The 72,089-nt window shown below is 44.3% G+C and overlaps 1 long non-coding RNA gene across 1 annotated transcript; it reads left to right on the top strand.

The window, feature by feature from the left end:
* The first annotated feature begins 33,895 nt into the window (after positions 1 to 33,895).
* LOC145503860 (uncharacterized) lies at positions 33,896 to 44,311 on the top strand. The gene is made up of 7 exons (XR_014051852.1): positions 33,896 to 34,820; positions 35,162 to 35,258; positions 35,459 to 35,656; positions 38,013 to 38,216; positions 39,871 to 39,986; positions 43,555 to 43,631; positions 43,855 to 44,311. It is a non-coding gene; the product is annotated as an uncharacterized LOC145503860 (long non-coding RNA).
* Positions 44,312 to 72,089: the final 27,778 nt, after the last annotated feature.

Below are 72,089 nucleotides of genomic sequence, written 5' to 3'. Positions count from 1 at the left end.
GGATACTCATGGAAAAGTTTGTGTGTAATCACACATATTTATTTCTCTTGGGTAGATGCCTAGGAGTGGAATTGCTGAGTCACATGATAACTCCATGTTTACCATTTTGAGAAACTGTCAAATTGTTTTCCAAAGTGGCTGTAGCATTTTACATCCCCACCAGCCATGTATGACAGTTCTGATTTCTCTACATCCTCCCCAGAACTAGTTCTGCCTGTCTTTTCCATTTTCACTCCCAATCTCTGACATACATACACTACCATGTGTGCAATAGCTAGTGGGAAGCTGGTATATAAACAGGGAGCTCAGCTTGGTGCTCTGTGATGACTCAGAGTGGTGGGGAGGGAGTGGGTGGAAGAAAGGTTCAAGAGGGAGGGGATATATGTATACATCTAGTTAATTCACATTGTTGGACAGCAGAAACTAACACATTATAAAACAATTATATCCCAATTAAAAAAAAAGTGATGTTTCTCTTTTTACTCCTTCTCTCTGGCACTTTGATGAAAAGTTTGTCACACAAGCCAAGAGTTGAACATTTTTCACCTGAAATAAATATCAACATGTCTAAGTCCTTCATTTCTATTATAGTTATTTCTGTTTGCTCTAGTGCACAAACTCAGACCCACCTCAGAAAGGAGCTTCCCCCACCCTTGGTGGGAAAGGGACTAACATGGAAAATGCTTCATCTCTTGGTTCCTGGAGAAGCTGCACGCAGGGTATGTCTATGCTCCTTGGGCCTTGGAGACATGATATGGAAGGACAATCACAGTTTACATAGTACTGACTAGTCCCCTTGGAGCTCAGGAAGGAATAGCTAGTATTGGTCAGCATTCTACTAGCAACAAAACATGATGTGGTTCCATCATTTAATTTGCTTTCTCCCAGAAACCCCAGGGCAACTGCTGGTAGTCTGTCCATCTTCTAGATGAGGCTACTTACCTGAGGTCACCCAGCTGATAAGTAATGGAGTAGAAATTCCAACAGGCCAGACTGTGCTCCCATCACTGACTTGGGGTCTTTCTCAGGACCCTTTTCTTACATCCCCCTTCCCTGCCGGTAAATCGGACACTTGCAGTCCCAGCCTCCCACAGGCCTGACTTGGGCTTCCCGGGGGCCTACCCAGGTTGTGTGGGGCTGGTCTGGCCAAAACTGAGCTCTGGATTCTGCTTTAGCTGTTTTCTTTTCCATTTCATTGTTTCCCTAGGATGTCTGCCTTCCCAAAATAGCACTGGGGCATTCCAGGTAAACTCAACATCCGACCAAAATCCCCGTTCAGCCTGAGGGGTTCCGGTTCGCCACTGTTTTCCTACCTTCCTTTGATTACTGGGGCTCGGGAGGGGTGGGAGCGTGGGACAGGCTCACAGTGGAGTCCAGACAGAGAGGGAAGTGGGAGGAGGTGAGGAGGAGGCTTGGCCTTGCTCTCTTGGAAGCCAGCTAACTGACCTCCAACTGTCTGCCCCAGCGCTAGAGGGCAGCCATGTCCCTGGCCTTGGGGAATATTATGAGGACTGGAGGAAAGGACTGGGCAGGTTCTTGTGGCTTACATCATTTTGATCAGAGAACGAAATAAAATAGTGTGAACCCACATTCTTCTCTGACTTTTGGAAACGGCTTGGTGCAATGGAGAAATGCTGGCTCTGGTTGAAAACAGAGCTGTGCTGAATCCTGGCTCTAGTGATAACCAGCCATGCAGCAGCTGTAAGTCTTCTTAGCAACTCATTTACCACTCTGAGCCTCTGATTCCTCATCAGTAAAATGGGGACAATAGTGTACTCAATCAATATAGGTTAATTTCTTACCTACTTCCTAGTGTTCAGAAGAAAAAGTTGCTTGGGCTTCCTTGGTGGTTCAGTGGTAAAGAATCCGCCTGCCATTGCAGGAAACACGAGTTCGATCCCTGGTCCAGGAAGATCTCACATGCCTTGGAGCAACTAGGTCTGAGTGACACAACTGTTGAGCCTGTGTTTTGCAACAGGAGAAAACTGTGCACTGCAACTAGAGAACAGCCTCCGCTCTCTGCAACTAGAGAAAAGCCCGTGCAGCAAAGAAGACTCCAGCACAGCCAAAAATACATAAAAAATTGTTTTTAAAAAGTTGCTTGTTTTTCCATTGTGTTTTTTGAAACCACTTTTTGGTAGTGAGAATATATATGATCTTAGCAAATTTCAACTATACAACACAGTATTATTAATTATAGTCACCATGCTGTTCATTAGATCCCCAGAACTGATAACTAAACATTTTACCAACATTTCCCCATTTCTCCATCCCCAAGCTTCATTGCCTTTGGTGTCATAATTATCCAAGTGTTGGGAAGGTCCTGCAGGCCACTGAAGAGAAGTGAAAGAAAGCATAGAATTTCATCTGACAGGCAGGGGCAGCAGTCTCTAGTTTTGCTTGTTTATGTAGGTACCCTGAACATACATTATGTATGTTTCTAAAACTATCCACTCTCGCCTCCAGCACAAATTAAAAATGAAGTCTAGAAATTGTTTATCTAAGCTTAACTAGCTGTAAAGAGTTTGATTTCTGGCACATTATAAATATTGACATTTAAAACTAGATGTTACCTCACACTTTTAAATTTATCCCATGAAATATACCATCTGTGATTTAATACCCACTGTTATCCACTTAAAAATGTATGAAAAAGCTCATTTAACATTCAGAAATTTTACATCCTTTATCTCTTTGAACATGTGTTACTATTCCTACTTCTTCCACAGATTTCTATCTCAACGTATTATTTTTGATGCTTCAGAGTATGTTATTGATCACATTTGAATAAATGGAGAAAGCTATTTTTAACATTCAATACGTTTTCTCTTTGCTCTCATAGGACTCTCCTTCGAGTATGCATTCTTTGATGAAGTAGTAGGAAAGAAAAGCAAAGTCATTAAGCAAAAACTGTTATTGTTCCCACCATCATTGCAGGAGTACCGCAGGCTCTTGTGGCTATGGAATCTTCCAGAGAATTGTTCCCTAATTTGTGTCCCCCTCTATTTTGCAAAGTGGGGAGAGTTGAAGCATGCGACTTCAGTCTTGTTCTCAGGTAATTCCATTTTAGGAAAGACAGTCCGTGGAAATTGAAGATCTGGAAAGGAGTTTCCTGATTACTATTTTTGCCTGATTACCCTCTGGAATGTCCTTTGTTATCCCAGTTAGAGGACAGCCGAGTTCAAATTTGAACTCCAGCTTTGCCGCTTGCTAGGGTGTTAGGTAACCCCAGCAAATTATCCATCTTGTGGGTTTCCACAGAGGATTGTTATTAGAATAAAGTGAGGGTATAAGATATTCTGCTGCAAAGTAGGCTCTCAGTTAAATAACATGGATTCTCAGGGACACATTTTTCACTATGTAACATAGATGAAATTAGGATGTGTCTTATTATTATCAGAGTATATATTCGATGGGGTAGAATTTTCTGCCCCAAATCTGTTACTTATGGTATGTCTTGCAATCGATGATCACATGGAATTAGAGATATGGGGCAGCTTCCATCCTTCCAGCTTGTCCTCAGTCTGGCTTCTTTTGGGTTGCCAGGGTTGAATGTTGCTTGGGTTTGCCTAATCATACTCTGAACAGGCCTCACTGGCTTGGAAGCCAATTCTGCAGTGATGGCATTTGACGTCTCCTGGATGTTTTTCCTGGGTGGTGGCAATGGCTTGGAGCTCATCAGTCTGTAACTTCTGTTGCTCTCTTTTCGTCCACCTGAACTGTGAGTGCCTCTACATTTAATCTGGTGTTTGGTTTTTCCTCCATAGCTTTGTGAAAATTTTTCCCGCAATTTTCTTTGATCAGTTTGGCAGTTCATTGTCCAAAGGAGCTATTGACTTCCTCAGTTTGGGAGATAATACTATGTTGTTGTTGTTCTTCAGTCGCTAATCATGTCTGACTCTTTGCGACTCCATGGACTGCAGCATGCCAGGCTCCCCTGTCCTTCACTATATCCTGAAGTTTGCTCAAACTCACGTCCACTGAGTTGATGATGCCACTCAACCATCTCATCTTCTGTTGCCCTCTTCTCCTACTGCCCTCAGTGTTTCCCAGCATCAGGGTCTTTTACAATGAGTTGGCTCTTTGCATCAGGTGGCCAAAGTATTGGAGCTTCAGCATCAGTCCTTCCAGTGAATATTCAAGGTTGATTTCCTTTATGATTGACTGTTTCAATTTCCTTGCTGTCTAGGGACTCTCAAGAGTCTTCTCCAGTACCACAGTTTGAAAGCATCAATCCTTCAGTATTCAGCCTTCTTTATGGTCCAACTCTCACATCTGTACATGACTACTGGAAAGACCATAGCTTTGACTGTAGCTTATAGACTATCACTGTGTACTCCCTATCATTTAGAAAAAACAAAGTCAACTAGAGTGAGGTCTTAACATTGACCCCTGTGAGACATGACTCGAAGTCACTTCCAGAGCAGCCCATGTCCCTGCCTTTGTTCCTGATCCCACCCAAAGGGCCAGGCCTCCAATGTCTCTCCCTCAACTACTGTACAAGCTTAAGGGTCTCCCTGCATCCCTTCTTTCCTCTCTCCAATTCTTTTTCCACACAGCAGCCAGAGTAATCTTTTTAAAAGTATAAAAACCAAATCATGTCTCTTTGCTGCTTTGAAACCTTACCATGGCATTCCAGTGCCTTTAGAAACAAAGTCAAACTCCTTATCTTGATGGACAAGGTTCTCCACAATCTTCCTCCTATCTCTTCTTCCTCTTGAGACCCTCCCCTCCTCGTTCCCTAACAGGGAACTGAGGCTGGCTAACACCAGCCTCATTCTTCCCTGACACAGACCCAGTGCTTTCTTGTTTTAGGGCACCAGCTGACAGCATAAGGACTGCTTCTATTTTGTCAATAAAGTTTTATTAGAACACTAGCAATACAGACCATTAGCGACTATGAAATCTCATGTGTTTACTATCTGGCCTTGACAGAGAAAGTCTGCTGACCCCTGTGTTGGGCCTTTGACTTTGCCTCAGGCTTTTCCCCAACATTTGGTCCAGCTGGTTCCTTGACTTTGAATTCAAATAGAGCTTCCTTAACAACCTTGCTTCAGTAGAAGCTTTCCTCTCAATTCCCACAGTCACTCCCATCCCTCTATCCTCCATTCACTCTGCTTCTGACTTTTCTAGCACTTTCTCAACTTGATATCACGTATTTAGTTAGTTACCTGTTTATTGTCTGTTTCCTCCCCTTATCACACGAAGCTCCACGAGGGCAGAGACCATGGCTGTTTTGTTTGTATTGTGCCCATGGCAGCTCCAAGTGCCTGCTTTTACTAATAAACTCCTGGAACAGACTTGACCTTCCAAAGTGGTTCCCTTCTGCCTCACCACCGCCCTTGTCTGTGCCTCAGTCCAGCGACTCTTCTACTGCTGAGAACAGGGTGGGGGTATTGATGCTCTCAGGGACAAGTGTGTTGAGTTCATGAAAACATCTCTTAGTCTCCTGGTGTGGGAGCACCCACTGCAGATGGCTGCTGGAGCAAGCCCTCCGTGGAGGCATCTGTGGTTGCCTCCTTCACAGCCACCAGGGGGCCGTGCCACCTCCCAGGGTGACTCCTTCCTAACTTCCCCAGAATGCAGCTTGACTGGTCTCTGCTGAGCTGGGAATCCAGGCGAGTAGCAACAGCTCAAGGGGATGAAGCAGGCCTGGCGTCCCTCCGTGGGAGCCCATGGACACATTAACACATCAGCCTGAGATGCAGAAGCAAGCACAGTGGCTTCAGACACGCACAGGCAGCCATAGGGTAGAGCGGGCAGAGCAGGAAGTGGCTTAGAGAACCACTCCCTCTGCTTCACAGATGAAAACACGGAGACCTAGAGAAAGGGGGTGGCTGGTTAAAATTAGAACCAATTAGAACTCAAGTCTCCCCATTCTCCAGTTCTGCTCCTCTAGGCTGAATTTTCTAGGCTGTTTTTCTGGACAGTATCTAGAATAGCAGAACACAGGTGGGATTTCTCCGGAAAACTTTCATAGAGAAGGCTTGAAGGAGCACTGGATTTAACCTCAACAGACCTGGGCTCAAATCCTGGGTACTCAATAGCTGTGAGGCTAAAGCTATGGCCCCCTGCCTCTCTGAGCCTCACTTTCATGTCCATAAACTGGAAAGAGTCCCTGAATTGCTGGAAAGTTTTGAGGATTAAATGAAGTAATACCTAAGATGTGCCCAGCAAGTACCAGACACCTAGTCAACATGTGGGCATTCCATTGATATTAGTTGAATTTTGAGCAACCAAGATGGCAGAGGAAGATGTTCAAATATCCATGGGTTATAACGGCCTCTGTAATAATCACAACTGAATCCCCAGCAGGAAGAATCCATTACACGTGTCCCTTTCCCATCCCATTCCCTCCATCCCCACCTCCAAGAAGGGCAATACAGCTACTGATTCTGGGCCACCTTTGGTAAATAACAGAAATGAACATTTAACTCTGGATCCAGGAAATTTCCACAATTGGGTTTTACAAGGGTGATGGTCTCTACTCCACGTGTCTTCTGAGAAATCAGGGTGTGTTCTCCTAACATTTTACCATCTGGGATCCAGGCCTCAGTAATTCCCAACCCTCCTCTTGTCTTTGAATATGTCCCTAGGAAAGGCATTCCACCCTCTCTAGGCCATTTTATCATTATCTGGTACAATATGCTATTATTATTGTGATGATTTGCTTCCTGATAAGGCCAGAAAGAAACGTGTCTACACAAAACGTACACAAAATGTAGACATCTATCACCTTAGTGGACTCGCTGCTGCCTAGCCTGGGGGCTAGGTGATTGCTGCCAAGGTCACAGGTTTAGTCTCATTTATGCAGATAACATTTCCTCCCTCTTCCCTAGCCAGGTAACCATCTGGGAACAAGGCAGAAGGGGCTTGTGTAAATCCATTAGCCCTTTCTGGGAGAAAAGCTCCAACATACGGGCCGAGGATGGCTGGCTATTATTGTCCTCTGTGAGCTAAAAGGACACTATTTATAAAAAATGTGTTTGTGCAGAGACCCTTGAGACCTCAGAGTGTCCTGCTCGTCTCAGATCCAAGTTGTCCAGCTGTGCTCTGAGGGATTCCCGGTGCAGAGGAGAATGCAGTGGGGAGTAGGGTTGAGCCACCCACCACCCTCCCTCCAGAGAAGTTCTACTTTTAGCTATTTGTACACTGGGCATCTCTGTAAGATTGCATCTGCACGGAAACTTTTGCAGTTAAAAACCATGTTGAAAACTGGTGCATTAAGTGAAAGTGTTAGTCACTCAGTCATGTCTGATTCTTTGAGATCCCATGGACTGTAGCCCACCAGGCTCCTCTGTCCATGGGATTCTCTGGGCAAGAATACTGGAGTAGGTATTTGCCATGCCCTCCTCCAGGGGATCTTCATGACCCAGGAATCGAACCCAGGTCTCCCGCATTGCAGGCAGATACTTTACCATCTGAGCCACCTGGGAAGACCCTGGTGCATTAAATAATGCACCATCGCCTTTGTTCTAGGTGATCTCTGTGTTGTCTTGTGACATATGCTTTTCCTCATAACCATTTCAGTAGGTGTTGTTAATCCCATTTCACTGACGAGGATACCAAGGCTCAAAGAAATGAAGGAATTGGCCCTAAGCACCAAAGAAGGAAGGAGCCTAGGACTGGAACCCAGGGATGCCTGGCTGCAAGCATTTTCTCTGGACCCTGCAGAGTCATATCAGAGCACGAGGGGAATAACGCGGGACTTTGTGCTAGAGATCTGAGTTCAAGTTGGGCTTTGGCATCTTCCTACCCGAGAGGTCCCTGACTAGACATTTTACGTGTTCTGAGCCTCATTTTCCTCCTCCACAAAATGGAATGATAACGCCAGTGAGAGGAGGCACGCACCACCTCAAACCCTCATGGTATTCTTTGTGTGACGTCTTGGGAAATAACCCAGACAGCCTCCCTCAGGACCCCTCACTCTCCATTGAGCTGGGGTGGGCATTGCAGCCAGTAGACTCCCTGAAACAGACCGGGGGTTGCAAAACTGCAAGGGCAGAGTCTCCCTGGTGGGGGGTGGGGTGGGGAGAGCAGAGTCCTTAGTCACTGGCAGGCTGAGGCTGCGGGCCAGGCTCAGGCTCAAAGTGAGAGCTCTACTCTCTGGGGTGAGACAGACAGCCCTTCACCCTGCAGACCTCTTTAATTAGCTGGGAGCTTTGGAGCAATACCTTTCTCGGGTGCTTATCAGTGCTTCCTGATAAAGTAATTAATGGATTTCTCTTCTCCGCTGAGCATTCTCCTGCCCCCAGAGGGCTGTGCTGGGAAGGAAGGTGCTAATTAGTTCCTGTGTGATTATCTGGTTGAAGCAACTGCTTCAAGTCTCTGCAAATCATTCTCAGCCCTCACCGTCTCCGGAGTGAGACTCCAGCTCTCTGTTGATCCCTTTTGCTGGCTGCCAGCACTGCCCGCAAAAGTTCAGCCCCTTCTGCAGACAGTCCCTCTCTCTCTTACTGCCAGCATCTGCAGGTGGCACCCTGGGGCCCAGAGCCCTGCCTCCAGCTTGTGAGCCATCACCAGGAAGCTCTCAGAGAGGTTCCTGGAAACACTTCAAAGCCAGTCCGGATTATCTAAGGATTATCTAAGTCTGCCTAAAAGAAAAGAGCAAGCAAGGGCGGCAGGGTGGTGTGGAAAGAGCTCTCAGCTGGGGCCAGAGAATTGAATCTACGCTGAGTTGCATGACCTTGGGTAAACTCTACTTCCTCTCCTTATCTCAGTTTCCTTAGCTATTCCAAAAAAAAAAAAAAAGGAGTAAGTCTGTAATCAGGGATGGCAAATTCCCGATGCCAACTGTGAGGAACCAGCCACAGTTCTGCTCTGACTTGAGAAAATAATGAAGCCACCACCAACTTCAGCGGGTAGACAGAGTTGAAGAGACAGACCAGTGATGCCAGTCAGGGTTGATGTGGGTGCCGTGTTTCCGGACAGCACACTGTTGGTATTTGGGTAAGGACAGTTCTTACTGTGTCTTACTGCGCCGCACTTTTCGGGATGCTCAACATCCTTAGTCAACATTCACTGAGTGGCAAACAAACGCCACTCATTCCCAAAGGTCCCCTGAGGGGCCAAGCTGTCCTTGGTTGAAAACTATGGGTAGGAAGATGGAAGTAAGAGTCAGGATTCTTTTGGCTGCACATGAGAAAGACTACTCTTAAATTAGCTTAGCTAAAGTGGAAATTATGTGTTTATGTGATTGAGAAACACTGTCAGAGGGGTGAGCCACCTTTCTCCATCCAACAGAGACAATGTCTGCCTCTCAGGGGAATCTGCAGTAAGGCAGGTTTTCCATATGTTTGCCTCCCCTCATTCCTTTCTATTTGCAGGGAAATAACAAAACCAATGAGCAGCAAGGCTTTTCCAACGATGGAAGCTGCATGGGGGAGAGACAGCCTCTCTCCTCACCTCTGACAGCTAGAGTATGAGCAGGGAGTTGGAATCTAGAGAGCCCACACAGTCTCCAGGGCCTATCAGGGATAATTCCTGGCAATGGTGTTGAAGTTGAGAGTTGGGGGATGCTAAGTGTCTGAGGTGATGGGCTCCAGCAGGGCAGCAGGGGGCCCTGCAGCAGTGGAGGTTGCTGCAGCAGCCCCGGCTGACTGTTCCTGCAATGGACATGGCTGGGCCTGTGACATCCTTGGTTCCTACCTCTACCTTGTTCTTCAGCCTTCCGGTTGATTCTGTGAGTGACCCAATACCCTTCCAAGAAATGGTTTTCCCTCTTAAGTTAACCATAGTTTGTTTCTGTTGCTTGCAACCAAAACTTTCACTAATTGGAGTGGAGTGTTTGGGCAGGATGGAGAACCGTAAGCAAGAGGGATGCTCTGAAGTCTCAGGGGGCTTGGGAGAGGCAATTTGGAGTCAAAAGCCAACAGAACTCAAAGCCACCAAGGCCATTTTCCTTGATGGTGACTATGTAGTGACCTCATTGAAGACAGGGAATTCATTTGTACAGGGGCAGACTCATGTGTATTTAAGGCTTGGCTTTTTGTGACTAGTTCCTGACCCTCTTCATCTCAAGATCTACCTCTTTGCTAAGCTCAGGTCCCAAGAGCAAATACAGTGGCAGATGGGACAAATCTATATTGTCTTCATCACCTCTGGCGCCCTTTTCTCTGCCACACAGGGCTAATTGTGCCAGTGACTCCACATTTGTCATTGCCAGCTCCAGAAGACAACAAGTGTTTGAACTTAGAAAAGCAACCACACCAGTGTCTGGGTCTTTCCCTCCTCCTTGATCAGCCAAGACACAGTGAAAGAAGCTCTAAGGTTATTTCCATGGAGTCTGTGGGTGGGGAGAGTCCTCTTTGCAGTGGAGGTGATTATTATACCCTCCCTTTTTCCTTCAGCAGGAAATGGCAAAAGGTAAAACCCTGACAGGGTAGGAGTCAGAAGAAGCTACAAGTCGGAATTGTAAGAGCATCTTCTCTTGGAGCTGCAAAGACGAGAACCCTGGGTGTGAAACCGTTTGTTTTCTTGGAGGTCCCTTGCCTCACTGTTGAGCCTCACTGTGGCTCTTCTCTGAGTCACCTACTGAATTGTCCTCCACTCCCTTCCACCACCCCACAGGTGCCTGGAGGGTCGAAGCCATGAGCAGAGGTTAGGAGTTGAGACCATGAACTCTGGACTCTGGAGCCAGATTTCCTGCATCCAAATTTCAGCTCTGTCACAAACTGCATATATTTGGGCAAGTTATTAAGTGACTGCCTCAGTTTCCTCGCCTGGATTGATAAAAATGAGGGTGGCTACCTTGTAAGATTACCCATTATAATGCACTCAGAATGGGGCCTGGAACAGAGTAGGATCTTAACACATGTCAATGACATGTTAGTTTCTCTGTGCAGCACCTGACAGAAGGTTGAGTCTGTTGAAGAAATGACCCAATTCTCCAGGGAATTCCTGAATGCAAACAGAAACTTAGGAGAAGCAAAGTCATCACAGTCTGGGTGGGCCCAAGGTTAATGTTCATTCCTTAACCAAAGGGCTAGATTGCCCAATGGCCCCTGGAGTCTGCCACCTCAGGAACCCGCGACAGGCCCATGGGTGCCAACCTCAGGCAGCCTAGCCACTGACACAAGCACCTTCCTTATATATCCTAAGCCACCTTCCACGTTCCCTTCCAGGAATGCGATTCCCCCAGTGACTTTTCTTAGCCTACAAACTGTGTCTAAACTCTCAGTGTTCAAGATCAAGGCCCCACCTAGAAGAGGGAGAGAAGGCATTTGGTATAAACTAGCATTCTTAAACTGCTCCCACCCGTGAACCTGCTTGCTTTTTCTTCTGAATCCTCTTAACAGATTTCAGAAATCTGAGTGCTGTTGATTCCTTTGAGGTCTAGGAGCATATCACCACAACCTTGCTCCCACCATCTCTCCTAGGGCCAGAATAAGACCTTAGTGAAAATAATAGTAGGACAAATATGATTACTAACAGCAGTACTCATATACTACTTACAACATGCCTAGCGTGGTTCTGTATGCATTTTGTATATTAACTCTCTTTAATCCTCTCAAAATCTTATGAGGTGAGCACTATAATTATTATCCCATTTTACAGAGCTAGAAACTGAAACACAAAGAAGTGGTAGCTTGCCCAAGCTCACATAGTGAGTAAGAGGCAGCCAGTCTGGCTCCACTGGCTGAACCATTAACTGCTGGTTACTTCATCCTAAGCCTGAAAAGGCTTATAGCATCCCCCGCCCCCACCCCACATATGTAGTTCAAAAATAAAACTAGGACTAAATCATAAAAGAATGTGAGAAGGTGCAGCAAGAGTTGGTTGTTTCCCCTGATGATTACTTTAATGATTTTTTTTTTAATCTTTCCAAACATAGCTTTTCTCTCCTGCTTGACTGGTGCCCTAAGCATGGGCTGCTCAGTGTCACAGATAATATCCAGGCTCTGCTCTGCTTTCTCCTCCCTCTGGCCAGAGCAGCCTCTACCTTAAAAGTTCAAGGTTGGTCGAGCCTGGGATTCGTTGCTGCCCCTTGGGAGGCATGGAAGGTGCTTGCTTCTTGGCTAGAATGGAAGTGGGTTTGGCCCCAACCTGTAAATGGCAGAAGGACTGCCATCCCGGAGGACAACCTGGTGTGAATTGAGAAGTGTGACTCTCGGAGACGAAGGAGGCTGCCCTGTGTGTGTCTTTCTGGTTTCTTTGACCCACAAGCTCTCTCAGTCACTGGGATGACTTCTGGCCTCCCTTTCTCTCTTGTGGTGTAGGCTGTAGTGTGTTCTTGGTCAATAGCCATCAATGAGAGAATGTTTCCCCCCTAAAACATGTTTTCTTTCAGTTATCTCTGTAACATAATACAGGCAGAGCTTCAGCCTCAGCAGTCTCCAGCCTACTGCCTTCTCTTCATCCAGTATGCAACAAAGACTTATCAAGCCCTCCTGCTCCAGAGCCTCTGCTAGGTTAAGTAGTGAGTAAAATTCACAGCTCCCATCCCCAGGATGCTCAAAATCAAGTGGTTCCTACAGGCTTCATTGTCTTACTTTATTCTTCCCCTGTTCCCCACCATGCTGGGGGGCAGGGACAGTATTTTATCCCTCTCTGGAACCCCCACTCCCCGCCCCCACCACCAGTCTCACAATGGCATTGCTGCCCAGCCCAAAGCTCTACCTGTCATGGACTCTCCATGAGTATTTGCTGATGCAGGGGCTGGAAGGAGGTACCTGAAAAGCTAACCCAATAGTTCTAAAAGGGGCAATGCCTACCTCCAGGAGTGTTTTGAAAAATTGGGGATCACTTTTGTTTGTTTATGGGGGCCACAGATACTAGATGTCCTGCAAAGCATGGGACAGTTCTGTACAAAGAAGAATTGTTCTCTATCTCACCAGTGTCTTTCCTGTGTTTGTCCAGACATTCATGTGTTGAAAACCCTGGTCCTCTGAGCCTGAAACCTCTAACTTCATATTACGTATAAACACAAACTATTTTTGTGTGGTTTTAATATGTATTAAATATTCCCCAAATTCCTCTGAACATTGAGGGAAAATCACACTTGAAAATCAATCAGCACTTTACTAAGAGGTGTTCACTGCTTTGGAAAATCACAGTACCAATGCAACTCTGCTCCTGGGCTAGAGTCCCCAAGAAGTCAACACGTTGATCTCAGTCAGCTTATGTAGCTATTGTTTCATGGTGATTCTACATAGAGATCCAGATTTTTCTCATTACATCTTTTAGTGTAATGGTGAGCATTGAATATGTAATTGAATACATATATATAACCACGAAAGCAGGCTGGGACTCCAGAGGCCAAATTTGATGTCCTGTAAATAAGATGGTCCGCACAGAAGCGTGGCCGAGAGGAGCTAGGCTGGGCCGGAGGCCGGGGGTGGCAGCGAGCGGAGATAGCCCACGCCTGAAGCCGGAGGCAGCGGCCAAGAGGAGTTACCCCAGGCCCAAGGAGCAGCGGCTGTGTGGGCACAGGAGGGCCGAGAGGAGTTACTCCACATTCAAGGTCAGGAGGGGCCATCGTGAGTAGATACCCCTTGTCCAAGGTAAGGAGCAACGGCTGCACTTTGCTGGAGCAGCTGTGAAGAAATATCCCATGTCCAAAGTAAGAGAAACCCAAGTAAGACGGTAAGTGTTGTGAGAGGGCATCAGAGGGCAGACACACTGAAACTAAAATTACAGAAAACCAGCTACTCTGATAACACGGACCACAGCCTTATCTATCTCAATGAAACTAAGCCATGCCGTGTGGGGCCACCCAAGACGGATGGGTCATGGTGGAGAGGTCTGACAGAATGTGGTCCACTGGAGAAGGGCATGGCAAACCACTTCAGTATTCTTGCCTTGAGAACCCTATGAACAGTATGAAAAGGCAAAAAGATAGGACCCTGAAAGATGAACTCCCCAGGTCAGTAGGTGCCCAATATGCTAATGGAGATCAGTGGAGAAATAACTCCAGAAAGAATGATGGGATGGAGCCAAAGCAAAAACAATACCCAGCTGTGGATGTGACTGGTGATAGAAGCAAAGTCCAATGCTGTAAAGTGCAATATTGCATAGAAACCTGGAATGTTAGGTCCATGAATCAAGGCAAATTGGAAGTGGTCAAACAGGAGATGGCAAAAGTGAACGTCGACATTCTAGGAATCAGCGAACTAAGATGGACTGGAATGGGTGAATTTAACTCAGATGACCATTATATCTACTACTGTGGGCAGGAATTCCTTAGAAGAAATAGAGTAGCCATCATGGTCAACAAAAGAGTCCAAAATGCAGTACTTGGATGCAATCTCAAAAACGACAGAATGATCTCTGTTCGTTTCCAAGGCAAACCATTCAATATCACAGTAATCCAAGTCTATGCCCCGACCAGTAATGCTGAAGAAGCTGAAGTTGAACAGTTCTATGAAGACCTACAAGATCTTTTAGAACTAACACCCAAAATAGATGTCCTTTTCACTATAGGGGACTGGAATGCAAAAGTAGGAAGTCAGGAAACACCTGGTGTAACAGGCAAATTTAGCCTTGGAGTATAGAATGAAGCAGGCCAAAGGCTAGTACAGTTTTGCCAAGAGAATGCACTGGTCATAGCAAACACCCTCTTCCAACAACACAAGAGAAGACTCTACACGTGGACATTACCAGATGGTCAACACCGATATCAGATTGATTATATTCTTTGCAGTCAAAGATGGAGAAGCTCTAAACAGTCAGCAAAAACAAGACCGGGAGCAGACTGTGGCTCAGATCATGAACTCCTTATTGCAAATTCAGACTTAAACTGAAGAAAGTAGGGAAAACCACTAGTCCATTCAGGTATGACCTAGATCAAATCCCTTATGTTTATACAGTAGAAGTGACAAATAGATTTAAGGGACTAGATCTGATAGACAGAGTGCCTGACGAACTATGGACAGAGGTTCGTGACATTGTACAGGAGACAGGGATCAAGACCATCCCCATGGAAAAGAAATGCAAAAAATGCAGAAAAGCAAAATGGCTGTCTCAGGAGGCCTTACAGGTAGCTGGGAAGAGAAGAGAAGTGAAAAGCAAAGGAGAAAGGGAAAGATATTCCCATCTGAATGCAGAGTTCCAAAGAATAGCAAGGAGACATAAGAAAGCCTTCTTCAGTGATCAATGCAAAGAAATAGAGGAAAACAACAGTTTGGGAAAGACTAGAGATCTCTTTAAGAAAATTAGAGATACCAAGGGAACAGTTCATGCAAAGATATGCTCGATAAAGGACAGAAATGGTAGGGACCTAACAGAAGCAGAAGATATTAAGAAGAGGTGGCAAGAATACACAGAAGAACTGTACAAAAAAGATCTTCATGACCCAGATTATCATGATGGTGTGATCACTCACCTAGAGCCAAACATCCTGGAATGTGAAGCCAAGTGGGCCTTAGAAAGCATCACTACGAACAAAGCTAGTGGAGGTGATGGAATTCCTGTTGAGCTATTTCAAATCCTCAAAGGTGATGCTGTGAAAGTGCTGCACTCGATATGCCAGCAAATCTGGAAAACTCAGCAGTGGCCATAGGACTGGAAAAGGTCAGTTTTCATTCTAATCCCAAAGAAAGGCAATGCCAAAGAATGTTCAAACTACCGCACAATTGCACTCATCTCACACGCTAGTAAAGTAATGCTCAAAATTCTCCAAGCCAGGCTTCAGCAATACATGAACCATGAACTTCCAGATGTTCAAGCTGGTTTTAGAAAAGGCAGAGGAACCAGAGATCAAATTGCCAATATCCACTGGATCATCGAAAAAGCAAGAGAGTTCCAGAAAAACATCTATTTCTGCTTTATTGACTATGCCAAAGCCTTTGACTGTGTGGATCACAATAAACTGTGGAAAATTCTGAAAGAGATGGGAATACCAGACCATCTGACCTGTCTCTTGAGAAACCTATATGCAGGTTAGGAAGCAACAGTTAGAACTGGACGTGGAACAACAGACTGGTTCCAAATAGGAAAAGGAGTACGTCAAGGCTGTATATTGTCACCCTGCTTATTTAACTTCTATGCAGAGTACATCATGAGAAACGCTAGGCTGGAAGAAACACAAGCTGAATAAAGATTGCTGGGAGAAATATCAATAACCTCAGGTATGCAGATGACACCACCCTTATGGCAGAAAGTGAAGAAGAACTAAAGAGCCTCTTGATGAAAGTGAAAGAGGAGAGTTAAAAATTTGGCTTAAGGCTCAACGTTCAGAAAACTAAGATCATGGCATCTGGTCTCATCACTTCATTGGAAATAGATGAGGAAACAGTGGAAACAATGTCAGACTTTATTTTTTGGGGCTCCAAAGTCACTGCTGATGGTGATTGCAGCCATGAAATTAAAAGACGCTTACTCCTTGGAAGGAAGGTTATGGCCAACCTAGATAGCATATTTAAAAGCAGAGACATTACTTTGCCAACAAAGGTCCATCTGGTCAAGGCTATGGTTTTTCCAGTGGTCATGTATGGATGTGAGAGTTGGACTGTGAAGAAAGCTGAGCACCGAAGAATTGATGCTTTTGAACTGTGGTGTTGGAGAAGACTCTTGAGAGTCCCTTGGACTGCAAGGAGATCCAACCAGTCCATCCTAAAGGAGATCAGCCCTGGGTGTTCATTGGAAGGACTGATGTTGAAGCTGAAACTCCAATACTTTGAGCACCTCGTGCGAAGAGTTGACTCATTGGAAAAGACCCTAATGCTGGGAAGGATTGGGGGCAGGAGGAGAAGGGGACGACAGAGGATGAGTTGGTTGGATGGCATCACTGACTCGATGGACACGGGTTTAGGTAAACTCCAGGAGTTGGTGATGGACAGAGAGGCCTGGCGTGCTGCGATTCATGGGGTCGCAAAGAGTTGGACGTGACTGAGCGACTGAACTGAACTGATGTATATATATATATTTATTGGAAAAGACTCTGATGCTGGGAAAGATTAAAGGCAAAAGGAGAAGAGGGCAACAGAGGATGAGACAGTTCTATAGCATCACCAGCTCAATGGACATGAATTTGAGCAAACTCCAGGAGATAGTGAAGGACAGGGAAGCCTGGCATGTTTCAGTCCATGGGGTCACAAAGAGTTGGAGACAACTTAGCTACTGAACAACAACAGTAACATATATGTAATATATGCTTTTATTTCTCTTTTTGTGTCATTATTAAGGCATTAAATTGAATTTTTAAAATTATATGTTTAGGTAGTTTATATCTTTATGGATTTCGTCTCAGGATAATAGAGGGGGAGTTACAAAATATTTGTTACAAAGAGAACAAATGTTACATGGGGTCTGATGAGGTTAAGAACCCTGGAGTTAGTTTATCCTTTCTGCTTTCGTCTCAGCTGTCCCTGCTAGAGGCAACCTATTGAAATTTTAAGGTTTTCAAAATTAAGAGTTGGTTCCCATCCACTACGGCAACCCAATTATTAATGCTGTGAGTCCCCATGATGTGAATCATCTGTTTGGTTTCCAGCAGAAATGATGGTGTGCTTGGGTCTGTGTTGAATCTCAGTCCTTCCTAAGTGACTTCTCCTGCCTTGGGAAGGACCATGGGGCAGTGGGAGGGGTGGGTGGTGGGAGTCTAGCTGCAGGCAGCCAGAGTGAAGAAGGAAAGGGGGGAGGTGGTCTGTGGAAACAGCAGACTTTGAAGATAGAAGCCTGGGTTGTGGGCCTTGTGTGACCACTAACTTGTGAATGGCTTTGAGTCTAATGCGCAAAGTGAGGTGTCTGGGCTGAGTCCATCCAATGCTGGCGATCTGTGACTCTGTGACTGGTGACTCTGCAGTGTGGCTCAGAGCAGGCAGCGCAGCTCAAGAGCAAGTGTTTTAGTCAGGGTCTGGACTCCAAATCTTGGCTCCTTCACTTAAGAGCTGGGTGACCCTCAACAAGTGACTTAACCTCTCTGAATCTCAGTGTCCTCACCTGTAATGTGAGGATCAAAAAAGCATCTACCCCATAGGGGGCTGGTGTGCAATGAACAAGACAAGGGGTGTAGTGCTCCTGGTACCTACTAAATGGGCATTGTTACGGGGACCCTGCCCACCACCAGGGGCTCCTGGTTTCCTGGAAAGGTGGTTCTCTTAGGACGTCTGTTGTGATGGGGCAGGAGAGGTGCCCACACTGACACACTCTATAGTGTGTGCAGGCTACCTGTGCAAGTGGCCTAGTCAGATATTTCTGGTCTAAATAGCCCTGAAACAAAGCTAAAACCTTCTTATACTCCAGGTCACAGAAGCTCACCCAACACCAAGACAAATTACCAGCTTTAAAAAGAAAGGGGGCCACGTTGAAGCCATCTGGCTATGGACATAATAGGTTGATATGAGCTCATTGTTCATTCACCTAACAAATAATTTTCTATGCCTACCATGTGCTTGGAGCTCCGCCAGGGCATCCAAAGGTGGGAAGAACAAGCCTCTACCTTGTCCCTGAATCAAATTGTAAGTGACTTACTCAAGGGTCCATGTTCAAACTAAATGTCACTGGGATGGTGGGATGGTGGGATGGTTGGGGTGCTGTGCCTCCATTCCCTGCACTAAGTTGGTGCAGAAGGTATTAGGAGGTGAGGACCCTGGACAAAGCCCAAGGCCGTGATACTCTCAGGAAGCAAGTGGACCCAGCAGACATGCAGAGCAATTTAGCATTTCCCCAGCTGGGGCTTTTGCTGTATTTGTAGCCTCATCTATGCAACAGCTTGACAGCGTCTCTGCCTGAAGGTAGCAGGCTGGGCACGATGGGCCTGTGTGGTCCCATCTCACTTTAAGAACCTTGGTCATGAGCCGATGATGACTCAGAGCTTCTTCATGGCTGAGAGGTGCTAATTGGTTCACACGCTATTTTCCAAGATGTGAGCCTGGATGGGCTCTTCTGATGCAGCCCACTCTAGAGTATTCCCTAGGATTGTCCATGATCCTGGGGCAGGACACCAAGGAGGGCAGTGAGAGGAGAGAAGTGGTACAGAATGTGACCATGGAGTGGAAATGATAAACCCACTAACTATGAGAATTACTCAAACTGAAGACAGCAGCATTTGGGGGAGGAAGTTCTAGGGATTCTTTTCCCACCAATCTGTGAGCAAGTGTAGGTGCCTGTCTGTCTGTCCCTGATGGGATTATAGTTAAAATCCTGGTGGTTCAACTTCCCAAAGTTTACAGAGGATAAAGGCAAGGATGTAGTTATCTCTGACCAAGTTCCTGGGAGTCTCCAAGCCCTTATACACCACCATTGGTTCAGTGCCTTCTGCCCTTATTGGTACATCCAGCAAGAGGAAGACTCGATAGAAAAGAAGTTGCATTTGTGTATGTGTGTGTGTGGGGGGGAGTGGTGCAGGGGTGCGGAGGTGTACACATAGACTGGGAGGGGCTTCAGAATAATAGGGTCTGGGGCACATTTTATCTGGTGAATTGGGGCCTTTCCAAGAGTGAACTCGCCTGGCCATGAAGTGGCCAGGCCTGCTCCCTGGGAGAAGAGGGCTGAGGCCCATGTGATTTTATTAATAGACCGAGCATCTCAGAACCCTTTTTCCCTAAGCCATTTCCATTTGTAGTTCCAATGGGGTTTTGTTTTGGTTCTCATGAATCATTTTCTGACCTCTGCCCCCTGCCCTTCTGCGTTGGGTCCGCTGAGGGAGAGGATCACGGGGCCTTACTGGTGGCACGTGGTCCCCTTCTCCAAGAAAGAGTGAAGGGCCATGGGAGTGGGGTAGGGCCTTCCATAGAAAGCCTCCCTCAAGCTCATCATGGGGACCGCAGGGTTATTGCTGCAGAGAACTGGGATGGACTGGGAGCAACTAGGCAGTTAGAAACAAATATAAGTGGACCTGTGGGGGAGATGCTTCTGAGAACCTCTGGGGCTTAAGGCTCACCCTAAGGGGAGAAATATGTGTGTTCACTGGTGCAGAAAGAGGGAGTGCTCGCAAGGTTGCTGCCCAGAATTTCCTGAATAGACGCCAAGCCTGCAAACGTATGCTCTCTTGCCTGCTTGCTGTCTTCTTGGTCTCTAGGGCCAAGGTTTGTAATATTGACAAGAGACTCCATTGTGCTGGTTTATACACAGCATCATAACTCAACACCTTATCAACTGAAGTCAACTTTTTAAGGACAAGCACCTTGTGGTTTAAAACTGCCATTATTTGACAAGGGTGGGCCTTTCCTCCTGGCTATTCCTTACTACCCCTCGGGGATACTGGACAGATCACTATGTTTATCCAGTGTTTCCTGCTTTGGAAGGAAGAGGAGTGCAGCTGGACTGTAGGACCTCCAAGGGGGAGATGCCCCCAGGGAGTTGGGGGTGTGGGGACAGGACATTTAGGAGGAAAGTCAGCCCTAGATTTGATTTGTAGATTTGGGAGTGATTGATTCACTGTGAGTTGAAGCTTGAAGTTGTAAAAGTGGAAATAAATCGTTGAAAAATAGTGTATTGGAACTGCATATTCCTTTAAGGATTAAAGCCTGGAGTAGATCACATTAAGGAGAGAAGGAGGAGGGAGGGAGGGGAGTCAGAATGGCAAGGGAACTTGAGTTTATCTCGTACCTACTCTGTGCCATGCACTTTGAATACGTCACTACACTCAACTTTCCTCACAATTCTGTAAAATGAAGATGATTGTTCTTGTGTTACAGATGAAGGTCCAGCAGCAGTTCAGAGACAGGTGCCCAAAGATACACAGGAGTAAGTGGTTGAGATCAGATATGATCCCAGCCTATTTGACACCTACTTACCATATTTCCTGGGCTCAGCTAGTAAAGAATCCACTTGCAATGCAGGAGACCTGGGTTCAATCCCTGGGTTAGGAAGATCCCCTGGAAAAGGGAAAGGCTGTCCATTCCAGTATTCTCATCTTGAGAATTCCATGGACTGTATAGTCCTTGGGGTCGCAAAGAGTTGGACACAACTGAGCGACTTTTACTTTACCATATCTCCTGTAGGTGAAAAATCAAATACAGAGTCAAGGGTAGAGAGGATTGATAGCTCACAGGGGAAGTAAGAGCAAACCAAAGTGTTTTCAAAACTGGGAAAACTGGAGCGTTTCTTTCGATGAGGTGGATGGAGCCCCAAGAGAGGAAGAAATGAAAGATTCTGGGTGGGTGGGTAGCAGCATGTAAGAGAACATGTTGCTCGGTCCCTACCTCATGGCATCTCTAATCTAATTCTACATTTCAGATATTTATATAAGGCCTCTTCTCTACTGAGAAAATGTATACGTAAGTAACCACAGTGCAAATGCTAGGAGAGGTCTCCACAGGTGATGTAGGCATTCAAAAGGAGAGGAGCCTAGAGAGGAACTGGAGGGGCTTGGGGAAGTCTGCAGAGATTTAGATAAAAGTTCACTAGAAAAAAAGGCAGTTTAGTCAGGGGGAGTTCCATAGACAAAGGTATGGAGGCTTTAATTTTATCACTTATCAGTTAAGATTGTGTTTGGCAGGGAGTGGCTTAAGTAAGGGGTTCATCTTTCTCAAGACTAGAGGGAGAGAATTGAGGATTGATTTGGCAGTTTAATGAGGCCACTGGGGATCCAATTCCGTCTGTCCTGCTCTGCCATTCTTAGCTCAAAGCTTTTGTCCTCTTCATCATAAAATGGTTGCCAAACTGCCAAACATTGCATCAGAATTCTAGGCAGGAAAAAGAGGGAAATTATAGACAAAGCTTTGCCCGTTTATGTCAATAGGAAACCTTTCTCCAGGACTTCTGTCTAAGTTGAACAAGCTAGAATGGTATAATCAACCTGGTTCTTGCAAGACCAGGTGGGGATTTGAGTATTTCTTTTTCCACTTTCTGTAAGTACAGGAAGGCAAGGCAAAAGGGCACTAGAATCAGTGTTAATCAAGCCAAACTCTAGAATCTGCCATACTGTGTTTCAGAAAAGTGTGAATGGTTCAGAGTGGTCAGAAGATGTGAGCAGTGACTGGAGATTAGGCTGTAAGATGGGAACTGAATTGTGAGTGTCCTTCTTTCTCCAGGCTTGGTTTAAACTGCTTCCAAGAGGCCAGGCTCTGATGAAGTGTCAGTTTTTCACTTGTGACCCTAAGCAGGGTGAGTAGATTTCTATAGGGAGTCTACTTTTAATTCTCAGGAGAATGTCATGGGTAAATATGTTTTCTTTTTCTCCCATCATATCCCTTCTCTCCCCTATCTTCCCATCCATCCATCCATCCAGTATCCAATTAAGCGTCTACTATGTATGTGTTAGACATTATGTTAACCTTGTCCCTTCCCCCCCTTCCTCTGTTTCTCCCCTGCCCCACTCCACCCCAGGCTGGGCTAAGACCTTTTCCAAACGTGGGAGCCTAAGGATGAAGAGTTATCTAAGACAGCTGCTATTTCAGTCCAGAACTTGAAGCTAAAAATGTCCCAATGGAAAAAAAAAAAGTTTAAAAATATAGATGTGTATTTTTCTAAAACCCCATTAAGCTGTCAAGGGCCCTCAGTGTGTATTTCCTTTCCCATCGTTGCTAATCAGCAAGGTATGTGTGTGCCCTAAACAGAAGCATAGCCAGCCTCCTCCTCCTCCTCCTTCCCCCCACCTCTTTCTGTTGTTGCTGGCACTTGAGCTGTACCCCAACCTTGGGAACCCAGGAGCCAGGCCTCCACTGCCCAGGGAGACTCTTAGACATAACAACACTCCAGCTCCTCCATAGAGACTAGGACACCAGTACCAGCCTTCTTAATGACACAGTCAGTCCATCTGGGCTTAAATCCTGGCTGCAGTACTTACTAGATATATAACTTTGAGTGCTTTATTTTTCTAGGTCTCATCTTCCTCATCTGTAAAATGGGGTTAGAGAACATTACCCACAACTTCACATCACTGTAAGATTAAGTGAACATGTAAAGCATGTGGGACAGCATCTGGGTTCACAGGAGACATTCAGTACATGTTGTCCATTGTTATTATTGTTGCTATTATTACTAGTATTGCTATTGCCTCATTGCTCTCCATTCCTATCCCCAAATTTGGCGAGTCTCAGAATAGAGGAACGAAAAACTAGACCTTGAGATCAACTTATCCAGTCACATAATTTGAAGATGAGAAAATGAAATGGAAGAGGTTTTCTTGAAGCTGCCCGGTTAGTTGGTGGCAGAGTCAGAACCTGGGTCCGATGTCCTTTCCGTGCTACCATTGCTAAGGCCACCCCTGCTCCCATCTTCTCAGCCTGCCAAATGCTTGCATTCGAGTGTTCCATATACATACTTCCATTGCTTACATACATGTCTCAACTCCATCTCATCATCAGGGTCTCTCTCACATTGCTAATATCCAGGGACTGGAAACCACATATGTGACTTATTTTGCTCAGTGCCCATTATAGCAGCCATACAGATAGAAGCCCAAGGAAAACTACTTAGAAGAGAGACTCCAAGAGTGGGGATGCCACAAAGCAGACCCAGAGCAGCAGGACTGGGCTCTCTACTCAGATTCAAGGCAACATCTCAGGGCCTCCTTCTTCCTCCACTTCTCCTTTAACTAAATGGGAGATTGCTTCAAAGGAAGTATTTACAAGAGGAGATTTGAATATGTCAGAATATATAGGATACTTTCTAGCCCTAGAATCCTATGATTTCACTATTTATTTATATAAACACATAGCATAATTTCCAACTAGTGGATAAAGATTCTGGGGTATTGTGGACATTCCCAGTTATTGACCTGGGTGATTTAGGAATAGCCTAAATATATATATATATATATATATACACACATATATAAAAGTATTTTATATATAATATATTCTGTATATTATTATGTTCTGACATCTTAAAAAACCTTCCTGTCTGAGAGGAAAATGCTTCTCCCAGGACTGGCCAATTCTTAGGAATAACAAAGTACTCATAAGGTGACTGCATTTGATATACAAACTACCCAGTCAAGAGCCACACAGCTTCTATCTGGCCCATCCATCTGGAAGGCAACTTTCCTCTGCCTTAGTCATTCTGGGACCAGGTACCAGGCAACTAGAGACCACTGCTGTAGCCCAAAGCCTGCTGAAGTTATTCCAGCTGGTCAATCCTAAACTGTTCTCCCGGTCCTGCCTTGCTTTTCCTACAAAAACCCCAATGAGGCCATGGTTTAAACCTTCCACTCACTCTTGTCTTCTGTCACCTGACCCTTCCGGTGTCTTTCTCATGTGACTCTGAGTAAAGCATGGGTCTCTGGCACCTGTGAGCATAATATAAACTTTGTCTTTTCCTGAGTCTCTCCCTTTTCTCCTCTCATGACCACACCTGACTGACCATCACATAAAAGAATACAGAACAAGGTGCCAATTGTTCCCCAAACATCTCACTGGCCCATGATAGCACTCTAGTGTCTTCACTACATCAGCTGCTTAGAAGTCAGACTGACTGATTGTTGGGTATCAAGCGGGCTATGGGTGCCATGGTGGGGTCCCAAGTCAGGGGTGTCAAGACCTCAGCTTTTGAGAAACTGGCACTTTTGTTGTTGGGAAGATAAGATACAAACAGGTGAATAGTTCACTGGCAGCAGGTATCAATGGCAGTTCAAGGCATCCCAGTATGGCTCAGGGTGAGGACAAACAAGATACAGCCCCAGGGTGATGGGCAGGGCTGCTGGGGGGTGGAGGGTGGGTGGGGGGTGGGTGATCAGGAGATGGGGGCTCTGTTCCCAGGACCACCAATATCTTACTCTGTTACCCGAGTAATCCTTGACTTCTTGGAAAGTGTTTGGCCTGGACCCCTACGCCCCTGTGTTTGGTCTCTGCACCCCCAATCATCTCATTCTGTAAACACATTCTATAGACACAGTGTGTTCTCTCCAGGTGTGCCTCAGTGCTCAGAATACCTGCTCTACAAATTCAGGGCTGGGACTGAGATGTGGAAGATGTTGGATAACAGGGGAGACTGTGTGTGTGTGAGGGTAGGGTAGGTGGCAGGGGTATAGAGGAAATCTCTGTACTTTCCTTTCAATTTTGCTTTCAACCTAAGACTGCTCTAAAAAAGCAAAGTCTTTTTTAAAAAAAATGGTTGGGAGCCACTGACCTGGCCCAATCTCAATTCATTGCCAGAGCCTAGGAACACTTTTTTTGGCCACGAAGTCTGGGGAATTATGGCCAAATAGGCACTGACAGTGTTTCCCGCATCCTGCCTAGAAAGAAATGTGCTCCATGGGGTGAATACTTGGAAGGTATGTGTGTAGGTGTGAAACTTCAAGGGCACCTTTTCGTTATGATATGTAACCACTGACTTGTTTTTAAAGATGAGCAGGGCTGGTTAACTCCATTGATTGAGCTGAGTATGTAAGTTGAGGGCCAGAGCTGAATTTCTGGGGACAATAATGAGAATTGGCAAGGGACTTGGGAGAAACAGCAGAGCCATTTAAAAGAGATTTTTATGAAGTTTGGCTGTGTGGTGAATGACTGTGTCAAATGATTCAGTTTTTTTCTTTCCCTCTTCCTCTCTTTCTCTGTGGCTCCAACTAGATGAAGCCTGGGGCTCTAGAACTGCCACTCTACTCCAGTGAACCCAGACCACTGTGCTCATTGAACAAAAAGTTGAGGGAACCAATCTTTCGGGAAGTGAAAGTGAAGTTGCTCAGTTTTGTCCAACTCTTTGTGACCCCATGGACTGTAGCCTATCAGGTTCCTCCGTCCATGGAATTTTCCAGGCAAGAATACTGGAGTGGGTTGCCATTTCCTTTTCCAGATCTTCCCGACCCAGGGATTGAACCCAGGTCTCATGCATTGTAGGCAGACACTTAACTGTCTGAGCCACCAGGGAAGTCCACCAGTGCTCAGTGAACAAAAAGCTGAGGGAACCAATCTTTTGGGACAGTTGGCTAACTCTAGGCGCTGTGAGAAATTCAGGGACACAAAGGGCTTCTTGCATTCTTCCACACGTAGACTCCATCTCAAATCCTCCCCCTACTTTTTCCTCTACGCTTATCTTTCTCTTCATTTACTAGACAACTGTGTTTCCAAGTCCTTACCCCCGCTTTTAGTCACCCTGACCAAGGTTCTCTGCTCAGGAGAAGTTCTGGGTTTGCCTAAGCATTCTTTGCTGGTGGTTGGGTGAGTTGAGGACAACATACCTGTGTGCCCTGGAGTTATAGTGGAGTTTCCCCCATCTCTTCATCCACCACCACTTTCACATCCTTCATTTCAGTTCTCCTGGAGTCTTGTCTTACAGACTTTAAATACTGCCTAGAGGTTTGCTTTTTCAGCATCTTTGTGACCCTAGGAGGCAGGGACAAGCAGTGCCACACACATCTAAAACACCTGGTTCCTGAGGCAGGACAGGGTGAGGGTCCCTTCTGATACGACATCTGGAGCACCCCAGATGATGCCCCTTGACAGGTTTAAACACTCTTGTTCTCACTTGTTGACCTGGTCCCCGCAGCCCACGCCAGTGACTCCTCTGGCTTACTTAGTTGGAAATCAAAGATAGTCAGCTCCAGGCAATGGGAGTTGAGGTAATGCTCATTCTTTTCTTTATTCCTTTTTATAGATTGGGAGTTCTCTGCCCTGACTGTACATTTAAGTCACCTGAGCAGTTTTCAAGTCATCATTACTACCTAGACCTAAGGTCAGGCTAATTAGATCAGAATCTCTGGAGATAGGGTGGGCCCCAGGCTTTAGGACTTTTTAAAGTTCCCAGATGATGGGATATGAATGAGAACTTGAACTTCTATGTATGTGTATGTGTGTTTTCTTACAGCGAGTCCATACTTTATTTTTTATATCCTGAAACAAAATAAAGCAATTTTCATTTTGGAAAAAAAAAAAAAAAATTAACCCCATCTGCTCAGTTCATTAAAAAAATTTAGCCCTTTTATTTAAAAAATCTAAAAATTTACCATAAGGGAAAACAATGTATATGAGGAAGAAGCTTACATTTATAGTGCTGTGTGTAAAAAAGTCTTAAGAAATAGAAATCAAGGAAAATTTAAAATATGTATAATTTTTCATTTCTCTAAATGAGGTAACAATGTTTTCATGGCATTTTTATAAGGAGGAAAATGTGGGACAGAAATTCAAAGTGAGGAACAAATCAATTGAGCCTACAGTTTTTGGTGAAGGCCAGCACACATCCTTGCTATGTGCTGAGCTTTAAATAGATTTTTTATTTCTATACTGACTCATATGATAGTTGTTTCTGGTGGAAGCTGAGATTTTTGTAACTGCATGTTTTGTACCAGATGTGGTTGTAAAAGTAGTGGTTGCTTGGATTGAGGTCACTGAACGGTAGAAAATAGTTGAGTAAAGGGTAAGAAAATCCAGCATTGCTCTTCCATGTACCTTGTCCCTCTTCTCAGCTTAGGCCCTGTCCTCAAGAGCAGCTGCGGAAAAAACTTGAAAAAGCTAACCAAGGGCTTCCCCGCATTAACAGAGCAGACACGCACGGCATTTTGGATTCTGGCCTCACAGTCCCTGACTCTGAGGCTCGGCGCCCTGCCCATGTTGGCAAAGCCTTGAGCCTGAAGCTGAGCCCCTCAGAACAGCAAGGGGTGACTTACAGGTGCGGGGTCAACCTTTGCACAGGCTCATATCTGCTGGTGCTAAGGGGATGGTCATATGCAGGTGTTCCCTTTCAATGTCATCATCTGTATTAGTAATGAATCTACTTAAAATTTCTTTAAAGGATAACAAAGCCAAAAAAAAAAAAAATGCCTTGCTATATCCAGGCCCTATCTGGGGCCAGTGTTCCTTTATTACATGCAAAATTGTCAACCGCTTAAAGGCTGAAATCTCAAACATAATTATGCATGACCAATATTTTGTATTCTAATTTTGTAGTCCACCTCTCATTAATAATAACAGCACCCCTCACATTCATATGAGTGGCAAAGATCCTTGTCAAAAATCTTGGCTACATATTCACTAATCCACATTTTTCTTCCTCGTAAAATTATTCTCAAATATTTACCCCAGAATATTGGATCTTAGGTGGATCATAAGGCCTTCAAGGGAAGGAATCATGCTGTTGATGTTTCTTTTAGAACAGCCCTAATATGCTGAATTGCATACTATTGGTGCCTAATAAGTGCATGGTAACTGGCCAGCGCTAAATCATTGGCACTTTGTTATTGTATCAGTCCTCAAAGTCAGATGGCTGCAGTGGAGATTATAGTCAGAGCCAGGGGACCTTTGGAGACCATCTGGGCTTCGATCTAGTCCAGTGCCCTTGGTTTACAGAAAGAGACTCAGAAGGTCAAGAACTTGCTAGTAAATTATATGTTACAAAGGAACAAACAAATAAACATGTCACCAGATTGCTGTCTCTCTGCTCCTTATTCCCCTAGAGGGGCAGAGCCCTGGCAGCAAAGTTAATAAGGCTGAGATTATTAAGGTCCATTCAATGAAAAAAAGATCTGTGTATTAATGAAAGAAGGAAATCATTGATTCCCTCATAACAATTATGCCACTTAGAAACAGAGTGTGAAGTTGTCATGGTTTTACTCTTTTACAAAATTGGACTGACTAGCTTAGCTTTGGGGATGACATCCTCCCATGTAGGTCCCTTTTATGGGGAGAAAATAAAGGCACCCCAAAACCAGCTGCTGTCCTGGAACCCAGTGAAATCAGGCAAGTTTGCATGGGCTGACCCACCCCACCTTGCTGGGTGAAAAGCACGCCCCAACACCTATCCTTGTTCTAAATCCAGTTCACAGGAACCTTGGTCTTTCGTCTAAGAGGAAACTGGGCAGTATTTTGGATTTTGCATCTGGAGGGAGAAGCTATTGCTTCAGTTTGGGGCACCCTTGAAGGCTATTCCCCTCTCTGGAACTGGTGGAGACTTCTATTCACCATCTGCTGCCCTGCAACCTCCCACCCTCCATCCCCCTTGCTCCTTTCCGCAGTCTATCTGGTTCTAGAAGCACTTACTCTCTGGCTGGTTTGTTTCTGCTCTCTGGTGGCTGATTTGGCCCCAGATGTCTGTGCTAAGAGCCCATTCATCTTTCCTCATTCTCCTCGCTGCCCACACCAGCCCACCTAAGCTGAAGCACACTGGTTTCTGCACTCCCAAGGTCTCTCTTTCAAAGCCCACCCTGCCAGTCTGGAGCAGCACTTGTTGTGAAGTTTGTCCTAACTCTTCCACCCTCTAGTTGGGGTAACTGCAAGCTGGTTATGTTCCTTTCTTTTTTAAAATCAATTTTATTGTAATAGAAAAGTGAAAGTGAAGTTGTTCAGTCGTGTCCGACTGTTTGCGACCCCATAGACTGTAGCCTACCAGGCTTCTCCGTCCATGGGATTTTCCAGGCAAGAGTACTGGAGTGGGCTGCTATTTCCTTCTCCAGGGGATCTTCTCGACCCAGGGATCGAACCTGGGTCTCCCGCATTGTAGGCAGACATTTTACCGTCTGAGCCACCAGGGAAATCAAACTTACAAATAAAAAGTGCATTCATTTAAAATGTTCAGCTCAATGAGTTTTGACAAGTATATATACACCCATGGAAATCCCACCCCATCAAGAAACAGAGCATTTCTACCACCTCAAATAGTTCCTTCCCCTACCGCCTCAGGAAATAGCTGATCTGCTTTCTCTCACTGCAAATTAGTTTGACCTGTTCTAGAATTTCACATAAAAGGAGTCATACAATATGTTCTTTTTAGTCCCTAAAGGCTTCTTCCTCGCAGCAAGTTTTTGAAATTCATCCACATTTTTGCATCTATCAAGTTGTTCCCTTTCATTGATGAGTAGTATTTCATGGTATGGATAGGCCACAGAATTGTTATCTGTTCACTTGTTGATGGGCATTTTTTTCTACTTTGGGGGCTATTATGTATAAAGTTGTGATGAATATATGTGTATACGTCTTTGTATGGACATATATTCTCACTGCTGCTGCTGCTGCTGCTAAGTTGCTTCAGTCGTGTCCGACTCTGTGCAACCCCATAGATGGCAGCCCACCAGGTTCCCCCATCCCTGGGATTCTCCAGGCAAGAACACTGGAGTGGGTTGCCATTTCCTTCTCCAATACATGAAAGTGAAAAGTGAAAGTTAAGTCATTCAGTCGTGTCCAACTCTTAGCGACCCCATGGACTGCAGCCGACCAGGCTCCTCCATCCATGGGATTTTCCAGGCAAGAGTACTAGAGTGGGTTGCCATTGCCTTCTCCGATGTTCTCACTTCTCTTGGGTAAATAGGAGCAGAATTCCTAAGGCACACTATAAGAGTATGTTTAACTATTTAAAAAAGGAAAAAAAAAAAACAACCCTGCTAAACTTCTCTAAAGTGATCACACTACACCGTTTATATGAGATTTGAGTTGTTTAACCTGTTAACACTTGGTGTGGTCAGTCTTTTCTTTTTTAGCCATTATAGGGGATGTAGTGGTATCTCACTGTGATTACCATTTCCATGTAACTAATGATGTTATCCCTTCATGAGCTTCTTTGGCCATTCATATATCAAGAAAACTAAACTTTTTTGACCCTCAGTTTCCTCATCTGCAATGGGGATTAATCTTCCTAATCCTCCTCAAAAAGGTGATGATAACAAATATAAAAAAGTTTTAAACTCTGAAAATGAACGAATGTAAGAAGATTCTATTTCTCCAAAGTGAGGAACTGCTTATATTAGGTAATAGGCCTTGGGAGTACCCACAAGATTGATAATTATTGAACATCACCTTGTCATCCTCTCCAATTTAAGAAAAGCCAGTGTCTCTCAGTTATTTTACGAGATCCATGCTCCTCATTCTATGTCTAAACCCAATAGCAGTAACCTGTATGCTCCCACCTTAGCCAGCCTCATCAGTTTGTCTTCATCTCTGCAATGTTAGTTCTCCCCAGCAGCTGAGAGTCTGTCCTCTGTCCCTTTCCTGGCTTTGCACAAACCACACTGCATTCCACATGACCCTCCTCCTGGTTTTCCTCCTGTGACCCTATGCGGTTTCCTTTTTCAAAGGTCTCTTTCCAGTCCTTTCCAAGAAGCCCTCTCATGTACATCCAGCCAAGTCTCCCCTTTGTAACCCTTTAGCCCTTAAATAGATGGATTGTGACATGGGCACTTTATTCTGAGCCCTCCAAGTTTCCAATCTGGATGTCTCCATCTGAATGTTCCACAGACACCTCAGACTCAAGATGACTCCAGAAAGTTCATCACCCCTTGTCCCCCATGATCTCTCTTCTCCCCTTGACTTGCCTGTTTTTGCTCACACATCACCGCTCTCTTAGTCACCCAGGCTCAAAACCCTGTAGTGATCTGCAACTCCTCCCTTTCCATAATCTCTTATAGTGCATTAGTTACCGAGTCCTGCCAATTCTACCTCTTGAATTCTTTTCTTCCTCTTCCTCCTCGCCTCTGTGACCCTGGCTCTCATCTTGGTCTGTTTGTGACCAAGCAGTAGACATTGCTGGCTGCCTAGCTCCCAGTCATTCCCTACCCTTCCTTCTCTACCAGCAGATCCCACTTACCATGATAGAGACAGAAAATCCAGATGCTTCCTTTCCCAGCCTCCTTTGCAGAGGCACGGCCATGTGACTCAGTTCTGGCCAATATGATCTCAGAGGAGGCTTTCTGGGAAGGTTCTGGATTGATTTTCCTCCCTCTTCTCACTTGCCTTCTGCCACTAGCGGCTCTTCTTGCTGTTCTTAATTCCCTCCTCCCCACCCGCCCCACCACCTGCCCCCATCCCACCCTTTCATGCCAGTTATCTCCTGAACACATCTGCCAAATCATCTCTAGAAAACGGTTTTGATCAGGTTATTTTCCTGCTCTCAACAAATCCCCCATCAGATGCTAGAGAAAGTCTAAAAACCTTTAGTCTGGCATGTAAGGCCTTCCAAGATTTAGTTCTAACATATCTTTCTTATTTTCTGCCCTGAGATTTGCTTTCATATCCCTATGCCTGGTCAAAAGGGGATAAATGCTTTCCCTGTGTATTAGTTCAGGTTCTCCAGAGCTTAGAGGAAAAGATAGTTCAGAAAAAGGAGACTGACATTCACTGACCTGTCCTGTTACCCTGTTCAAGATGGCCTTAGGAGCAGATATATGGCATGGCTGCCCATTACCACTGTGTGATCTGATTCAAGAAGGTCAAGGCCCCAAATGAACCACTTCTCCCAGGCACTGTGGAGTCTGAAATGCCACTATTTGCAGAATCATAAAAGCTGGGGTGCTTATTGTCTATGTCGTCCTCAAAAGTAAGAATTTATATGACAGTATAGGCTGAAGATAGGCAAGGTTGTCCTGATTCTCAACTAAACATCTTCCTAAATAAATATAAGGAATATTAACATAAAGATCTTCTCAAATAAACATCAGGTAAATTCCAGAAATTACGGTGGTCAGGGGAGAGGACAGCAGGACGATGAAGGAGATAAGACACACAGAGCACCTCAGCCTAAACTTCTCACGGACTCTGCACCAGCCTGCAGGCTCATCAAATTTAACTATCCCTTTGGTTCTGCCTCCTGAAAATAGTCATCATAAAAATAGCTAATATTTATCGAGCACTTCAGTTGCCTGATCTCATTTAATCCTCACATGGCCCTAGAAGTGAGTACTGTCATTACTCCCATCTTCCAGTTCCCCTGCCTTAGGCTTATAGCTGGTAAGTGGCAGAGCTGAGGATAGAACTCCAAGGGTCCTTTCCCAGAAACCCTACTGACATTCAGTCATTCAAGCATGCATGCATTCATTCATTCATAATTCAGACATTTACTGAATTATGCCAAGGATTTAAAGATAAATAATACATACATCCTGCCCCCAATGAGCTCACAGGCTAGTGACAGAAATACCCACATAAGCAAATATTCATGCTGTATCCCAGTGAGCTCCACAGTAGGGGCCTATGTAAGTTATTCGTGTTGTCCTTGATATGTAACAAACTCTTGTAGGTTGCTCCTCCTTGTCCAGTCCCAATCTGTTTCCACAATCTTCTGTCATCTTCCATGATGTTGGTGTTTGTGACTTCACCTCATACTCTTTGACATGCTTTATCTTGTGCTCCTAGACTTGGCAGCCCTCCAGCTCCACTCAGGACTGACCACAACATCCTGTCAGGGCTGAGGGAGTAAAGGAGGGGGCCTGAGTCCAGCCCGGGGAGACAATTCTTCTCATGGCTCTGCCTCTGCCTCTCAGCAAGTCCTTGAACAAGCCACTTCATGTTAGGGGGCCTCATTCATCAGTTTTTGTAGAAGAAAGGGTAGGATTAGATGTTCTTTGAGGTCACTTAACTTCTGGTCTTTTATGAAGATAGCCTAACTTTCCAACATGGCATCATGGTGTCATTGCCCTGAACTTTCCAGTAAGCCCATCTTCTCTTTTCATCCCTAGCCTAGTCCTCACTCCTGGAAAGCCTACTGGACTTCCCTAACATGCCTCTCCTTTCCATCAGGCAATCCCTCACCAGGCTTGCACAGGTCCCTGGTTCCATCCTGGGTTTTAATCTACCAATCCCTGTCCTTGAGTGGTTTTCAAGGTTGCTTCACCCACACCTGGGGTCCAAATGACAGGTCAGACCATGAGTAACCTGTGGAAGGAAAGGAAATCCAGGATTCTGAGCACTTGACCGAGGCTCATATCCACCTGGGTGAGCCGGCTGCCTCCCTGAGACGAGGGCCAAGACTTCCTTCCATGCCAACAGGCGATCACAGGACACAGGGGAGAGGCTCGCTGACTGACACTAGACCCACACTCACCCTTGGTCAAGGCCCAGAGTTTACAATTTGAGAGTAACACCCTGGGGATGGGCCCTGTGGGCACGTTCTTTACACAAAAGCATGTCCAGGGCGAAAGCTTGTAGTTGAGGCTGTTTTTTCTTCCCTCCTCCCCTAGATCAGCCATGGGTAGGAACCTTGTTGTTGCTGTTTAGCCGCTCAGTCATGTCTGTCTCTTTGTGACCCTAAGGACTGTAGCACATCAGGCTCCTCTGTCCTTGGGATTTCCCAGGCAAGAATATTGGAGTGGGTTGCCATTTCCTTCTCCAGGGGATCTTCCCAATCCAGGTATCAAACCCATGTCTCCTGCATTGGCAGGCGGATTCTTTACCCCTGAGCTACTTGGGAATCCCAGGTAGGAACCTAGTGCCATGCTAATGCCACCAGCTCAGCACCTTATTGTGACAGAGCCAGGATAGCATAACCATAGGATACTGAGACTTGCAGATGGGAAGTGACATAGCACAGGTAGTTTAGTCAACAGCAGGCCTGGCCCTGATCAGACATCCATGTCTTCAGACACAAAGTCCTTTATATCTATTTATAGTCTTGGTTGACCCTCTCATCCCAAACTCCAGGAGTACTGTTCAGATATGGAAAGACCTGCCATCACTTTCACAGCAGACTTGCACAGCCAAGGAGGACTTTGAGCTGGGATCTTGGTGTGAAATGAATTAGCATCTTAAAAGCACCTGAGCCCTGGACTTTGCTTCCTTTGTGTTCCTGCCATTTGCTGTGATAAAAAACTTTTCTCTCAACAGAAGGAATATACAAATGAGGGCACAGCCATCTCCCAAATAGTTAGGCTCCTCCATCTGACTCAGTAGCCATCCTACTTCCCAGGACATCTGCCTCATAGAACCACCCTTCTGGGGAAGGAGCCAGTGTTTACCCTTGTGTGATTCTTAACCATTTCCAGAGCATCTGCTGTGCCCTCCACTCTGCAGGAGGTCCCTCTGCAACATGCAAGTAATTTCCTTCAATAAACATTGATCATGTGCCTTCCGTGTTGCAGAGAATAAGGCTATACCCAGAGGCAAGACCTTGCCCTCTTCAAGCTTACCTTCCAGGGGCATGTGAAACTAGGGAAGGAGATGGAAATATGTAATTATGACAAGAATAAGTTTCTTGTCCTTAGGAGTTATCATTGAATAGGGAAAATAAAACATGGTGATCAATCAACAGTATTTTATCTAAAAGCCACAGACAATGTCCAGCCAGTCAACCATTAGCTGCCGGTAAGAAAAATGGCCTCTGGTTCCATTATGTTGACAAGGATGCATGGTGGAGAGAGTCCTGGTCTGGACCGAGCCTTCCCAGATGGGCTTCCAGGCTCAGCCATCTGCTGACTGTGAGATCTTGAGCAAATGACTTAACCTTCCTGAGTCATAGACTCATCTGTTAAAGGGTCTGCCTTACTTCCTTGGTGGTTTGTTGTGACATAGGTAAATTATATATGTAAGCTGCATGCAAACTAGAAAGAGCAGCAAGATGCAGTTATTATTCTTGAGACAAAAGGTCAGTATTTTCAAAAATAAAACATTCCAAATGTGATGCTTGCTCTTCTCGGATACCCAAGGACTAGAGAGTTCAGACAGTGATGAGCACAGCCATACCAAGTGCATCCATCTGAAAATATTGGGGTGACTCCATCCATGACCTTCCACCAGACCAGGGTGAGTTTTAAGTGGAATTTTGCACCATTGATATGATATGAGAGTGATTTCTAAACTGGTTACTGACATTTGAAATCTATAATCAGAATGTTAACACTTTAGCTTAAGTTAGTTAGATGGGATTTTGTTACCTGTCAGCTGAGAATGAAGTTGTATTCTTGGCTACAAGTTCTAACAATGTATTTTGTTCACTCAACCAGCATCCACTCTGCAGGGGAAGACATCCTGTCTGGGAAGAGGAAGGTGATCAAGACAGATACATCCCTAGTGTTCACGGAGCTATGTCCAGTGTAGACTTGAGACACTGAACTAGCAATAGCGAGAGTAACTGCAGTGATAGGAGAGGTCAGAGACACGTGGAGGCACCAACCAGGAGCATCTCAACCAGACTGGGAATTGTAAGAGGAGGTTGGGAAATTGCTTGGGGAAGAAGTGCTATTTAAGTTGGTAGCTAGAAGGTGGGCTTCTCACAGAAGGGGAGAGGCTCCTGGAAGAGGGAACAGCATATGCAAAGGTGCAGAGGGGAGAGAGTGGGCAGAAACTAAAAAAAAACCCTGGAGCCAAGAGGGAGGAGGGCAAGGGCAGGGGGTCTAGAGAAGAGGCTGCACTGCCAGCCGGGAGCCAATGATGAAGGATTCCATGTGCCTCGGAAACCAGTTTGGACGTCCTTCCTAGGAAAGGTGACTGGTCTGCTGGGGACAGTCATGGTTTATGCCTGTTGCCTCAGGGGAATGAGGAATAGCACCATTTCCTTTTCGCTCTTCAAAGATGCCTGGGTTGGATGATTAATGATAGAGTCACCCTTCCTTAGGGCAGTGGGGAGGTAGGGAGCCAGGTAGTGGCTGGGAGGTGTGGGGAGAAAGGGACCTGGCCTCCTCTTCGTGATGCTGGGGTGTGTGAGCACAGATCAATTCAATTCAGTCGCCCAGTCATGCCTGACTCTTTGCGACCCCATGGACTGCAGCACTCCAGGCCTCCCTGTCCATCACCAACTCTGGGAATTTAATCAAACTCATGTCTACCAAGTCGGTGATGCCATCCAACCATCTCATCCTCTGTCATCCCCTTCTCCTCCTGCCTTCAATCTTTCCCAGGATCAGGGTCTTTTCAAAGGAGTCAGCTCTTTGCATCAGATGGCCAAAGTATTGGAGTTTCAGCTTCAACATCAGTCCTTCCAATGAACATTCAGGACTGATTTCCTTTAGGATGGATTGACTGGATCTCTTTGCAGTCCAAGGGACTCTCAAGAGTCTTCTCCAACACCACAGTTCAAAAGCATCAATTCTTCGGTGCTCAGCTTTCTTTATAGTCCAACTCTCACATCCACACATGACTACTGGAAAAACTATAGCCTTCACTAGACGGACCTTTGTTGGCAAAGTAATGTCTCTGCTTTTTAATATGCTGTCTAGGTTGGTCATAACTTTTCTCCCAAGGAGTAAGCGTCTTTTAATTTCACGGCTGCAGTCATCATCTGCAGTGATTTTGGAGCCCAAAAATATTAAGTCTGACACTGTTTGCACTGTTTCTCCATCTATTTGCCATGAAGTGATGGGACCGGATGCCATGATCTTTGTTTTATGAATGTTGCACTTCAAGCCAACCTTTTTACTCTCCTCTCTCACTTTCATCAAGAGGCTCTTTAGTTCTTCAGTTGCTGCCATAAGAGTGGTGTCATCTGCATATCTGAGGTTATTGATATTTCTCCTGGCAATCTTGATTCCAGCTTGTGCTTCATCCAGCCCAGCGTTTCTCATGATGTACTCTGCATAGAAGTTAAATAGGCAGGGTGACGATAAACAGCCTTCACGTACTCCTTTTCCTATTTGGAACCAGTCTGTTGTTCCATGTCCAGCACATACGGACATGTCCAAAACAAGAGAATGGGATAGTTTCTACCTTTCAGATAACTATTTCTCAAATACCCAAAGAAATGATTGAGTTCTTATTTAGTCTTATGGATTCTCCATGACTGCCAACAATGATGCTAGTCAGTCAAAGAAGCTTGTGTAAGTGAAAGTATTAGTTCTGCAGTTGTCTTTGACTCTTTGCGACTTCATGGACTGTAGCCCACCAGGCTCCTCTGTCCTTGGGATTCTCCAGGCCAGAATACTGGAGTGGGTTGCCATTCCCTTCTCCAGGGGATCTTCCCGACCCAGGGATCAACCCCGGGTCTCCTGCATTGCAGGCAGACTGTTTAGCATCTGAGCCACCAGGGAAGCCCAAAGAAACTTGAAGGTGGCATATTTTGCCTCTGAAGGGTTGGTTAGGATATCCCCCTAGAGCCAGGTGAAGCCAAGAGCACAGGGCAGCCCTTCCTCCTGAAGAGAAGCAGAAACAGGTGAGACCTTTCTTCAGCCCAGGTTGGGGAGGAATAAGAGTCTGAAGTCACCAGACCTAGTTGGGCACTTCCCCAGTCCCTGGCTTTTGTGGGTGGGGGGCTGGCACTGTGAGGGACATGCAGGCCTGTTCTCCTGCCTCCTCTCTCTAGAAACTGGCCAGGGCTCTGAGGCCTTGGGAATCAAAGGCCTCCTGGGAGCCCAGCTCCCTCCCCCATGGCTCCCAGAAGAGTAGGACTGTTATCAGAATTAATGAGAATTACTCACGGTTTAAGTGCTATTTCCAGCCCAGAGTTGGCATTTCTGCTCTGGTTCAGCCTCTCCCACTGTAATTAACTAATTAACTATCAACAAGGGGGTGATGCAATTATGACACAGTGAGTCTGGCTCCTCATTTCCCCATCAACAACCACAGAACCCTCTAGAATCACGAGAGGCCGGCCTGAGTTCAACAAGATTTCCTCTGCCCCAGCATTGATCATCCAGCCATTGTTCCAGACCACTCCCTTCCTTGGCCCCAGAGGCCAGGCAGGGGCCAGCGCTGCCCTGAGGGTGAACACTGGACTCTTAGCCATCAACCACTGTGTGCCCTCAGGAAAGCTGAATGCCACGGTCCAAGGTTAGTCAGAGGTTCCCTGAGCTTCTAGCCCTCATCAGTAAACAGATATAAACAAAAGCTGTTATTTTGGTGAATGTAGAAGTGCTTTGTAACTCACTGTATAATTACTTCTCATAGCGTTAGTAGCTCAGTTGTGTCCAACTCTTTGTGACCCCATGGACTGTAGCCTGCCAGGTTCCTCTGTCCATGGGTTTCTCCAGGCAAGAATACTGGAGTGAGTAGCCATTCCCTTCTCCAGGGGATCTTCCCAACCCAGGGATTGAACCTGGGTCTCCTGCACTGCAGGCAGATTCTTTACCATCTGAGCCACCAGGGAAGCCCTGCTTCTCATGCTTCCCATACTGAACATGCAAACTAAGGCCCAAAGCATTAAGCAAATGCCTAAGACCACCAGTAGGCAAGTGGAGCCTGGACCAGAATCCAGGGCCTTGTGTCAGCCAACTCTGCCCACTGCAGCTTGCCCACACTGGCTTGCCAGTGCACTCTGAACAGCAGACCCATCCAAGAGGCAGCTGCTGAAGATGGTAGGCCAGGAGCTCCAGAGGGCAGAGAGCTGGAGGCCCATCTACCCCAGAAGGATTCTGGGAAATTCCATAAGGCATAGCTGAAGGGGCCTCAGCCCCTATCACATGGCCACTGAACCAAGGCTGGGGCTTGAGCTGCAGTGAGGGTCCAGCTGGCCCACAGCTTTGTTTCATCATGTTCCTCCCATGTCCACAGGATGTGTGAGAAGGCTGTTCTGTACCAGCCTTCCCATATCGGACTCACCATACTTCAACTTGGCTTCCTGAAATGGAATAACCAGGGAGCAGCCTCCAATCAGAATTTGCCTCACAGTCTTAGGTTTGGTGATGGATCCCCAGCTATGCTACAAGGTTCTGCTGAGACCAGGCTCAAGCCCCAGTCCCTTCTGCATCTTGCAAAGCACTTAACACAGTACTTCAGCGGAGCCAGCTGCTCAATTATTTGCATATTATCAACCACAGACAGTCTGTATTACTACTAATTTCTTCCCAAGCCTTGTTCACGTAATTTTTAAACATGTTAGCATTACTGTAATGGTATGCAAGTGCTATTTGATTCTCAAAATTTTTGATTTGACATTATGTTATCTATTGCACACTTCAGTGCATAATCTGCATACTTGTCATTGTTAATGGCTACACTGGATTGCAGGGTCCCAATGTCCCACTTTGTTTAAGCATTCCCTGATTGCCAGGCATTTGTGTTGCCTCCAATGTTTGAACACTATAAATAATGCTGCAGGGCCACCTGGTTTTTCTCCCCCTCGCCTGGACATGAGGAGCGGGTGGAATGGGGGCGGGGACCTCTTCTCGCCTGCTTTCATTGCTGGAAAGATCTATTCTTCACATTGCCTCCTTGGACTGGGGGTAACAGAGGCCCCAGTCTGCTGCTCCGTCACAGCCGAGCTAGGGTCTCAGGCTGTCATTGGGAGACTTCTTATCTGTCCTGTAGTGACCCAGGAATGAGAAAGGGCACTCAGCTGGCTGAAGCCTCTGGGCTCTTGAATCAGCAGGGTTTCCACTTTGAACTCTTCGCTTTGGAGCTGGCCTTTCCGGTACAGTAGCTTCTGAACCATCTCATTAGACAGTCCCTGAGGGGAGACTTGATATTATCTCTTATGTTCTGGCAGGTTAGTTCAAGGTTTCACTGAGAGAATCACAGTACGGCCGAGCTGAAAAGAAAAGTTTCTGTTTATCCAATCCAATTTTTCCATCTTACGGCTGAGGAAACTGAGAGCCAGAGAGGGTAAGTGACTTTGCACAATCACTCAGCTGTTATGGCCAAATTGGGCCCAGTCATAGGAGGCTCTTTACATCCAGGCTGGGCCTCAGCATCCTCCAGCCTCTTGGCTGGAGCATGTTTATGGATTACAATACTCCCCATAGGTAAGATGTCAATTCTCCAAACTGATTTATAGATATAACATATCCCCAATCAAAATCAACTCTTTAAAGATAAAGGCAAGGAAATTCTAAAATGTACATGGGAAGGAAAAGCCAAAGCAATTTTGAAAAAGAAAGAAATTGGAGACTGATGCTACCTGACATTAAGATATACTGTAAAACTACAGCAATCAAGACAGGGTGGTAGTGATGAAAGGATGGGCAAAATAGAGAAACTAGAAATGAACCCACACAAGTATGGTCAATTGAGTTTTTAAAAAGATGCAAAGGCAATTCAGTGGAGAAAGGAAAGTCTTTTCAACAAATGGTGCTAAAACATTAGGCGGCCTATAAGAAACAATGACCCTTGACCTATACCTCCCACATTATACAAAAATGAACTGAAAGTTGATCATAGACCTAAATTTAAAATGTAAAATTAAAAAACTAGAAGAAAACATGGGAGAAAATCTCTGTGATCTTGGATAAGTCAGAGTTCATAAATACAACAACACATGTATGGTCCGTAAAAGAAAAAAAATCAATAAATTAGACTTGATCAAATTAAACACTTTTATGAAAGAGACCTTAAAGAGAATGAGGGAAAAAACCCACATTATTAGGAGAAAATATTACAGATCACATATCAGACAACAGACTTATACCCAGAATATATAAAGAACTCAAAATTTAATAAGAAACAACCAAATGTATTGAATGGGTCAAAGACGTGAATAGACACCTCACTGAAGAATAAGATATACAGATGGAAAGTAAGTACATGAAATGATGCTCAATATCATTTGTCATTAAGGAAATGCAAATTAAAACCGGAATGAAATACCATCACATACCTATTAGAATGGCTGAAAAATACTGACATCACCAAATGCTATTATAGATATGAAGCAACTAGAACTCTCAGACATTACTGATGGGATGTGAAATGGCATAACCACTTTGGAAAATAATTGAGCTATTTCTTACAGAGCTAAATATTTATTTACTGTGTGACCCAGCAACTTCACTTCTAAGTATTTATACTAGAGAAATGAAAATGTATGTTTACATAAAAACCCATTCATGAATTATTCACAATTGCCCAAATCTGAAAACAACCCAAATATCCCTCATTGGGTGAATGGATAAACAGACTGTGGTACATCCATGCAATGAAATATGATACCACTAGGAACTAAAGAAGAACAAACCATCAATATATGCAACAGTTGGCTAAATCTCAAATGCATGATGCTAGGTGAAGAAAAGCCAGTCTCAAAAGGTTACCACAGTGGAAGAAAAATAATTTCCCCTCTATCTCCTATAATAAAAGACAGATTAACAAGAGAAAAACAAACAGAAGTTTATTAGCATGTATACCTTCTGTATACATGAGAAACACCCAGGAAAACTGAGTAATTCTGTGAGTTAGCCCAAGTTACCACCTTAAATACCATGTGGTGTGTTGTGCTTAGTCACCCAGTTGTGTCTGATTCTTTGTGACCCCATGGACTGTAGCCTGCCAGGCTCCTCTATCCATGGGGATTCTCCAGGCAAGAATACTGGAGTGGGTTGCCATGCCCACCTCCAGGGGATCTTCCCAACCCAAGGATTGAACCCAGGTCTCCTGCATTGCAGGCAGATTCTTTACTGTCTGAGTCACCAGGGAAGCTCTTAAATACCATGATCAAAGATCAAAGACAAAAGAAAGAAGTCTGAGGGGGAGGGTGCATGAAGACTGGTGGTGGAAGGTTACCAGGAAAAGCATGGTTAAAAAGGGAAAGGTTTGTTATAATGATTTAAGTCTTGCCTTCTCCATTGAGGACTGTTTCTGAAGATTGTGTCATCCTTCTCTTGCTGGTACTGAGCGGATGATACCTTTACAAACGCAGACTTCTTTTATCAATGTTAATGTCTTCAGAGCTCCTATATCTGCTGTTTCTTAACATAATGAGTTCAAAATGATTTGTTTACTCTGAGGTGGCATATTCTGCTACCCTTCATTACATACTATCATACTATGTAATTCCATGACATGACATTCTGGAAAAGGCAAAAATATAGGGACAGAGAATAGATCAGAGGTGGCTAGGAGTTTGGGATGGAGGAAAAGTCAGAATGCAAAGGGATGGCAGGAGGAAATTCTTATGCTGTTGGCATCGTTCTTTATCTTGTTGGTGGTGATGGTTATAAGAATGTGTGTGTGTTAAAACTCAGAGGTTGGGAAGGGCAAGGGGAGTACTCTGCTGGGCTCTGGGGCTCAAGGGCAGCTCTCCACACCCCAGAGGAACTGATCTCCAAAAGATAAGCCCAAGGCATTAAGAAGCTGGAGAACTCATCAGATGGTCCAAACCAGGGGGCAACCAGACAGGGCTCCTGCATCAGGAGGTGAGTATGAGATGGGGGATAGGTCATGGGAATTTTCAGACATCTTTGCTGCTTACCCCAAAGCAAGAAGGTCACAGAGTGATCCCAGAAAAGCTAGTTAGGAGCTTGTGCATTGGGAGCTAGAGCTAGGACAATTCCCAAAGCCTGGAGAGGTGGTGCTAGGCCTTCTCGTCAGGGTCAAGAGGCCCTTCTGAGGCACTGGAGGGACGGGACAGCGGCAGAGAGCTGAGAGTGACATGACAGCCAGCTGTGAGGAACACATGTGTTGGGAGTAGTGGGGAGCATGACTGTGGAGTCAGATGTTACTAATGGGGTGCATCAGGCACACTGCTGCTCCCCAGGTCCAGGTTTCCTTATCTGGATGGGAAAACCAGACTTGAAAGGTTCTTGCGAGCCTTAAATGACAATAACACACAAAGTGCCTTATATTAATACACAGTATAGACCAGGGGACAAGCAGGGATCTAACTGGTTCAGTTATCTGCTAAGAAGGTAGAATGAACAACATAAAGCAGTGGTTCTCAAACTTTACCAAACATCAATATCACCCAGGGTGCTTATCAAACCAGTTCACTGCTTCTCAGCTCTGGAATTTCTGAGTCTGCAGGCTCTGGGGTGGGTTCTGAGAATTTGCATTTTGGTCAAGTTCCCAGATGTTGTTGCTACTGCTGCCTGGAGATCACACTTTGAGAACCATTGATATCAACATCAGGAATGTGGACTTTTGAGCCACATACTTTTGAGTGATGGAAAACTCTGGTTCTGCCAGTTCCTAGCTCTGGGATCTTAAATAACTTATTTAACTTCATTGAATATCAACTTTCTTCCCCTAGATGATAAAGATAGTTGTACCTTAGGATGGTGATGGGGTGTTGTAAAAATGAAATGAGTTCATAAATAGGTAAAAAGCTTAGAAGAGAACCAGATAAAATGTGAACACCCCAAAATGTCAGTTCACGATATGTACCAGGTTCTTAAAATACATCATCTCATTTAGTTGTCAAAAGACCGTTAGCAGTTAAGAGCATCATTTTCATTTTCAGATGGGAAGATGCAGGGTCAGAAAGACAAGATGGACACCATGCAACCCATCAGAACCTGAGCAAGGACCTGAACCCAGGTCTTTCAGCTCCATGTTGGGGTTACATATTCAGTTTCACTGCTTCCTGTGGTCTGGTCCCCTTTCTTTAAACACCAAGCTCTGGGAGTGAATGATTGGGCCCTTGAGGCTGAGTGCAAGAGAAAGGAAATGGGAAGGAGGCAGCCCTGGGAGGATGTTTGTCTGGGAACCTGGCACAGAACCACTCAGGATGCACAAAGTGGGCATTTTTGTGTCTTCACAGGGCAGATATATGGCGTGACTCAACGTCCTGCCTACATGTTCCCTCTTTTCTCTTGGCTGTGTAACTGATTGAAATCATCAGTGAATGATGTGGCAGGTGAAAACAGATCACCCACTGATGGTTTACACAGCCCTGGAGGACACCCCTACTCCCAGCCTAATATGGACAGAAACTCCAGCTACTGGACTACAGCATCGGCAAATGCAGCAAGCCTTCGTGGGATGAATCAGAGCATCCCACTCAACCTCATGGAACACAATTCCTTAGAAGTAAGGATCAACAACAGCAAGTTATTCTGTGGTACTCGTGGCGATTTTGCAGTCGGTTGCCTTGTACCAAATGCTCATGAGCAGCAGTGGAGGCAGGGTCAGCCCAATTGCTCATTTGCCTGAGGGGAAACTCTGACCCAGGACTGGCACTCGATAGGTTTACAAATAGATGGTTTCTGAATTCCAGACTCTTCTGTTCCCTGGTCTAGAAGATACATCTCCTTGGGAGTCTCCTAGGTTCCCTGGATTCTCTGTGTCCAAACCTCCTCTCAATATCTTCTTCCCTCAAAGTTTGCTCTTTCTCCTGCCTTTCCTATCTCAATGGGTGACAGAATCCACCAAGCACCCAAGCCAGAGGCTCAGAGAGGAGCCAGGGTTGCACATTCTAATGAAAAGTTCACCTACAGCAGATAGTAACCACACAGTGGGGTATATAGTGTATCCCCCAAATGAAGAGCACTTGGGACATCCTTGGAAGCCTCTGTCCTGCCCTTGCCCCCTTGCCCCAGTAATGTCCACTCGCCTCTGGGCGGTTCTCAGTGGTTTTCAGCTCTGATCTGTGTCTTTCTGAGGGGAGCGGTCTGTGGTTTGTAGATTAAGCCTTGTCTTAAATACTGAGCTGGAGGAATCAGCTCACAGAAGCTTTGGGATGCTCTAATAATCGCTGAGGTAGAATAGATACATCAGATTTACTACAAGTCCTTCTTCTTGACCACAATACCTACAATTCATTGTCATTTTGTTCCTTGTCAATTTATTCTGCTCATTGACTTGGTTTCGACAGCAGGCTCTCCATTACAGCCCTGGATTCAGGGAGGGAACAAAAAGTGGGGAGGCAGAGGGGATTGCTGACAACTAGAATCCTAAAAAAAAAAAACCTTTCAGTCTAATGCCCATTGGCTCCTGTTAGTCTTCCTTGCTGGGGTGCTAAAGGAAAGGAGTGCCTCTTCTCTACAGTGTGAAGGGACAGGGTGAGAGATGGGAAGGGCCTGAAAGAGAAAATGCTCAAGAAACCGAGGAATTAAACCATATTCCTGCTCTTCCCATTCTCACAGCTAAAGACTTTTGTCAGTCTTTCAAGGCTTAGATGTGTGAAACAGTTAACATTAGAAGGACAATGGAATGATTTGGAATGCCTCCACTGGTTACCAGGAGAAGGAATGCATTGTTCAAATTTCTTAGCCTCTTTTTTTTTTAATTTAAAAGATGTGAGCTATTAAAATGTTTTCTCCAAAAAAAAGGCCTTTTGAAAATTCTATGAAGGTGGCCAAACTTCATTTATGTTTATTGTAAATATTAATGGATTTAGATGAGCATTTTGTGTACTGCTGGGTAAAATGCAAAGCCAGAATCACCTATGTGATGAACATTCTACACTCATGCCCATAAAAATACACTTCAATTATGTCAACTTTGCCTATATGGGGTGAGATGGGGTGTGGGGGTCTTAGAGCCTCAACCAATCATGGCCACTAGGCCCACAAGCTTTAAGAACCAAGCTCATAGCCACTAAGAAGCTGGATGACCTAGAGCAAATCCCTGTCCGTGGTCTCAGGTTTCTCATCTGTGAAATGTAGAGCCCAGACTGGCAGGTCAAGAAGGGCTGTCCCAGCTTTCATACTCGAATTCAACACTGTGTGCATGCGTATGTATGTGTGTATGTGTGAAGCAGCCAAGCTGATAAATAATAAAATTACTAGATTGTGTCTATTGTTTTCTGACTCAACCCCTGCCTGAGAATTTCCCACCAATACCCCTACCCTCCCTCTTTATGGGGTTAACCACTCCTTGGCATCGTCCGCTCCAGGAAGGGGCGTTCCCCTCAAAGAACCCAACTTCCCCTTAATGAACTTTTATGAATATTGTAGAAACATTTTTTTTTTTTGGTTTCAGTGGAAAACTAGAACACACCCTATCAAGTTATCAGATTATTGTGTTTATTGTCTCTGAGCTATTATGCAAGACTCTGTAAATTCTAAGTAACTGATAGATAATAGTTGTCCCTGTCAGTAGATACTCCCAGGGACTGATTCCAGGACCCCAGCAGACACCAAAATCTATGGATGCTCAAGTCTCTTTTATAAAATGAACAGTATTTGTGTATAACTTATGCACATCTTCCCATGTACTTTAAATCATCTCTAGATGACTTATAATACCTAATACAATGAAAATGTTATGCAATTTATTGTAAATACAATATAGATGCTATGTAAATAGTTGCTAGTGTTTAGCAATTCAAGTTTTGCTTTTTGGAATTTTCTGAAATTTAAAAAATATTTTCAATCTGCAGTTGGTCAGACTGGTGGATTTGGACCCCATGAGTAGGAGGGCTAACTGTATGTAAACCATGTCTTGCTAGGGGTTTAATTTTCCTAAGGCCAGTTTTATCTCCATTTATCTTCAGTTCATCTCAACATTCCTTTACTCAGTATAAATGTGTGTACTTTTGACTTTCCCTTTGAACATCTGCCTGCTTCTCACATCGTGAGGAAAATAAATTCCTGAACATGTACATTTTTCATATCTGTATACAAGCCATGGTTTTATCTTTCTCTGAAAATTATCTTTTAATAAGATATTGTCTCTTGCTAACCTTTTAGGAGACAGTTTCTATTTTTACCCCATCATTTGAATTTTGTTCTAGTTCAGTACTCTCCTATCCTCATAATCACTCTTCTCCTACCTTTCTACCCCATCCCATTTATTGCGCCTTCTAGATTCTTCTGTTCTTTTACTGTAGACTTGTACAGAATCAGGCTTGAGTATATCCAGGAACTGCTGGAAATCAAATGTTTGGGGGTTTGTTATTTTGGAAATTTCAGCTGCAGTGCTGAAGAAGTACAGCCTGGGCATGTTTTGGTATTTGGGATCATTTAAGAACTGCCTATTTAGTTCTTGGAGACAAAGACCATAGTTAGCATTTTCCTAGCTTTGGAAGTCAGAGGTAGGGCCTGCATCTTTTCAGATCATTTGTGTGACATCAATCGTGCACAAAAATAGTTTAATCCTTTGTTTAAGAATTTTGCACCTTATGATAGAGAGGGTTTAATATTGAGGTGGATCTCTGTTATCTTCAGTTAACGTTTTTATTGTTGTTTACTAATAACTTCTATTAAGAACTACAACAAACCCTGAATGTGACTTTGCTAATGTACTTAGCTGGCTTATTTGGGTATGCACGTATGTTTGAAACATACACAGAAGACAGAGGAAATGAGAGAATGCTCCAACAATTTGCAAAGTGCATGAACTGAGAAGATTTTCTTTTTTATAATTTCCGTTTTCTTCAGCTGTCAGGTTTAAGCCCCAAACATTTCTTGTCCCGGGGTGTGGGGAAAGGGTTGGGAACAAGAGCCCTTGCAGGCAGCCCAAGTTTATGGCTTTCCTGGGCCCCTGACAGGGTGGGAAATATTTCGTTATTTGGGCAAGCTAATTAAAGACACTTGGTTTACCCTTAGTGAAATCCACAGCCCAGGAAGGTGGGAGGGAAAGGAAGTGAGAGTCTTACTTGCTGAACTTTTTAAAAAATTAACTCTTTCTTTACCCTGGTATAGGCTTCCCTGGTAGCTCAGCTGGTAAAGAATCCACCTGCAATGCAGGAGACCCTGGTTCGACTCCTGGGTTGGGACAAAGTACTTTGCAATCCGCAAATTGTTGGAATCATGGTTCCAACAGTACACATGATTAATGGTCTCAGATCTCCTGCCAGAAAACATGCTGCTGCATCAAAGGAAGGGGGCAAATGTGTGGTAGGTAGTTTATGACGAAATATTTTCTTCTGAAAACCAGAATAGAGGATGAATCACAGATTGGGGCTAAACATAGACTCGGGTGGGGGGGGCCTGGAGGACATTTCTCTGGATAGCTCAACGAGAAGTGGAGGCATTTAAATATTTTATGAATTTCTCACTAACATTTTTCCCAATAGAGAGACAATCCTAGACTAATGTAGTTGCAGCACCAGAGACATTAATGTAACTTGAGGCATCATAACATATAAAAATGCCATGCTGTATAAAAGACTTAAATTTGCCAAGCTCTGCTGGGCACAAGATGGTACCGTCTACAGAAAAATCTTCCCCTTGAGCAGGAGAAAGTCATGTCATAGGCAGGAGAAATCGTGGATGTTCAGCATCTTGATTTGATACTGATGTTCTTTTGAGCCAGCAGAGGAAACATCCCACAGACAGATGCCCAGAGGAAAAGCATCAGGTTGCATGGGTCCTGGAATTAGCCATCTGGTTCTGACAGAGAGTCTCAGAAGGGGTGACTGGAAACTCCCGGCCTCTGACAACCCCTCTGATGGTTTCACATGGATCTCATTTCCTTTGACCCGACCAGAAACCCAAATAGGAAACCTTCCGTCATTTCAAACTTGTCCTTCTCCGGCTTACTGTGCTCACATGAAGCATCATCAATCCCAACCCTGACTTTTCTGATCCCTGTGTTGGCTGCTTCCAGAGCTCCATCTTCTTTATTGCCTTGTCCAGACAGGCAGTGGCCTCTGCCTTGGGTCTCTCCCTGCCCTCCCCAGCCTTCCCCTGCTATCTTCGACATGCTCCTGGAGAAGTTTTCTTAAATGCAAATCCTATCATGTCCCTCTCTTGCTTAAAAATCTCTGGTGGCACCTCACTGCCTGCCCCAGTAACGGGAAAAATTGGCCCTAGACTAAACATTGTTTTGGTCCTACCTAAAAAACTTGAAAGCGAGTCTCAAAAGATCAAATTCCTTCCGAGTAACTTAACTGAGTCCCAGGAAATAGCTCAAATATATTTAAAGAAAAAGCAAATCCAAGATTCAACAATATAAAATTCACAGTATCTGGCATCCAATAAAAAATTATCAGGCATCAAAGAAATAGAACTATAAAATCCATAATGAGAAAAACTAATCGACAGAAACAGATACAGAAATGACACAGATTGAACCCATGCTTATATGGTTACTTAATTTATAATAAAAGAGGCAAGAATATACAATGGGGAAAAACAGCCTCTTTAATAAGTGATGCTGGGAAAACTGGACAGCTACATGTGAGATTAAAACTGGACTACCTTATCACACCATATACAAAAATAAACTCAGAATGGATTAAAGACTTAAAAGACCTGAAAGAAACAAAAAAACTCCAAAAGAAGACGACATGGGCAGTATGCTTTTTGACACTGGTCTTAGCCACAATTTTTCTGGCTCTGTCTTCTCAGGCAAGGGGAAGAAAAGCAAAAGCAAACAAATGGACCTACATCAAAATAATAAGCTCGTGCATAGCCGAGGAAACCATCAACAAAACAAAAATACTGCCTACTGAGTGGCAAAAGATACTTGCAAATAATATATCCATAAGGGGTTAATATTCAAAATATACAAAGAACTCCTACAAGTCAATATCAAAAAAAGACAAACAACCCAATTTAAAATCGACAGAGGGCTTGAATAGACATTTTTCGAAAAAAGACATGCAGATGGCCAACAGACACATGAAAAGATGCTCAGCATCTCGAATCATCAGGGAAATGCAAATCAAAACCACAATGAGATATCACTGTACACCTGTCAGAGTGTCTATTACAAAGAAGACAACAAATAAATGTTGGTGAGAATGTAGAGAGAAGATAATCCTCGGGCACCATCAGTGAGATCATAAATTAGTGCAGCCACTGTGGAAAACACTATGGAGTTTCCTCAGAAAATTAAAAATAGAACTACCATATGATGCCGCAACTCCATTTTTAGATATTTATCCAAAGAAAGAAAAAACACTAGTTTGAAAAGTTACATGCATCCATACGTTCATTTCAGTGTTATTTACAATAGCCAAGATGCAGAAACAATCTAAGTGTCCATTAACAGATGAATGGATAAAGATGTGAGATACACACGTGCATGTGTGAGCACACATACACACATACCTACACACTGTATTACTGAGCCCTAAAAACTAATGATATCTGGCTGTTTGTGATTATATGGATGGACCTAGAGGGTATTATGCTAAGTGAGTTAAGTCAGATGGAGAAAGACATATACTGTGTGATTTCACTTATATATGAAATCTAAAATACAAAACAAATGAACAGACGTAACAAAACAGAAAGAATCACAGATACAGAGAACAAACAGGTGATTGCAAGAGGAGAAACGGGTTGGGGGAAGAAAGAAATAGATAAGGGAGATTAAGAGGGACAATCTTCCAGGTTCAAAATAAATAAGTCTCAGGGATGAACTGTACAGCATGGGGCATATAGTCACTAATAATGTAATATCTTTGTATGGTGACAGATGGTAACTAGACTTACCATGGCGAGCATTTCGTAATGCAGAGAAACATCAACTGACTGTGCTGTGCACCTGGAACTAACATAGTGTTGTAGGTCAATTATACTGCAAAAACAAACAAATGCAGGGGAAAAGAGATCAGATTTGTGATTACCAGAGTCCAAGAGTCAGGAGAGTGGGGAATTAGATGAAGGTAGTCAAAAGGTATCAACTTACTGTTAAAAGATTAATAAATGCTAGGGACATAATGTGCAACATGATAAATATAACTAACACTGCTGTAGGTGACATATGAAAGTTGTTAGGAGAGTAAATCCTAAGACTTCTCATCACAAGGAAAATTTTTTCTTTTTGTTTCATTTTTTGTCTATAAGAGATGATGGATGTTCAGTAAGCTTAGCCTGGTAAATACTTCATGATGTAAGAAAGTCAATCACTATGTTGTACACTTTAAACTTACACAGTGCATGCTCAGTTGTGTCAGGCTACTCTGTACTTGGGATTTTCCAGGCAAGAATACTGGAGTGGGTTGCCTTCTCCTCCTCCAGGGGAATCTTCCTGACGCAGGGATCGAACCCACATCTACTGCATCAGCAGGCAGACTCTACCACTGAGCCACCTGGGAAGCCCTTATACAGTGTGTGCATGCTAAGTCACTTCAGCTGTGTCCAACTCTTTGCTACCCTCTGGACCATTAGCCTGCTAGGCTTCTCTGTCCATGGGATTCTCCAGGCATGAATGTATGCCAATTATATCTCAATAAAACTGAAAGAACAAATGGTATAGATGGTGGAAATAATAGAAATATTTTTAAAGTTATCTAAGGTGTGAAAGTTGGACTACAAAGAAGGCTGAGCACTGAAGAATTGATTCTTGTGAACTGTGTTGTTGGAGAAGACTCTTGAGAATCCCTTGGACTGCAAGGAGATCCAACCAGTCTATACTAAAAGAAATCAGTCCTGAATATTCATTGGAAGGACTGATGTTGAAGCTGAAACGCCAATACTTTGGCTACCTGATGCAAAGGGCTGACTCATTTGAAAAGACCCTGATGCTGGGAAAGATTGAGGGCAGGAAGAGAAGGGGATGGCAGAGGATGAGATGGTTGGATGGCATCACCAACTCAATGGATATGAGTTTGGGTAGACTCCAGGAGTTGGTGAAGGACAGGGAAGCCTGGCGTGCTGCTGTCCGTGGGGTCACAAAGAGCCGGACATGACTGAGTGACTGAACTGAACTGAAGGATCCTCCATATGTTCAGGAAGATCAAGGGAAGCATAAGCATGTTAAGAGAAACATGGAAGATTTTTTTTAAGACCCAAATCAAACTCCTAGAGAAGAATAGAAAAAGGGAAAAACTGCAATGCTTAAGACAAAAAACATACTGGATGGGAAAAATAATAGCCTAGAAACTATGGCTAGAGAAAAAAAAAACATACAGTGTCAATGAGCTATAGTAAAACTTCAAGCGGCTTAATGCTGGAATAATTATAGCCCCAAAACAGAAGTAGAGAGTTAGAGGATAGAATTAGTTATAAAAAAACTTTTCCTAGTTTGATAAAAGGATCCAGGAAGCTCAATGGACCCCAAGCACAAGAAACATGAAAAAAAAAAAAAAAGAGGACACTGATGCATGTGATTATATAATCATATTGCTTAAAAAATAGAAATAAAGAGAAAATTTTAAAAGAGCCAGAGAACAAAGAGAAGGATAATAGCAGACTTATTTTTGGAGACAATGCAAGCCAGAGGACAGTTGAGCAACTTCTTTAAAGAACCAAAGAAAACACTGTGAATTACTCACATAGTAAAAATATCTTTGGAAAAATGAAGTGAAATAAAGATTTTTTTTAGACAAACAGAAGTTGAAAGAATTGATCATCAATCCTACAAGAACATTGAAGAAGGAACTTTGTGCAGAAGAAAAGTAAAATAAAATAGAAATCTGGTTCTATATAAAGGAATGAAGAGATGGTAAGGTTAAAATATTTGGGTAAATACTAAAAAGCAAAACAAAAAAAGAATGCTTTAGACTCTAAACATCTTTAAAAGATACTTGGCTGTTTAAAGTAAAACTAATAATGTATTATGGGGTTTGTATCATACATACAAGTAAAATGCTTGACATGAGTAGCACGAAAGGCTGGGACTGGGGCTGATGCAAATGAAATGTAATGTTCTTGGGTTTTATGTGAATTGACATGATATTATTTGAAGGTGGGTTGTGATAAATTAAAGATGTACATTATAAACCCTGAAGAAGCCATAAAAAACAAAACAAAAAGATATCAGTCATAAACCAGCATATGAGATAAAACAGAAGTATGGAAACCAGTCTACCCAAAAGATGAAAATAGGAAATACAGAGAATGAGTCGCAAAGGGAAAGATGGTGAATTTAAAACTAACCATAGCAGGGACTTCCCTGGCAGCCCAGTGGTTAAGACCCTGCACTTCCAATGCGAGGGGTATATGTCTGTTCCCTGGTCAGGGAGTGATGTTGAGCATCTTTTCATGTGTTTGTTGGCCATCTGTATGTCTTCTTTGGAGAAATGTCTGTTTAGGTCTTTTTCCCACTTTTTGATTGGGTTTTTTGTGTTTTTGGTATTGAGTTGAATGAGCTGCTTGTATATTTTGGAAATTAATCCTTTGTCAGTTGTGTCATTTGCTATTATCTTCTCCCATTTTGAGGGTTGTCTTTTCAACTTTCTTAGTGTTTCTTTTGCTGTACAAAATCTTTTAAGTTTAATCAGGTCCCACTTGTTTACTTTTGTTTTTATCTCTATTACTCTAGGAGATGGATCATAGAAGATCTTGCTTTGATTTATGTCATCGAGTGTTCTGCCTGTTTTCCTCTAAGAGTTTTGTAGTTTCTGGTCTTACCTTTAGGTCTTTAATCCATTTTGAGTTTATCTTTGTGTATGGTATTAGGAAGTGTTCTAATTTCATTCTTTTACATGTAGCTGTCCAGTTTTCCCAGCACTATTTATTGAAGAGGCTGTTTTTGCCCCATTGTATATTCTTGCCTCCTTTGTCAAAAATAAGGTACCCATAGGTGCATGGGATTATTTCTGGGCTTTCTATCTTGTTCCATTGGTCTATATTTCTGTTTTGGTGCCAGTACCATACGGTCTTGATGACTGTAGCTTTGTAGTATAAACTGAAGTCAGGAAGGTTGATTCCTCCAGCTCCATTCTTCTTTCTCAAGACTGCTTTGGCTATTCGGGGTCTTTTGTGTTTCCATATGAACTGTGAAATATTTTGTTCTAGTTCTGAGAAAAATGTCATTGGTAATTTGATAGAGATTGCATTGAATCTATAGATTGTGTTTGGTAGTATAGTCATTTTCACAATATTGATTCTTCCTACCCAGGAACATGAAATATATCTCCATCTGTTTATAACATCTTTGATTTCTTTCAGTAGTGTCTTATAATTTTCTTTGTACAGTTCTTTTGTCTCCTTAGGTAAGTTTATTCCTAGATATTTAATTTATTTTGTTGCAATGGTGAATGGGGTTGATTCCTTAATTTCTCTTTCTGATTTTTCATTGTTAGCATATAGAAATCCAAGTGATTTTTGTTTATTGATTTTGTATTCTGAAACTTTGCTAAGTTCACTGATTAGCTCTAGTAATTTGCTGATACTATCTTTAGGGTTTTCTATGTACAGTATCATGTCATCTGCAAACAGTAAGAGCTTTACTTCTTTTCCGATCTGGATTCCTTTCCTTTCTTTTTCTTCTCTGATTGCTGTAGCTAGGACTTCCAGAGCTATGTTGAATAATAGTGGTGAAAGTGGACACCCTTGTCTTATTCCTGATCTTAGGGGGAATGCTTTCAGTTTTTCACCATTGAGAATAATGTTTGCTGTAGGTTTATCATATATGGCCTTTGCTATGTTGAGGTTGCAGCCATGAAATTAAAAGATGCTTACTCCTTGGGAAAAAAGTTATGACCAACCTAGACAGCATATTAAAAAGCAGAGACATTACTTTGCCAATAAAGGTCCGTCTAGTGAAGGCTATGGTTTTTCCAGTAGTCGTGTATGGATGTGAGAGTTGGACTATAAAGAAAGCTGAATGCCGAAGAATTGATGCTTTTGAACTGTGGTGTTGGAGAAGACTCTTGAGAGTCCCCTGGGCTGCAAGGAGATCCAACCAGTCCATCCTAAAGGAGATCAGTCCTGGGTGTTCATTGGAAGGACTGATGTTGAAGCTGAAACTCCAATACTTTGGCCACCTGATGTGAAGGGCTGACTCCTTTGAAAAGACCCTGATGCTGGGAAAGATTGAGGGCAGGAGAAGGGGACAACAGAGGATGAGATGGTTGGATGGCATCACCAACTCAATGGACATACGTTTGGGTAGACTCCAGGAGTCGGTAAAGGACAGGGAGGCCTGGCGTGCTGCGGTTCACGGGGTCGCAAAGAGTCGGACACGACTGAGCAACTGAACTGAACTGATGTTGAGGTAGGTTCCTTCTATGCCCATTTTGTGAAGAGTTTTAATCATAAATGTGTACTGAATTTTGTCAAAGGCTTTTTCTGCATCTATTGAGATTATCATATGGTTTTTATCTTTCAATTTGTTAATATGGTGTATAACATTGATTGATATGTCTATATTGAAGAATCCTTGCATCCCTGTAATAAACCCAACTTGATCATGGTGTATGAGCTTTATGATGTGTTGCTGAATCCTGTTTGCTAAAATTTTGTTGAGGATTTTTGCATCTATGTTCATCAGTGATATTGGCCTGTCGTTTTCTTCTTTTGTGTTATCTATGTCTGGTGTTGGTATCAGGATGATGGTGACCTCATAGAATGAGTTTGGAAGTGTTCCTCTGCAATTTTTTGAAAGAGTTTTAGAAGGATAGGCACTAACTCTTCTCTAAATGTTTGATAGAATTCTCCTGTGAAGCTATCTGGTCCTGGGCTTTTATTTTCTGGGAGATTTTTGATCACAGCTTCAATTTCAGAGCTTGTAAATGGTTGTTCTATTTCTATTTCTAATTTCTATTTCTTCTTGGTTCAGTCTTGGAAGATTGAACTTTTCTAAGAATCTATTTCTTCCAGGTTATCCATTTTATTGCCATATATTTGTTCATAATAGTCTCTTATAATCCTTTGTATTTCTGCATTGTCTGTTGTAACCTCTCCCTTTTCATTTCTAATTTTGCTGATTCTTTTTTTTCTTGATGAATCTGGCCAAAGTTTTGTCAATTTTGTTTATCTTCTCAAAGAACCAGCTTTTACTTTTATTAATCTTTACTATTGTTTCTTTCATTTCTTTCTGCTTGGATCTTCATGATTTCTTTCCTTCTACTAATTTTGGGGGTTTTTGTTCTTTTTCCAGCTGTTTTAGGTGTAAAGTTAGGTTGTCTATTTGATGTTTTTCTTGTTTCTTTTTTTTTTAAATAAATTTATTTATTTTAGTTGGGGGCTAATTACTTTACAATATTGTAGTGGTTTTTGCCATACATTGACATGAATCAGCCATGGGTTTACATGTGTTCCCCATCCTGAACCTAGGATTGTATTGCTATAAACCTCCCTCTTAGAACTGCTTTTGCTGCATCCCATAGGTTTTGTGTTGTCATGTTTTCATTGTCATTTGTTTCTAGAAATTTTTTGATTTCCCTTTTGATTTCCTCAGTAACCTGCTGGTTATTTAGAAATGTGTTTTTTAACCTCCATGTGTTTGTCTTTCTTACAGTTTTTTTCTTGTAATTGATATCTAGTCTCATAGCGTTGTAGTCAGAGAAGATGCTTGATATGATTTAAATTTTCTTAAATTTACTGAGGTTTGATTTGTGACCCAAGATGTGGTCAATCCTGAAGAATGTTCCATGTGCACTTGAGAAGAAGGTGTATTCTTCTGCATTTGGATGGAATGTCCTGAAGATATCAATGAGATCCATCTCATCTAATGTATCATTTATGACTTGTGTTTCCTTATTAATTTCCTATTTTGATGATCTGTCCAGTGGGGTGAGTGGGGTGTTAAAGTCTCCTACTATTATTGTGTTACTGTCAATTTCTCCTTTTATGTCTGTTAATGTTTGTCTTATGTATTGAGGTGCTCCTATGTTGGGTGCATAGATATTTACAATTGTTATGTCTTCATCTTGGATTGATCCCTTGATCATTACGTAGTGTCCTTCCTATCTCTCGTAATCTTTATTTTAAGGTCTATTTTGTCTGATATGAGGATTGCTACTCCAGCTTTTTTTTTGCTTCCTATTTGCATGGAATATATTTTTACATCCTCTCACTTTCAGTCTATATGTGTCTTTAGGTCTGCAGTGGGTTTCTTGTAGACAGAATATATATGTGTCTTGACTTGGTATCCATTCAGCCAGTCTGTGTCTTTTGGTTGGAGCATTTAATCCCATTTACATTTAAAGTAATTATTGATATATATATGTTCCTATTGCCATTTTCATAATTGTTTGGGGTTGATTTTGTAGATCTTTTTCCTTCTCTTGTATTTCTTGACTATTTAAGTCCCTTTAACATCTGTTGTAATGCTGGTTTGGTGGTTCTGAGTTCTCTTAACTTTTGCTTGTCTGAAAAGCTCTTTATTTCTCCATCAATTTTGAATGAGATCCTTGCTGGGTACAATGATCTTGGTTGTAGATTTTCCCCTTTCAGTATTTTAAATATATCCTGCCATTCCCTTCTGGTCTGCAGAGTTTCTGCTGAAAGATCAGCTGTTAAATGTATGGGGTTTCCCTTGTATGTTACTTGTTGCTTCTCCCTTGCTGCTTTTAATATTCTTTTTGTGTGTGTGTTTAGTATTTGTTTGTTTGATTAGTATGTATCTTGGTGTGCTTCTCCTTGGGTTTATCCTGTATGGGACTCTGCACCTCTTGGACTTGATTGACTATTCCCTTTTCCATGTTGGGGAAATTTTCAGCTATAATCTCTTTAAAAATTTTCTCATACCCTTTCTTTTTCTCTTCTTCTTCTGGGACCCATAATTCAAATGTTGGTGCATTTGATATGGTCCCAGAGGTCTCTGAGACTATCTTCAGTTCTGTTCATTCTTTTTACTTTATTCTGCTCTTCAGAAGTTATTTCCACCATTTTATCTTCCAGCTCACTGATTCGTTCTTCTGCTTCAGATATTCTTCTACTGATTCCTTCCAGAGCATTTTTGAGTTCAGTAATTGTATTGTTTGTCTCTGTATGTTTATTCTTTAATTCTTCTAGGTCTTTGTTAATTGATTCTTGCATTTTCTTCATTTTGTTTTCAAGGTTTTTGATCATCTTTACTATCATTACTCTGAATTCTTTTTCAGGTAGTTTGCTTATTTCCTCTTCATTTATTTGGAGTTCTGTGTTTCCAATTTGTTCCTTCATTTGTGTAGTATTTCTCTGCCTTTCCATTTTTTTTCAACTTATTGTGTTTGATGTCTTCTTTTCCCAGGCTTCAAGATTGAATTCTTTCTTCTTTTTGGTTTCTGCCCTCCTATGGCTGGTCCAGTGATTTGTGTAAGCTTCATATAGGGTGAGATTTATGCTGAGTTTTTTGTTTGTTTGTTTGTTTGTTTTTCCTCTGATGGGCAAGGCTGAGTGAGGTGGTATCCTATCTGCTGATGATTGGATCTATATTTGTTTTGTTAGTTGTTTATATGAGGCATCCTGCACAGGGTGCTACTGGTGGTTGGTGATGTTGGGTCTTGTATTCAAATGGTTTCCTCTGTGTGAGTTCTCATTATTTGATACTCCCTAGGGCTAGTTCTCTGGTAGTCTAGGGTCTTGGAATCAGTGCTCCCACTCCAAAGGTTCAGGGCTTGATCTCCGGTTGGGAGCAAAGATTTCACAAGTGGTTTGTTATGCCATTAAATGAGATTAAAACAAATACCCAAAAGCAAGAAACCAAAGATGAACCCCAGATGAAGAAACAAAAGATGAACCCCAGACAAATGGAAATTACAAAATCAAGCAAATAATAATTAATATAATGGAATATACACATATACATATACATAAGCAAAGTTAAAACAGTCCAACAAAAATAAAGTATAGTATATTGACCCGGCAAACAAAGGAAATCAAAAATTATATTTATCAGTTAAGAACAAAACTAACTAAGGCACAAACTGGAAAACAAAACTAAACCAAGGTGCCAAGTGGGGAATAAAGCAATGAAACCAAAACTAACAAATATATTGAGAGGAAAGGAAGGAAAGAAAAGAAAGCATGAATAGATATGCAAAGTTAAATAAAGGTAGATGAAGAAGATTTATATACATTAAAGATTAACTGCAAGGGGAAAAGAACAGTAGGAAAGGCAAAAAAAGGAGTAAGTGTAGAAAAAATAAAATAGGTTTAAAAAATTAAAAATTAAAATTATAAAAAAGGAAAAAAAAAGCAAGAAGAAAGAAAAAAAAGAAACTCCACAGAACTGCAAAAGCCCAACATAGAAGCAGAGGTTTATGACAACAATAAAAAATGTGACTGAGGGGGGGAAAAAAAGCTCAAAAGCTTAATTAGATTTCATTGTGCCAATAAAATCAACAACTACAACAGAGGGGAGAAAAAGGGAAAGAAAAGAAAAGAAAAATCTGAAAGAATCTATAGAACAAGTGAAAACACAAGAATCATAAATGTTTTCCTTGAGTCACTGCTGTCAGAGTCCTTTCCCTCGCTGGGAGTCACAGTCCACCTCACCCCCCTAAGGTGCCCTCCAACACTGTGCTGATCTCTGGATCTGTTGTGAGGGCAGCTCAGATTCTAATCTGGTCCTGCTCCTGTGTGCTCTTGCCACACAGGATGTCCACAGCTATCAGAACTACTGCGTTTTCTTTTGTGGGAGCTCTCAATGTCCTTTTATATATTCCATAGACACAGAGTCTGCCTAGTTGATTGTGTGGATTTAACCTGCAGCTTGTACAGCTGGTGGGAAGGTTTTGGGTCTTCTTCCTTAGCTACACTGCCCCTGGCTTTTGATTGTGGTTTTATTTCCACCTCTGCACGTGGGTCGTCCACTGGGGTTTGCTCCTGAGGCTGCCTTGGAGGACTTGGGTTTGTCCCTGTGAGGGCCAGGTGTGGAGATGGTGCAGCTGCTTGGGTTGCAGGGGTTCTGGCAGCACTAGGTACTCAGGGGAGTTGGCGGCTAGGGCAGCAGGAAATATAGTGCTCTAGAAGGGTATACCAACCAGTATTGGCCAATACAATCCAGTATTCTTGCCTGGAGAACCCCTCTGACAGAGAAGCCTGGCAGCCCACAGTCTACAGGGTCGCAAAGAGATGAACATGACCAAAGTGACCCTGTGTGTATAGATGCAAGATTTTTCTTTTTGCCTATGGCAGCTCTGCTCCAGTGAGAGTTGAGTGTGAAGGTGGCACAGTTGCTTGGCTTGTGGGGACCCTGGTGGTGCAAAGTGTGCAGGGACATGGACTGCCTCCACCCCAGGAGTTATGGCCCTATCTGAGTCTTTTTTTGAGCCTCTTGTAGCTGGTGATCAGAAGGCCTCTTTGGCCAGTCTTTCTCCATAGCTCCGCCCATTCAGGCACATAGAGGGGGCCCCCCTGGCTGGGGTCCTACTATGTAGGTGGGTGCCTCAGGCACTTAAAAGGAGCACCCTGGGTGGGATCCTACTTTGAAGTTCAGTGTGTCAGGCATTTGATGGGCCAGCCTCTCTATTGTTGAGCAGCTGATGCTGGCGTGTGGGGAGAGAGAGGCTATAGTGATGGCAACACCTCCTACATGTGACTCAGCAGTATCGCCTTGCTTCCATGGCTGCCCAGCTTTCCTCCACAAGCTGGGCAGGCATTTCCCACCACAATCTCCTCCCTCACATCCCCTAGATCCATCTCTCTGTAGTCAACAGCAGCCCTCACCCTAGGATTGCTCCACAATCCCTAAATTCCAGCTCCTAGCCTCTGCGCCTTCCAGAGGACCCTCGTCCCTGTCCAGGGTATGTATGGTTGTGGCAAGGACTGTCTGATTGTCATTCTATTTAGGCTGCCACAGATCAGCTGTTTCACTCTCAGCCTTAAGTGTTTCTCCTCTGATTCAGACAATTGCCCTGATGTGGGAATCAGACCCCTGCTTCAATTCCCCCACCCGCTGAGGGCAGGTCCAATCCTACTACTCTCCTGTTTTTCCCCCTAGTTCCTTCGTCCTACCTAGTTTTGCATGGTTCTATATATTCTTTTCCACTGGTCAGGTACTCCTGTCCATTCTCAGCTGGCGTTCTGAATGCATTTCTGGGTCTGAAGGTGTATTCCTGATGTATCCATGGAGAGAGATATACTCCATGTCCACCTACTCCTTCGCCATCTTGTTCTCTACATTATTTCCTATTAATCAAGCTATTCTTTATACTGTTGGGTGAAGAATGTAAGCAAGTTGGGAGTTCTGGGCCATCCAGAGGGTAGAGATTTTCCCCAGATCCTGGGGGTGAGTGCAGGCCCAGTTGCATGCAATTCTGCCTACTTTGTTCAAACTGAATTAGCCTTTCCTCCACCAAAGCTTGGCCATGCATGCAAAGTCAGAATCTAAGATTCTGGAACTTCCTGCTGTGGCTGTGGGTGATAACTTTTGTGTCAATAGGAATCATCATGATGGTGAGGGAAGCTTCCGTGATGCCCATTTGGTGATCACTGAATAGAGTCAGGATGGGGAAGCAGGACAGCCAAAGCCCTGAGGGATGAAGTCAAGGCCAACGGGGCAGGATTGAACCAAGGAAGCTCTATCAGGTACAAGCTAACTGGCAGTCCTATCTGAAGTCCTTCTTTTGGAGTCCTGGGTAACATGAGGGCTAAGATTATCCTGTTTTGGGGGGCAAAAAGCTCAGGACTCAGAGAAGCACCTCTGAAATGTTTGGTCATTTTAGGCAATGTTTTACCAGAATTGGATTTCAGGGTCTTATACCAGAGATGCCCACCTATAACCCTCTACACTTGACAAAGCATGGAAATCTCCATGTTGGTGAATGATAGTGGGGCCCCAGAGAATCAGGGGGATGCTCCAAGATAGCAGGATGTATGGGTTAAGGATATGTGAGACTCTCCAGCTAGGGCCTCATTTCTTGCCCTCTCCCCCTGGGTTTCTTCCAGAAAGGAGCAGACCACAGACCACCAGACAAGTAAGTGCCCCAGAGTCACCTGAGAAGCCTCGCTCTCCCCAGACTGGTGGCACAACCACCAACCTAACCTGCTGTCTGAGTGGCTGTTTTCTCACTTCTAACCTCCTCCCACCTGTGAGAGTTATCGTGCTGTACATCTCAGCTCCCTCTTATCACAGAACAAAACCCAGGTTCTTCAGGCTGGAATTCTCCAGCAATCTTTACTTTTTCCTTTGCATAAGGGATGTGCATTCACATCTGTTTAACCACTAGCCTGCCTGAGCCTAGGTACCCTATAAAGCAGAGCCCAAGGCACATGCTGATATTCTACCGCTTTATTAGAGGGTACGGTTATTAGGAAGCAAGAAAAAGTGGAAAGAGTGGGGAGGTGGGAAGCCAGGATAGCCAACATGTGCTTGCTTCTGAACTGGCCCCACTTAGACTGAATAAATTGATTGCTGGTATTGTGGGTCCATCTTCTAGAGTCTGTATGAACCTCTGAGTCTCAGGATAGCCCATTCATGGGGGAAGAAGGGGGGAAATGTGTCCACTGTCTCCTGTCTCCATTGGTTTAGGGTCTTACAAGATCGTGCCCACTGCAAGCTGGCCCAGCTGCTGCTGGGCTGGTCACCTTGGAAGCAGCTGGAGCATGACCGATGGCCAAGGGCTCCAGAAGTGGAGAGGCTCAGAGGGTCAAGGTGGTCCAAAGAAATGCCTCGTATACATTTTGGCCCTGCATTCACTACAGGCAGAGGGTTTTTAGAAGGCATGTGAGGAGGCATAGGTTCTCAAATAGGACAATTTGTATTAAGTACTTTAGCCTGAAACATTAGAAATGTCCAATAAAAGTTAGCTATTACTGCTAATATCATCCCCAATGTCAACCTTGCTCCAACTCTCTGCCCTGGAAAAGGTGCTTCTTGCCCATCCCCAGGACTGTTCTTAACACCTGACAGGTGGTAAGGCATTGCCTGCCTGCATGTCATCTCTGTAATGCAGGCAGTGGACCCCGTCAAGGGAAGAGAAAGAGGGCCTGAGGGCAGCCAGGGTGGGGCTGTGCTGGGAGGGGCCTCAGCTGCCTTTCCCCAGATGGTTGCCCTAGCCCTGCCCTGCTTCTGCTTCTCTCCACTTGGTCAGCAGAGGTGAACCAACACAGCAGTCCTCTAGCCCAGCAGCCCAGGGCCAGGCCTCACATACATACATGAGGAGTTCTGAGGGTGCAGAGGCCCTTACTCAGGCTGAGGGCCTTGGAACAGAGGGAGCAGCTACTGGAAAATACCAGAAACTCCCATTCTAGGGTAACTGGAGCCTGGCCATGAAGCATCTCTTCCTCATTTCTCATCCTTCGTCCAAGATGGACCCTCCTGCTCTCCATCCTGGCCTTGGTCTCTACCTACAGCCCTAATCAGTCTGCTAGCTTTGAACAATTCAGTGTTCCAAGTCAGAGCCTAAAGCAGAGCCAGGCTCCCCCAGGAATACAGCTCACCAAAAATGGGATGAGTGTCGGGAACGGGGCTGAGACTCTATCTCCCCTTCCCACCCCCAGAGGCAGAGAGTCCTATGGCCTTCCCCATGCCAGAAGCCCACCTAGCAGCCTGCATCAGAGAACTGCTCCAGACCTTGGAGAAGCCTAAGAGAAGAATCCCAAAAGCTCTGGCCAGAGTAATGCAACACAAGAACTTTACATATGACCAGCACCTATGTTGTAGAGCAATTCATATATGTGTTTACTACCTTAGAGTTACAATTAAGTAAAGTAATACCATTACATCATTGATTTGTTCATTCATTCTGCAAATGAATTATCAACACCAGAAGGCAGAGACATGATCATGAGGTCTAGCTACAACAGGAAGAAGGTCCATAAGCAAAAATACTGTAAGAATGAAAAGACTATCGGTTTACAGAGGAGGACGAAACTAATTCCTGCCAGAGGGAATCAGGAAGGAATTGTGGAGAAGGACTTTTCTAACAAGATCCTGAAGGATAAGTAGGAGTTTTCCAGGGAAAAAAACTGAGGAGGCTGTGAACACGGTTGGTACATTCCATGCAGATGGAAAATACATACCAAACTAGGGGGCCTGAAGGAACGTGTATTTCTTTATTACCATTTTGTAAAATTTTATTAAAAACCTACTAGGTTCCAGGTAATTAGGTTAAATGCCAACAGAGCAGAAAATAACAAGGCAGACAAGATCTTTTTCTCTTTCTAGTGGAAAAAACAGAAATTAAACAAACAAAAACCACATAGATAACTATCTTTACAGTTGGGCCAAGTCTGTGAAGGGGAAGAGAAAGGACCTGTGGGAGCATAAATGGGGTAAAAGAGGAGAGGGGCTCATGTGATCTGGGAATTAAGAAAGGCCTTTCTGGGAAAGAGACAGTTAAGCTGATTCCTATAGGATGAGTGGAGATTAGTCAGGTAAGGCCTTTCAGGAGGATGGAATGGTCTGGGGGACAGTGCTGAAGTAGAAGGAGCATATGGTGCAGACTCTCTGAAAGTATTCAGAGTGGATAGAGCGTGCCGGCTATAGGAGGCAGGCAGAATGAGATGAGGCAGGACCAGAAGGCTTGGATCATTATCCTAAGAGCGAGGAGAGTGGCATGATGAGATCTGATGATGGAAAAGACCCCTCTCTAGCTGCTGTGTGGAAAACAGAGTGGACCCATTATGGATGTGGGGAGACCAATTAGACCAGTGACTCAATCCTAGCTGTGAGTTAGGTTTAACTGGGAAATTTTTATTAAGGATGATTAAAGCCCACACCCAGAATTTTTTTTTAAACTTCTTCTGGAATGAGGCTTGGGATTAGTGATTTTTTTAAGTTCTGCGGGTTACTTTAATGTATGTCTAGGGTTGAGAATCATCAAGTTTTTGATTTTTAAAAGCAAGAAAGAAGGGAAAAGAAAGGACATCATTCTGCTTTAGGTGATAGAAGATGGTGGTTGGCCTGATGGTGATGGAGTTGGAGAGCAAACAATGGATCCTTTTAGGAGGCAGTATAGATAGTAGTAACTAAGAAGGCCTGGGCTGCCCCAGAAGCTCAGCTAGTAAAGAATCCACCTGTAGTGCAGGAGACCCTGGTTTGATTTCTGGGTTGGGAAGATCCCCTGGAGAAGGGCATGGCAACCCACTCCAGTATTCTTGCCTGGAGAATCCCCATGAACAGAGGAGCCTGGCTGGCTATAGTCCATGTGGTCGCAAAGAAGTGGACATGACTGAGCAACTAAGCACAAGAAGGACTGCGGGATTTTTGGCTTGGGCAATTCACTGAGGAATAAAACACATGAAAGTACCAACTGTAAGGCTCATGACAGGAATTCAAGTTTGGACATCTTGAATATCAGGTACCTATGAGCCATCTATGTCAATGGCAGATGGTTGAATACATAGGCCTGAAGCTCAGAGAAATCTGGGTTGGGGTATGAATTTGATTGTCACTGATGGCAAGATAGTATCTGAGATGTGTCTGGGATTTCCTAGCAAAAGGAAAGTGTGTGGGATGCAGGGAAAGAAGAGGGCCCAGGACTGAGCCTGAGGTTCCCCCAGCTCTGGAGGTTGAGGAGAGGAGAGAAGTTGGCAACAGCATCTATACATGAGAGGCTGGGGGCAGCCTTGAAGCCTAGAGGAATCAATATTTCAATGTTACTGCAGGTCAAAAGGATTGAGGTATGAAGAATGTTTATTGGATTTATGAACCTCTAGGTCCTTGATGACTTTAGAGAGAGATGTTTTGGTGCAGCAAGTAGGGCAAAGGCCAGACTGGAGTGAATGAAGGGAAGGAAATGGAGGGACACACCAAGAGTTTGGCTGTGGAAAGAAGAGAGGCAGGGGGTGGTTGCTGGAGGGGTTTATGGGATCAAGGGAATGTTTGTTCAGATGGGGGAGAACAGAGTAACTTGAAATGCTGGAAAGGAGAGGGAGGGGTTGCAGATACAGGAGAAAGATGGGATCCAGAGCCCTGGAAGAAGGACAGGGATCACTCCATATCAGAAGAAGAGAAAGGGATGAGTGGTGGGGTGCTGAAGTGGAAAACTCTCCCTTTAGAGTGGGAGGGTAAGAGACTTCTCATCTGATAGCTTTCATAGTCTTGATGAAGTCATCTGCTGGGTGTAAGGGGTGGGTGCATAATTGGAGGGAGTCTTTGAGGGTGGGTGGTAAAGGGGTTGGAAATTTGAAAAGAGTTGGGATAATTAGTGAGACTTCCCAGGTGGCTCTGTGGTAAAGAATCTGCCTACCAAGTAGAAAATGCAAGAGACAAGGGTTCTACCCCTGGGTCAGGAAGATCCCCTGAAGTAGGAAATGGCAGCACACTCCAGTATTCTTGCCTGGAAAATTCCATGGACAGAGGAGCATGGTGGACTGCAGTCCATGAGGTCACAAATAGTTGACATGACTGAGTAACTGAGCATGCACGCAAGGGATGGTCAACAGTATTTGTTGTGGAGAGATGGTGACTGAGGTGGCCAGAGAAACAGGAGAATGAGAGGCTGTATGACAGACCTGTAGAAATTCTGATCAAATATTTATAGTAGTGGACTTCCCTGCTGGTCTGGTGGTTAAGAATCTGCCTGCCAATGCAGGGGACATGGGTTCAGTCCCTGGTCTGGGAAGATTTGACGTGCTATGGGGCAACTAAGCCTGTGAAAGTCTGTGTACCCTAGAGCTGATGGTCTACAACAAAAGAAGCCACTGCAATGAGAAGCCTGCACACCATAACTAGAAGGTAACCCTCACTCACCACAACTAGAGAAAGACTGCACACAGCAATGAAGATCCAGTGCTGCTGCTGCTGCTAAGTCGCTTCAATCATGTCCAACTCTGTGCAACCCCATAGATGGCAGCCCACCAGGTTCCCCCATCCCTGGGATTCTCCAGGCAAGAACACTGGAGTGGGTTGCCATTTCCTTCTCTAATGCATGAAAGTGAAAAGTGAAAGTGAAGTCGTTCAGTCGTGCCCGACTCTTCGCGATCCCCTGGACTGCAGCCTACCAGGCTCCTCCGTCCATGGGATTTTCCAGGCAAGAGTACTGAAGTGGGTTGCCATTGCCTTCTCTGATCCAGTGCAGTGAAAAATAAACAAATAAAAGAAAAAATAATTTACAGTAGTATTAAATTCTAGAGTGACTTCCTGAGATGTAGTGAGACTTAGTGAGGCTGTGTTATATTAATTATTCATTGCTCTATAACAAGTTATTCCCAAACTTGTCGAAACAACAAATATGTATTATCTCAGTTTGAGGTCAGGAATTTGAACACAGCTTAGCTGAGTGCCTCTGCTTCAAAGTCTGTCACCAGACTGCACTCAAGGTGGTGGCCAGGGATGGGGTCTCATCTGAAGGCTCAACTAGGGGAAGATTTACTTCTAAGCTCACTCAGTGGCTATTGGCAGGATTCGGATGCTCACAGGCTATTGGGCTGAGGGCCTCAGCTTCTCACTGGCTTTTGGCCTGTGGCCTCCTTCAGTTCCTTGCCATGAGGGCTTCTCCACAGACCAGCCCACAGCCTGGCAACTGGCCTCCCTCAGAGCAAGGGAGAGTGAGTGAGGGTGTGCAGGACGGAAGCCACAGTCTTTTTGTGTCCTGGACTCAGAACTCATATCCCATTGTTTTTGCCTTACTCATAGGGTAGAAGCAAATCACCAGGCTTAGCAACACTCAAGAGGAGGGACTGATACAAGGATGGGAAGACCAGGAGGTAAGGATGTATGGGGTCATCTCAGAGGCTGCCTACCCTATTGTTTTGAACATACAGTATAGGAGAGAAGGCTGGGGAAGGGCTTTGGGCAAGACCATAGGGGCCAAACTAAGTGATTGTATCAACAGTTTTATCCTATAGCCTATTTTGAGTCATGGGTGATTTTGAGGCAGGTGGGAGAGGGGGGTAGGTCAGTTTTTCAAAGGCTTATTCTGGGGACAGTGTTGATGATTGCTCGGCTCCGGAGAGGGAAGAGATTTGAATAGAAGAGCCAGGAGATTGTGGTGGTAGTGTTGAGAGGAGACGGTGACTTAAATTGAAGACTGAGAATGGTTATGGGGAGACAAAACATGTGTTCAAGGGACAGCTGAGCAATTTTACAGGGTTTTCAGTGTGCCCTCCTGCTGGTGGCCCAAAGGGCTGCTCCTGACACTGAGTAGAGCTGGGATTCAGGTCTTAGACGCTGGGAGAGGTGCTTTCCCTTTGTAACATGAGCATGCCCAGGGGTGGGTGAGGCTCTGAGAGGGTGAGTAGGGTGGTAGACAGGCTCAGTCATTCAGGGAGGGTGGGGACTTTCACAGAGCAAAAGGAGCTTTAGGAAAAAATGCAGATCTTTGAGAAGCCAACGGAGGTTGGCCTGATTCAGAGTAACCAAGTCAATAGGGAAACTTCAAGGGTTAGAGAAGGCGGAAACAGGAAGGAGAGAGCTGCCGGGTGGAACCCAGACTTGAGGCGGACGCCCAGCCGCAGAGCTGAGTGACAGGGCACTGGGCCAGGGGAGCCGGCTAAGTCACAGCTGGGCCTGAGGGGGTGGGGGTGTGGATACCAGGTCTGGGGCAGGGCCACAGCAAACTCACATCGGACACGTGGCAGAACCCTTCCACACAGGTTCTATTGTAATCTCACAACAGTGAGGAGTGGCAGGCAGGGCAGGGATTAAACCTCCACGGTAGAGGTGAAGAGACACTTAAGGAATTCAGCTGACTTGTTCTAGTTTACGGAGCTCATCTGAGGCCCAGCTGGAGGGTGAAACGAGAGCAACTGAGTCCAGTCAGGGCTCCACGCTTCACGGCCACCTAAATTCAGCTGGCTGCCCTCACGGAAGGTCCCACTCCTCCAGGGACACAGATGGCTAAGGGCAGGGCAGATTCCAGGTGTGAAAAAGGAGCAGACAGAAGGGAAGAATCCCGGAAGGTGGGCTCTGAAGCTCACTTAGGAGAAACAAAGTGTGGAGAGGTGTCATTATGAAGATGCAGGGGTATCTGCTGGGTGGAACAGATCATCCAAGGGTGGGGGTCAGTGAGCCCTTCCAGGGAGGGATGGGAATCAGGAGCCCAAAGCTGTTAGGAACCCCAAAGGCAACTCTCTCCCTCTTTCCCAGCACCCAACCCCTAGTCTCTCTGTCAGTTTGTCTGTCTTTGTCTCATGTCTTACCCCTCTCCCGTCTCTGCACATCTGCTGAACTATCTCTTTACCAACTGCTTCTCTGTTTCCGTAGGGATGTGTGTGCACGTGTGAGTGTGCGTGTGCAAACAGTGCAGCCTCATGGCTTTAGAAGCCCACCACAGCTGTACCTGAGAACAGACTACTAACAGAATCTCCCGGAAGATAGAATTCAGTAGGCTGAGGAAGAGCAAGCATGATTGCACCTGTGACTCTTAGAAGATGGGGTCCCTTTGAGCTGGCACATGAGAACTGGAATCCTCAGCAGGGGTATAAAAGATTGATGCTGAACAGAGGTGTCCACCTGCAGGGACACAGCAGTGACTCCCCTAGGTCAAGCACCCTCCAGCCTCAGGGCCTTTGCACTTGAAGTTGTTCTTTCCCAGAATGTACCTCCCAGATACTCCTGTGGCTTGTTCCCTCCTGCTCTTCAGGTCTTTGCTAAAATATAACCTCCATGAGAACTTCCCCAACCTCCCACTCTAAAGCCTAAAACTGTACTCCAAGCCCTGTTTACATTCCTCACCACTTGTTTCATTTTCCCCTTTACATTTCACTGTCAGGCCCATCATATGTTTTTGTTAGTTATTTGTTACTTATTGTCTGTTTTCTCTCCTATATTGTAAGTTCCGTGAAGTCAGGGATTTTTTATTGTTTTGTTCACTTGTGCATTCCCAGTGCTTAAGCATACAATAGGTGCTTGATGAAGATTTGCTGAATGAACTAATTAATAAGTAAAATACATATCTTCCCAAATGGCCTCTCCGTGCAGAAGTGAATGTGAAATGACTGTGTCTTATGAAGTGGGGGCCAGTGGGGTCCCTGAATGGATGAAAAAATAAGAAAGATTATGAACCCAGAACATAGTCCCTTAGAAAGGAAATTGTTCCTTCTCTGGTCCTTGTGGGTTGGAAGAGTTAGCTAATCATTTGGGAATGAAGACAAAGAGACTTTCTAGGTAAAGTAAGAATGATTACAGACGTGACAAGCTCTCTGAAATGAAATAAGGGGTGAGGGCTTATTGTTATTATTAGTGAGGGCTGCTATACAGTAGGGTTCACTGTAGTCTCTCCAGTAACTCCCCCATGGGCAAACACTAGCCTTTTATCCCTAAAGCTGGCTTCCCTTGGCCTGACTCCTTCCCTTGGGCACATAATCCTGACTGAAGACATTGTTGTCCTGCATACCAGGAAGAACCATCCAGCCTGGTCAAGACCCAGGCAGGGCCAGGCCCAAGAGAGGCAAGCCTAGGGCACAAAATTCAAGGAGGCGCCCACTCTGCGGCTTGTGACAGAGAAGGGTTCTTTCTGATAGGAACCTGAAAATGAGAGGCTCCTTAAATCCTTAATAGGATGTTCACTGTCAGGGCAGGAACAGAAGAGCAGAACAGAAGAACCATGACTTCTGGGGCCCAGAGCCATAGAACCTTTGTCAATCCCTTTCTCCATTAAGAAATATATATGAAAGATTATATCTCAAACTGTGTTGGTGTGTAAAGACAAATATAATCCAAGCTAGATTATATTCATTTTTTTCTTCTAACTTTAAAATAAATTAAAACATTTTCATCACCCTTGAAAAGGTCTTGGGGCTTCGCAGGTGGCTAAGTGGTAAAGAATCTGCCTGCTAATTGCAGGAGACACAGGTTCGATCACTGGGTCAGAAAGATTCCCTGGAGGAGGGCATGGCAACCCATTCCAGTATTCTTGCCTGGGAAATCCCACGGACAGAGGAGCCCAGCGGGCTACAGTTCATGAGATTGCAAAGGGTCAGACATGACTTACTGAATAAACAACAAAGAGGATCCTGAGTCCTAGGCAGCATTCCCACTGTGTCTAATGGCTAAGCTGGCCCTGGCGAAGGGGGTCATGCAAACCTGAGAGCATGAGAGGCCTTCTAAATTTTGTACCCAGATACTTCCCTAGCCTCACCCTCGTCCCAAGCCTGAGTACAGGAATATTTGCAGTCCCTATGTTAGCAACCCACATTGAGGGATTTTATTTCCTTCGCTTCTCTGAGCTTCAGTATCCTCATGTTTAAAATGGTATTAGTCAAGAATTGCATATCCAATCTCAATAGACTATAATAAAATCACCATATGATCCAGCAATTCCACACCTAGGTATATGCCCCAAAGAACTGAAAGCAGGACTCAAACAGATACTTTATACAACCCTATTCATAGCATCATTATTCACACTAGCCAAAGATGGAAACAACCCAAATGCCCACTGACAGATGACTAGATAGACAAAGCATAGTGTGTACATACAACAGGATATTATTCAGCCATAAAAAGGAATGAAATAGGGATGAATCTGAAAACATAACACTCAGTGACCTCAACCATCTCAAAAGGACAAATACTGTATAATTCCATTTATATAAAGTACCTAGAACAGGCAAGTTAATAGAGATAGAAGTTCAGAGATTCTGTTAAGGATGATGAAAACTTTCTGAAAACAGATGGTGGTGATGATTGCACAATATTGTGAATATAATGTCACTGAATCGGATACTTAAAAATGGTTAAAATGGTACTTTTTACCAAAATACAGAAAAGAATATGTGCAGAAGCACTTTACATGGGATAAAATGTCATGCAACGCTAAATCATTGCTTACCATTATTGATCGTTACTGTATTGCTGTAGAGGAGGAGTGTTCCAAAGTTCACAGACAGACAGGCAGGCATAAAACTGCTTTGTAAACACAACCTTCTCCAGCTAGGACCTGCAGCTCCCCACCCACGCAGCCCGCAGATTTAATGACTAAGTCAAAGAATGAATGGCCGATGGCCAGGATTCCTGAAGCACCAGGGATGATAGAGCCAACACTTTCCTCCTGGAGTCCTGTCATTCTGTGCTTTCTGACAGCTTTCCCTACAGGGGGCGAGGGAACTAAAATAGGCTTGAGAGAGCTAAGACAATGCTGGTGTTGGCGCCAGGAGAGACCAATGAGGGACTAGGTGACCCACCAGGCCCTGACAGTGGGCACTCTGTGCTGAGGTCAGCCTGACCGATTTCCTGGTTTGGAAGGAACGTCCTGGTGTCTGCATGAGCTGAAAGGGATCTCTGGGGTGTTACGACATGGGACAGGGACCCACAGGCCTCAGCGGCAGAGGTAGTTCTCTTTATGTGAGCAGACGCTACTTGCCAAGGTGTGTGTGTGTGTGTGTGTGTGTGTGTGTGTATGTTAGTTATTCAGTCGTGTCTAACTCTTTGCGACCCTATGGACTGTAGCCTGCCAGGTTCCTCTGTCCATGGGATTCTCCAGGCAGGAATACTGGAGGGGCTTGCCATTCTCTTCTCCAGGGGATCTTCCCGACCAGGGATTGAACTTGGGTCTTCTGTGTGGCAGGCAGATTTGTCACCATCTGAGCCACCAGGGAATGAAGTCTTACAAAACACACATAAGAATGAGATGGGTTGAGGTTTTTTTCCCAGGAAAGAGAACATTTCAAAAAT

Source organism: Giraffa tippelskirchi, chromosome 4, assembly GCF_054371585.1.
Source record: "Giraffa tippelskirchi isolate mGirTip1 chromosome 4, T2T-mGirTip1v1.2.pri, whole genome shotgun sequence".
Classification (NCBI taxonomy): domain Eukaryota; kingdom Metazoa; phylum Chordata; class Mammalia; order Artiodactyla; family Giraffidae; genus Giraffa; species Giraffa tippelskirchi.
This window is presented reverse-complemented; position numbering and strand designations above follow the sequence as displayed.